This window comes from Argentina silus, assembly GCF_951799395.1.
Source record: "Argentina silus genome assembly, chromosome: 14".
NCBI lineage: Eukaryota > Metazoa > Chordata > Actinopteri > Argentiniformes > Argentinidae > Argentina > Argentina silus.
Genome location: NC_139668.1, coordinates 7,958,191 through 8,030,279, shown reverse-complemented (window position 1 = coordinate 8,030,279; position 72,089 = coordinate 7,958,191). Strand labels below are relative to the sequence as shown.

The 72,089-nt window shown below is 42.1% G+C and overlaps 1 protein-coding gene across 2 annotated transcripts; it reads right to left on the bottom strand.

The window, feature by feature from the left end:
• Positions 1-44,166: 44,166 nt before the first annotated feature.
• On the bottom strand, positions 44,167-68,016 carry nxph1 (neurexophilin 1; the record flags this gene model as incomplete). Of its 2 annotated transcripts, none has more annotated exons than XM_083684816.1 (2): positions 44,167-44,922; positions 67,933-68,016. In XM_083684816.1, 2 exons carry the CDS (start codon positions 67,984-67,986, stop codon positions 44,167-44,169), a joined length of 810 nt encoding a protein of 269 aa, XP_083540942.1. The 2 variants fall into 2 exon arrangements, with proteins under 2 accessions (XP_083540942.1, XP_083540941.1); XM_083684815.1 differs by having other exon boundaries at positions 67,924-67,986.
• Between the last annotated feature and the right edge of the window lie 4,073 nt (positions 68,017-72,089).

Below are 72,089 nucleotides of genomic sequence, written 5' to 3'. Positions count from 1 at the left end.
GGATTTGCAGAACACCATTGCTGCATCTCAGGTAACTGTGCATGCTTCAACAATAAGAAGAACACTGAATCGAAACAGCATTCATGGGCGGGTTGCTAGGAAGAAGCCTCTGCTGTCAAAAAAGAACCAAACTGCCTGTCTTAACTTTGCCAGAGACCACCTGGACAAGCCTAAAGGTTTCTGGAAGTCTGTTCTCTGGACAGATGAGTCCAAAATTTACTTTTTTGGTCACAATCAAAACTACTATGTTTGGCGAAAACCCAACACTGCCTACCATCAAAAGAACCTTATGCCAACAGTCAAGCATGGTGGTGGGAATGTCAATATCTGGGGCTACTTTTACTCCTCTGGACATGGACGACTCCACATCATTAAGGGAACTATATATTCTGAGGTATACCAGGAGATTCTTGAACAGAACGTCAAGCCATCAGTCAAGGAGCTAAAGCTGGGCTGAAAATGAGTCTTCCAACAAGACAACGACCCAAAGCATTCAAGGAAATCTCTCTGGCTCAGGAGAAAGAATATTTGTGTTTTGGATTAGCCAAGTCAAAGTTCTGACCTAAATCCAATTGAGATGCTGTGGCAGGACCTGAAGTGGGCAGTTCATGCCAGACACCCCTCAAACCTCACTCAATTGGCTGAGTTCTGTAAGGATGAGTGGGCAAAAATCCCTTAAAACAGATGTCAGAGACTGATTAGTGGCTATATGAGATGTTTACTCCAAGTTATCGCTGCTAATGGAGGTGCCACAAGCTATTGACTGAAGAGGTTCACATATTTTTGCACGCCTGAAATCTGAGTTTTTGTTAAATAAACCACTTTTGTTACATAAACAATGAAAATATATCATATTTTTTTGTTTGTGTCCTTTATTTGGAATGTCTTCATTACAATTGGTTAATTTATACTTTACTTATATTTATATTTTAAGTTACAAGTTAATTGTAACATTTTATACAAAAATAATGACCATCCTTGTAGGGTTTACAAACTTTCAAGCAGCACTATATAAACAAAGGTCTAGCAGTTCATTTTTCTCATTTGTTTGGGAGCATCGCTCTGTAGATATAATCTTGAATTGGATTTGTGTGTTTTAATAAGCAGCGAGCGAGAGAGAGAGAGAGAGAAACAGACAGACAGACAGATAGACAGGACAGAGTGAGAGAGACACACAGAGACAGAGGGAGAGAGAGAGAGAGAGAGAGAGAGAGAGAGAGAAAGAGAGAAAGGCATAGAGATATCAGTACATTGGGTATTGTCAAAGCAAGCTGCAGCAAGGTGCAGGGAGAGATCAGAGGCGAGGATCGGGGAGAAGGTAGATATGAGTGAAGACAAAGTGGTTTAATCACTTCCCCTCAGGCTGCCGACGGTGTTTATCGTCGGAAAGCATCTGAAATATATGTACGCTTGCTTCTGCACCGTCCGATTTATCACCCCTGGAGAGAGATCTATGTCCCTTTTTTGAACGTCTCCTCTGACCTTGAGGCTCTTTGCGGATACATGGGGAACTTTAACGACTGACGGGGGATATCGCTGATATCTGTCATTTTTTACACCCAACCTCCCCCTCAGCGGTATGGATAGATGGATGGGCTGTCTGGGGAGGAACGGACAATGAGGTCCCATTTCTGGCGTCATGTTTGAAACCAAGAAAATCATGTCAAACGTTAATAAAAATGAAAAGAGTGTCGTGACATATCAGGCTCAACCTTTGTTCAAGGCGTAAAAAGAAGACAATGATTCCATCAGTTCTTAAAACAAAAAAACAATTACATGGTTATTGCATTGTCTACTTTTAGAGACAACTGATTGAACATTTGAAAGTTTGCCACATACTGTAGCCTTATACAGCAATGTCTGTCTCCAAGCAACCATCACACAGTAAGTAGCCATTGTCTGGTTCAGCAGTAGACAGCTACTTGAATATGGCTAGTGGAGAGGAACAATGCTGATGGAGCTAAGAGAGAACATTAGCAAGCAGGGGTATTCTTAACTGTCCGTAAACCAAGGTGCTTCCATTTGAATAGCACCCGGGGTAATTATGGGAGGCAGCTCATCCAGTGTCGGCTTTGTGGCCGATTCTGTCTCCCCCTTTCAATTTCCTGCCTCGTTGAAGATGCTGGGAAGATACAACACAGGGGTAGGGCCCGGCAGACCTAAGCAGCACAGAACCTCCTCATAATCAAAAGTGATCGGACGGTCTGGAGTTGAGTTGAAGCCATGATGACCTTACCTTATAAGTGTGAGATTTAGAAAAGGGAGAGAATGAGAGTGGGGGGAGGAAGAGTGGGGGGTGGAGGGTTGGGGGGGGTATTGGGCTATTATTCAAGCCAATATGATGAATCTATCCATTCTTATTTGTATAGTTTTTGTTTTTTTTAATGTCATTACTCACAGAATGCGTATTAAAGATAATTTGAAATAAAGAGGGGAACTGGTTATGAAACACTAGTTATGCACATAATTCTAAAGTTATCCAGACAAATTAATTTAGTTTAGTATATGAACCAATGTGCCAGCGGCTTGGCAGTGGCAGAAATGGACATTTAAAGGAATTATCTCTGAACTTTAATTAAAGTACTAATAGCCCACAGCTTAAAGAAAGCCAAATAGGCAATTGGTTAATCTGTTTTAATTACTTAACTCACAGATTAATTATTAATTGAATGTTACACTATGCATTTGGCCTTCGAATTTGGAACTAGAAATAAGGAATCAAAGGCTGATTTAGGTGGAGGGAACCAGGAAGCAGAAACATCACAAAAGCCCACTTCCTGTTAAAACCACCAAAAATAAAGTAGATCCAACATAAAATACTGACTCTGGAACTGATACAATAAAGTTGTTTTCACACTAAAAGCTAAGTATATCATACATACAACTCAGACTTGTTGGTAACACTTAAAAAACTGATTTCTTTTAAAAGTAGAGCAAGCACAATATTTTTTTTACAGTTCACGTCCTGTTAAAACCACATTACTGTTGACTTTTGAGTTACAAACTATTCATTTGTACAGTGTCACATATCTTGAGATTTTTTAGCATATTCAATCTGCAATGCATCTTTATTTAAAATACATTACTGTTCACGTCTGAATGGTTCGATCTATTGGGCATTGATTCAGTGATTGATTTTACTGTGTGGAGGGAGTGGGATGTAGAGTGGGGGGAGGAACATGTGTTCCAGTTCACAGACTCACAGCCCTAGTGTCTGCTAATTCGTTTTTGATTGGGGCGCGGGTGTAAGACAGGCCCTTGTAGATGGCATTTGGCTAACTGAATCACATGACTGATCTCAACTCAGGAGCGTTGCACTCGCTCTCTTGCCATTGTTCCGCATTTCGAGTTTCCACGTACAAGTCCCGGAACGCAGCACGTGTCATGCACCCAAACAGCCTCTGTCTATGGTGCCTGCTGGAAATCAGATACATCACTTTCAGATCATGACAAAAACATATTGCAATTGCATTATGGAGACTCAACGGATTACTCACATGATCGTTTTTCAATGCTAAAGGCGAACATTTTCCAGAGTCAAGAATAACAAAACAAGAAAAAAAACGACAATCTGTGTGTATGATTTTCAGTTTTCACTCCGAGTCAGTGTTTATGACTATGTGTGATTGTTCTGTAAGAGCAGCATACTAATACTAATCAAGTCACAACATTCACATTAATGTTTTGCTATGGGCATGTAAACATTCACTCTTTGCTGCATATACTGATAAAAACATAACACATTTCAAGATAAAATGGGGCAGAATTGTCCCTTGGGGAGTAAAATACTTATGAGCTAATTATAACACATCATTACTATCGCCGTATTATACTCCAGCTTCATATGAATACAATATTGCACAATCTATTCAGTGTAATTTGGCTTATGCAGGTTTGGAGGCATGAATTACAATATTCCGAACACGTATTCTGAATCACTATATTCTGGACCAAGATGTGAAACACATTAACCAGTTTCTTCTTCCTGGTTTCAAAGGAATGTTCTCACCACAGGACATCCTGAAACACTGATATGGGACAATTGTCTAACATGTCCACCAGTCATGTGTAACCCAAGAGTATGTTCTATGCATATTGCAGTAGCCTGGGGGAAATGCTGTATAGTCAGTCTGTAAAGCAGCTTATGTTTACCTTTACCATGGCTCTGTTTAATTAACAATATTACTACAGCTTTTTATTACATAACATATTACAACATGATTCATCATATAACATTCTTCTAGAAACAAAACAATGTGTTTTAGGTACTAGCTAGTTTACTTACATAAGGGTATATGACATTATAACATACAGGATTGTAGGTTCATAAATGATTGTCTGTGTAACCACTTCTGACATTGAACTTGACTTGAGTTAGTCCCTTATCACCTTCTACCCAGGCATACAGCAGCGTCCCCATGCAGCTTCAAGTGCTAGATTACTGGGCCTATCAGTCTGTTATGAACTTGAGTGAAAGAGAAGTTTGCAGTGCACTCTTTTGAAACAAACTCATTAAACTAAACTGAGAGTCCAGGTGTATTATTAAATAACAGTTAGTGTGTTGATTCAGAGAAAAATATTGAGATGTCAAGAGAAATAAGAGAAACATTTCTAAGATTTATGGGGAGCATTGCTAATATTTGTGGTAATTTTTCCTAATGTCATTGTTTAGATTCACGGTGGATTTTGAGATGTGGCATACGCACCAGTGAATGCCTCATTTACTTGATATGAGATACCTTCGGCTAATGCAAGCAAAGGGCAACTTTCACAGCTCTGTGAGATGGAAAAAGTGCCTTTTTTCCATACCCTGCACAGAAAACAAACAATTACATTCTTGACTGCCTTTATTTGCTCCATGAGTGCAGGCAGACAGGACCATGCAGATTAATTAACTAGCGCCTGAAAACCTTTATTCTTAGAACACTGTCATTTTGATGGATGGCTGATTAAAGTCAATGAGATGGCTATCAGTACACAGTGACAAACCATTGGAAAATACGAAACAACAACAACAAAAACAACTTCACAAAATGCACACACAACCTACACATACTGTGCAATACTCTGGCTGAGCAGGCTACAGTATACACTCACCGGCCACTTTATTAGGTACACCTTGCTAGTACTGGGTTGGACCCCCTTTTATAGCCCATCTGTTTCAAGGTTCGATGTGTTGTGCGTTCAGAGATGGTCTTCTGCATACCTTGGTTGTAACGAGTGGTTATTTGAGTTACTGTTGCCTTTCTATCATCTCAAACCAGTCTGGCCATTCTCCTCTGACCTCTGGCATCAACAAGGCATTTTCGCCCAGAGAACTGCCGCTCACTGGATATTTTCTCTTTTTCTGACCATTCTCTGTAAACCCTAGAGATGGTCGTGCGTGAAAATCCCAGTAGATCAGCAGTTTCTGAAATACTCAGACCAGCCCGTCTGGCACTAACAACCATGCCACGTTCAAAGTCACTTAAATTACCTTTCTTCCCCATTCTGATGCTCGGTTTGAACTTCAGCAGGTCGTCTTGACCATGTCTACATGCCTAAATGCATTGAGTTGCTGCCATGTGATTGGCTGATTAGATATTTGCCGAGCAGTTGAACAGGTGTACCCAATAAAGTGGCCGGTGAGTGTATAAGAGTGCTTTGAGGTTGGGGACACACTGAGCATGTGCAGTGATGATGAAGAAGAAGACTTAATTGGGGGTGGAGGAGGGGATAGAGAGAGAGAGAGAGAGAGAGAGAGAGAGAGAACAGCCTATCATGCCAGCCGCTGCTCAAATTGCCTTGCTTCAGCGTCTTTTGATGAGATTTCTCATTAGGGGTCTATACAACCTAGACTTTGGAAATATCACAGAATTAATTAAAATGATAGGAATGGAGAGAGTGAGCTGCCAGTGGAGGAACAGAAGAGGGCCTGCATAATCATTGTTCTGATCAGAACACCATTGTCTGCTTGTGAATACGCATGTTGACGGCAGCTAGTGGCTGCAGTATGTTTATCTACAATCCTGGGCCAGTTGCTTGTTTTCAGGAAGCAGCCGTTGATGGAGCATTCAGCCTGGTTTGCGGTGGATTGGTTCAAAGGCTTAATTTGCGTGCCAGAGCTTTGAACGCTCACCAGGTTGCGTTTTTCAGCCATTTTAACAGCCATTTCTCAGATTTAGATTGGGAGATTTCTATCTGTGTTTTTCCCCCCTCATGCAGAGCAAGACATGGAATCCCCAGTCCATGTCTTATTCTACAGTGACAACCATTATCCATTTCCGAAAATTGCTTTTGAGGTTATTCTACTAGTATAGCACAATATAAATGACTTAATCAAAGAATATCTCACGTAGTAAGTGAACTGTGAATGTGGTTATTGTATTATTGTTGTTGGACTGTACAGCATGTGTGTACGTGCTATAGCCAGACACGCCTTGGATATAGTCCCACAAGGCTATGCTTCAACAAGAGTGAAATTCAAAAATACCGTATATTAAACTGCAATTGAATTTGTGAGGACAGAAGAGCAGCCCAACAGCTGCATTAGGAGAACCAGGTGAGTTTTGTACACAGCTGTGTCAGAGCCAGGTGAGTATTGTACACAGCTGTGATAGTAGTACCAGGTTAGTGTTGTACACAGCTGCATTAGGAGTACCAGGTGTGTCTTGTACACAGCTGTGTTAGCAGTACCAGGTGAATGTTTTTACACAGCTGTGTTAGGAAAACCAGGCGAGTCTTGTTACTGAAATGCCCACAGAAGATTCATTTTTCTCCTTTAAACCAGCCATAGAGTCATAAGTGGAAAAACACTAGGTTAAAATCCATTCAACCCTATAGTTAAGTGTGCCCTTGGCTCTTTTCAACTAAAGAGCTCTAGGTTAAAGGAGTCTTGCCCTGAGAGGTGTCGTATGATCTCTCCAGATACTGCCACGCTCTTCCTCTGTGGTTCCTTGTTGGTGCTTTACGTAAATATCTTGAGCTCTGGCTTGGGGGAATTTGTGGCTTATTTGAGGCGCACAGTAAAGACCTCATTCCATCTGTTTAATTACAGGGGAGATTAGCAGATTATTTTTGCATTACTAGCGCCTGTCGCTCCCTGACACATAGGCGAACCCTGGGGACGGCTGCTCAGCGATGGCACTGAATCACAAACCCATGTCAGGGTTGTATTTTTCTCAACCAGTAAGGCAGCAAAGTAAGGCAACTAAGATAAACATTCTAAAACATTAATATGGGTTAGGTTTGTATGTATATAATGTAATAAGGTTTATAACCATAAATATTGATACAGGGAAGAATATGGGTTATTTAGAATGTTCAATTGGACAATGGCCGTTCTAAGTGTATCTTTCTTTGTTTACATAGCATTCACCATGGTTGAAATTAACTTTAATTAAAAATTGTTTTTCCTACCACTTAACCACAATAGCACATCATCAATACAGTACACTCACACGCCTTGTAAGCAAAGATGAAACTGAAAAATGTTTAATTATTTAGTAGTTAGTGAGAGCGTCTCCCTCAGGTGTCAGAGCTGTGTGTGTGTGTGTGTGTGTGTGTGCATGTGTGTGTGTGTGTGACTCAACACTTCATTCCCCAAGTCCACAGGAATCCCAATTCAGCGAACAGACTGGAGCTCATTCAAATCTCTTTGTCCCCCTGGGAGAGAGAGAGAGACAGAGAGAGAGAGAGAGAGAGAGAGAGAGAGAGAGAGAGAGGACGGTCTGAAAACTCTCCCAATACAGCTCCTGGAGAAATCTCAACTCTGAAAGATACTGGTTTATATAGAGTAACATTTGTCTGATCAGATTGTATATGTTTATATAAAATACACAAGGAATTTGTCAGCTCAACAACTGTTGTTCCTGAGGCATCCACTGCAAAGTAAGTCTCATTCACAACTGATGGTGCTATCACTGTCTCGTTACTGGAGAGATACTATACATGATCAGAATATGAAAGTTCAAATCATTCCACAATACGTTTAATCTTTCTTCACATCAAGTTGTAGGACACAAAAACAATGATTGAAATAATTACAAAATGGCGCGTGATAAATAGAGACATTTAATACACTGTGAGATTGTGTGTGTGCGTGCGTGTGTGCGTGTGTCTGTGCGTCCGTCCGTGCGTGAGTCTTGGCGTCTGCTCCTGAAGTGGAATTGCTCACTGTGGGACAGATAGGGAGCAGCTGTGAGTAATTGTTTCGCTCAGTTGCCGAGCCTCATCCTGGTCCTTTAGAGATAAGCTGGAGTAAATCTCCCTTGATGTCCTAGGAGAGGAGGGGAGAAGATGGAGACGGAGGAGAGCAAACACCAGGCCATGGCCGGCCACTGTTTGAACTGCCTCTTCAAGACCCACGACTTCAAATGACTTTTTCTGTGGTCTGAAGGGAAAGGGGGGGGAACCATTATTCTGGTGGTGGTTGTTGCAGTGGCCTCTAATGCTGAGGGGCCGGGTGTCACATATTCATAAGTGCTCAAGGGAGACAGAAAGGGGGAGAAGGGTCAAAAGGCAAGATGTATTGTCAGAACACTTGATACACAAGTGCCGCACTGTAGACTGCCTTGTGCTGGTGTATTCAACCACTGGTCTAACATTAGCTGTGTGCTGGTTTTTGGACCACTCTTGATGTGGATATGTGAAAAGCAGTTGGAGGCTGGGGTGGTGGGAGAAAACTCCAGTATTAGATTGAATAGTGGTTAACTGCCAAACCTGAATCTATTTTTGCTTCGACTTGAATTGTTCCCTATCCTGAACTACCTTCAATCAGCTTTAGCTTCACAAGTATATCTTCTGATGTTGGCCTTAGTCCAGAGCAAATGCTTATCAGAAATCACTAGCTGTTCGTTAATGGTTGGCATGAATCAAAGTCTCATTATTGAACAAGCTAAAAACCATATAGGTCAATGTGCCTCCAGAGTGTAATATTGCATGTAATAGTAGCAATGCCATTCTGGAGAGAGCCTATTGTGTGGAACACATCATTCAGTGATGTGTTTATCAAGCAGCGGCAATAATAACCCCACTAACACAGATAACATCCCAAGTAATATTACCAGCTTCCGCCTTGCTTAATGACGGGCCAGGAAGAGAGAAAGAGAGTGGATAGGGAGGGGGGAGAGGGGGAAGGGGGGTGGAGGGTCTCTTGATGAATCATTTCATTTCAGCTGGGCATGAAGGCAAGCGGAACCCTCCCGTTATCAGGCTATCCCCACCTGTTAACGGTGGAATAAAGATGTGCAGTAACAGCCATAGAGCTGAGAGGCCATCATATCTGTGGAATCGCTGTGTTAGATTCAGTTTAATCACAGTCAGTTATACCAGCAGTATCACTAATAGTAGAGAAGCTGCTCCCCCACCCACTCCCAGCCACAGTCCCAGACATACTGTTGTAATACCAGGCTGTAGACTTTTGGATCCAACCACAAAAATGTCATAAACCAACATATACAAGCTCCCCCATCATATGAATTTGTGATTTTATATATAATTTGAGCAACAACTGACTCCATTGTTTAAGTACCATACACTTCTCCCCAGTATACTCTGGTAAAAACCATCAAGGGGGAGAGTGGAGCATCAGTCAGTGTGTCCCTGGGCTTGTCAGGTGCTTGCTAGTGTCGCATCTGTAGATAGCAGCAGCCATAAACAGACTAGGCAGGGCCAGAGAGGGGCCAGGGCCGAGGAGAGAGCTGGCCAGACCATAAACCCCAAAGGCTGGAATGGTTTATCACCTCACCAGGGAACTGCAACCACAGAGATATGAGCTTGCATTCTCACTCTGGAATAAGAGTAGTCTACTGTAAATATGGGAACTGTACCTATCCATGGAGTGTCCAGTGTAGTTGCAGTAGATGTCCACCAATAGGATAGAGCATAGAGCAGCATGGAGGTTAAAGCTACAGAGTATAGACCAAGAGGTTATGCCAAGTAAAAACAACAATTCCAACCGATGAAAGGATCTCATACTGCAAGACAAATTCATGTCCAGGTCGCTCTGTCTTGATGTGATGTACACTGCAGGATCAGATCCGATGGTAGCTCTCACACTGGGCTACGCGAACAGGCCCCCTCTCAACCTCCCCTATAATGTTTGTTCTTTGCCAGGAGAACGGCAGAAATGGAGCTGGCTGTTGAACAGAAAGACGAAAAGGAAAGACATTTCAGCTGTAGTCACATCTTCTCATCTTCTCCTGCGCCTAAAAAAGCCTAAACACATAAAGAGAATGTGGACACGATATCCAGGCGCAGACAGCAACGATCATGATCATTTTCGCGATATTTAAAAAGGCAGCTTTTGTTCTGCCGGAGCTCCACAAGTTTTATTTTTTATTTATCATAGCTATGATTTGTAAGTATTGTAAGCATGGTCTCCAAATGCAACTTGTGCATTGCCATTGTCAAAGCATCCTGGGTTCCCATTGGTTGACTTTTGCCCCATTGCCCTACCTTACACCACACGAGTAGAAAGGAGCGTGATCACGTCTTGGTCGTCAGCCAACTCACACTGTGTGCGTCAAGGCGTCCAGTTCACAACAGATGACCTGCGTTTACAGCGGATATGTAAATGTGGTCATGAAAATGTGGCTCGCGGCACATTTGTGGCTGAAATCGTGGTGTTCTGCCCGGCTTTGGTGTACCTTTGCAGAGGCAAAAGGCTAATGTCAGAGATGAATGTGTCTTTTTTTTCTGCAGCAGTGGGTGTACTGGAGTGGCCAAGCATGTTAATCCAAGATCATTATTTTTAATTGGCCGCGTCATAAAGCGAACATTACATTTCATGTCATATTGTCTTCCGTGGATGGCACTCTGTGACTGCTAATGAAGGCTCAATCAAGTCAAGACCTTACCCAGAACAAACACAGAGTACAACACTATCTCGTGGGCTCCATCTTGCCGTCACCGTCGTTGAAGCTCACTGAGATCATATAAATAGACTAAGATCCCATCAAGTACTGTACTTGTCTAAGTCCAATGAATCCAGGAAGTGGTGTCAGTTTATATGTTTCAGCCCTCATTAAAATGCAAGACGTTGCACAAGATGGAAACAGCCAAGGTAAATCTAGTCGAGAAACACAAAGAAACCATCCTCCGAGACGGAGAATCACGAAAGCGCTTCCCAGTGTTCAGAAGCGTCGCTTTCATCCTCAATATGAAAACCTAATCAGTCAGCCTGATTGCAGTGAGTGGCCTTTTGTAATGTCTTTAATGCAGTGAGTGTTTTAAGAAGTGCATAATTGAAATTCTGTCCAGGAAGGCTGCAATTTCCAGCTGCAGGATAATGAGTGATCATCTGGTCTCTGTTGGGGGAGCGGGCGACTGTCTTTAATGTGCCATGTGATGAACCTTTGATTGGTACGCCAAAGACTGCGCTATTTTGACAATACGTGAAGAGAAAGATGTGGTCCCCTCTTTATTTAGCCCTCACCCTCATCTTCTCTGGCCCTAATTAAACAATCAGCCCAATTGAGTGTCCATTAATGATGTCATTGTCATGCTAATTAGTTGCTCTGTGCTTCACCGCACATTCCGTACCTTGTGAAGTATGTGCTCTAATTTTCAATGGTTATAACAGGAAGTACTTTAGGCGTTTGTTTGGCTGTGATTTGTTTGACACTACTGAGGAGATGAAATTCTAATCTGGTCCAAAAAAAATCCATCTAAAATATATATATATAGTGTTGCCAGAGTGAATGCAATATGCCTATGTATGTTTGATTACAATAGAGCAAAGTATATGGGTATCGAGTTATTGATCAAAAAGTTAACTATAATCAAAGCAAAATATATGTTGACACAGTAGTAGGATAAAGAAGGTACATAAGTTAATATAAAATTATTGAACAAACCTCATAATCTTTACACCTAAACTCAGTATGACCACTATCAGATTGTCTTAATTTGTCAGTTAATTAAATGAAACTGTTGATAACATTTATAGATAGATTCATTTCTGATCATAGTCATCTAATCTACTGCAAATGTCCATGAAATTCCATCATGGTCATTATCGACGTCTTACTGATATGTTTTTGCCATGTTCCAGACTCTTTGTTAAAGTCGAGGCACATGAGGCAAGATGAAATAAAGTCAAAACCTCTCTCTCACTTTGAAAAGTTTAAAAGAGGCCGGCTATTCTGTGAAATCGCTCGTGGTAGCAGGAAAGAGAGCTAGAGGTGTTAATTTCATGGGTTAGGTCTTAAATTGAGCTCCACAATTTTCTCCCTGAGTAGATTAGAGGAAGGTCTCACTGTCCTCAGGTGAGACGACCCGCTCTTTCCTCTGTGACTCATCAAATCCCTCTCTCCCCAACCACTTCTTGACCTCCCACCCCCCCCCTCACATCCTGAAGAATGGTCTCAACCAGCTGCAGGGAAGCTTCACGTGCCAGGCTTCTAGGCTCTCCTCTAAGTGTTGCAACACATCGCTACAGTAGTAAATGGGACTAGCCTCAAGATGATATCAATCCCATTGGCCCTTTGCTGTGACCAAACGGGTTTGGTCCCTGGGTTTGGGTCTGTTGACATGAGGACATGCTGGATAGGCATGATCTTCAGTATGTCCTGAGGCTAAGTCGCATTTTGGTACTATTTTTTTTTTTCTCCACATCTGAGAGGGAATCTGTGTTTCTGACAGGGATATCATAAAATGGGAGAAATGTCTGACTACACGGTACTAGTGTTGCCTAGAGCCTCAAGATAGATGGGTTTATCATGCGTTTCAGTCAGTACTTAAATTAGGCCAATCGAAACCCTTCATTTTGGAGAACTAAGAGATTCCATAGAGGTCATGAACAAAACACACTTTTACATGCTTTACACATTCATTGAACGGTATTTCAGAAGTTGAATCCTTGTAATTAGACTTACAATGGAGGGGACATGACATTCAAAACAGCCATTTGAGATTACAGCCAATGAAAACACTCGTATTTAAAATGTTCTCATTAAAAAACATAAACACGGTGAAAAGTTACCACCCAAAAATGTTTTCTTTTAGTTTGTTGCATGTGCCTCTCTGGGTTATAATTTGTAATTACATTTTCTCATCTAAACCTCATTTCAAAAGGTAGAGATGTGTTCCCTGCATTGTAATTGAGTCCGAAATTGCCAACAAGATAGTTAGGCAGCCTGCCTCTAAAGAATAATGGTGTCGTTTGTTTTGTGTCCATTAGCAAGAATGTGTTTTTTATTAATTCCTCAAGTTGGTTTCCTGCATCCTCCTAATTAATTTGATTTTGTTTTTCCCGCTACGGAAGCTTCTGCAAATTAATGATGTGGAACCAAAATGTTGTTGAGATGCTGATGTGCCTTATCTACATGGGGTGAGAATTTCTATCATTAGAGAAAAACGCCTGATGACTTGAAAGTTTGTGGCTGCCAGTGTCGGGGTCCTTCGCCCGGGGGCTGTGTTCTGTCTGCATAATTGATTAGACCACCAGAGAACTGGCATGATAGTCATGGTGGAAATAATAAACTGTTATTTGCATTTCTATACAGATGCATTATGTATTTTGGAGGGCATGTGGTGGTGTTCTTTTAACAGTCCCTACCAAGGGAGGCTGGTGGAGGTAGAAATCCGAGGTCTGGCTTATTGTAGTGCATGGAATGGAATGAGGAATGGTATCAAACACGCATTCCATCCATTAAAATTAGCCCGTCCTCTGATTTCTATCTCTACCAGCCTCCCCTGGTCCCTACAGTACACATGCAGAAGAGCATCGATTGATGTTTGTTGTGAATGTCTTGAATTATGGCCATCAGACATCAAATATTACTTTCTACATAAATATTCCCTTTTACATGCAAATATACTGTATGTTTGTTTTTAATAGTGAACTGTTCACAACACACCTACACACAATACAGCATAAGCAGTAGGTCCTTGGGTTTTTGTGACATATTTGCACTTGAAGTGACTCCAATTTGAGGCCAGACTGAAACATGTCCAGCTTAATAATGGGCAACAGAGTCTCTTCACATTTGCAGACCCTGTCTTTTCTTCCACACACAAGAGCCAACGGGATGTAGTGATATTTCCTCACCTCATAACTCGCTTGGCTTGTTTTATTTGATGTAACATCCGCTCGTATCCTCCGCGTCGCGATTCACTTCCCTCCCTTCATCTCAGCAGCAGAGACGCATTTCCTACTCCTTGGGTTGTAAAATACCTCCCTGCTTAATCACTGTTGAGATTTAACTGTTTCCTTTGTTAAGTTGAATTCACTTTTACAGTATGTCTATTTGCTTGTCAGAACATGCTTTAGATAACGCCCCTCTTCACATAGTAGTATTGCTATAACATACTGTTGTCCATCTGGACCTGTTTGATTGAATGTTCAGTACAGGGTCAAACTGTATGACCACATGAACCAAGCGCATGAGAAACTAAGCCTGCCATGCATGAACAATTCTGTTTTAAGTATATACCACTGCACATCTGAGGAAACAGTTAATGATCAAACAGTGACAAATTACCAGTGTGAACTGCAAGATTCAACTGAATTTACAGTAAGATATGATCTTAATTACAGCCCCACTGGCATTTTCACATTTCCCTTTGTGACAGAGGAAAACAAATGTCCCCCAACAATTACTAATAGCAATCATCAATAACTGCCTCTAAATTAAAGGGAACGACTGCAGAAAGTTACGATGGAATGTAAGCACAGTTCCTTGTGATCTATCATTGGCACACCTCAGAAAGTAAAAATAAAAAAGTTGAAATCCTAGTTCAGGAGTTTACTCAGTCTAGAAGAAGAGCAATGTCTTCCCTGCTCTCTCGCTCACATCTAGTGAGTCTCTCCATGTATCATTGTCCTGCCTTTGACAGCAAGGCAGGTTATTAGATGTGTAGATATTGAATTAACCACTACAGTAGGCACACACACGCACGCACACACGCACGCACGCACACGCACGCACGCACACACTCTCTCTCTCTCTCTCTCTCTCACACACACACACACACACCTATGCACACACACACACACACACACACACACACACTCTCTCTCTCTCTCTCTCACACACACACACACACCTATGCACACACACACACACACACACACTCTCTCTCTCTCTCACACACACACACACACAGACACACAGACACACACACACACATACACACACACTCTGGGGGGGAAGTGGGCCACGTGGGTGACGGTCCCCAGCCTGCTCTGATAGCCAGCGATGACTGATGGCCATCATTTAACAGGATGTATCAGCAGGCAGCCCCCGTCTCACAGCTGTCACCCCACTAAACGAATTAGAGGGGGGTAATTAATCTGGGCCGGAGCGCACTGCCGCAGTCGGGCACAGGGGGGGTCAATGCCTGCATGGGGATGGCCGTAGAGACTGGCAGTGCGGGCCCCCCCCTGCGAGGCTCCAGTACACATTAAACCGCATATGAACTCATCCACAACTGGGCCCAGTCTGATGGGGTGCGACAGAGAGGTGGCCTGAGAGGGTGAGAGGGAGAAAAGGAAAACATATATATCAGGAAAAAGGTGGAGGGATTGATATTCTGTATATCATGTAGTTGATATGTATTGGTGAGGAGGGGTGGGGGAAAGTGGCAGAACTAAGTCAAAGCACAATAGCACAATGCTGAAAGAACGGAATGAAAGAAAGAGATAACTACTAACTAGTACTATTTTGAAATTGTACAGTAGGCTACTACACACCGTGTGTAATAGTGTAATTGAACCCAGATGCTACAGCAGCCACACGTGTGATGTGTCCTGGAGGACTAGCTGTTCTCCAGGGAAGCTCGGCTACACTTCACTGCACAGACAGGTGTTTTACTCTCCCAGTGAAGCACAGCGAGACCTGTAATACTAACCAGCCAGACGAGGGCACACACACACACACACACACGGGTCACACTTTGTTGTGATGTCACGTTCAACACACACTTTCACCGAAATGATTTTGAAGTGTCTTTCATGTTTTCTGTGAAAGAAGGAATCGTGTGAAATATCGTTAGTATTTGATTGAAGAGAAAAACAAACTCTCTGTACTGTAAAGTCACTGTTGGACTATGGTGACATGATGCTTTTTTTCTTCTCTGGTTGGTTATTTATCACTTCCACTGGTCTGCAGGAGACTGGGTCAGGTGTTGGACACGGACCATTATGTTTGGCTCAAATCTGGACACGGTGGACAAGCTGCTTGTTTCATTCCTGTCAAACCACACCTTCTCTCTGTCAAAGTTGTTGTTATTGTTGTTGTCAATGAACAGTACGTCCATCGTTTTACCTCATCTTTAAGCTGAAAACAGTACAGGACTGTAGGTTCTCCTCTTCCAGACGGAGGAAACATAGAAAGAGAGAGAGCGAAAGTGGCAGAAAAAAAGAGAAAAGTTATCCTCAGAGGACTTTTATGTTGCTAACTATGCTGTGCAGGGGAGCATGAAAAGGCCCCGGCGTCGAGAGCCAGGGCATCAATGGCAATTAATGCAAGTGGTGTCTCAGACAAGGAGGCTAATGAGTTTTAATATACATGCAGGTGAGGGAGAGCCGAGGCGCTGAAGCCCTTAATGAACCCATGACAGCCTAATTAGCCACAATTTACAATTCCGGGATTCTAATCAGAGGCGCTGAAACGCTGCCACAAATCTTTGTATGAATGAGTCTTTTTAAACGCTCCAATCTGTTGCCTTGATTGATAATTGCCAGTTTTTCTCCCTCTCTCTCTCTCACTCTCTTTCGGCATTGTGAGGGAGAAGTGCCCAACTCAGCCCACGATAGGGTGGTAGATATGTTTTGGTATTTATAAATCAAATCTTAACTGCATATTTGTTGCCTATTAGAGCTATATTACATCTAAATACTTTTAAGTGTGAATACATACACAGATTTAATATCGACAACTTATAATTTACATTAGAAATTGGGCTTAATAAAATACTTGTTTCATTACAGCACTTGATGACTCAAGCCATCTCATGATATGATAGATTTACTTATGTTTTTATTGTTTATTTGAATTGGGACAGATGCAATAACATTGACATATTGGATTTAATACAAGTCAGATGCATTGCACCACAACACGTTAGCTTGCGCTAATTTACAATGGCTGTCCCTTGATGGAAGTAGACGGATGGAAGTTAGCTGTATACACCAGCACACCATCAAACAATCAGTAGTAGTATATGAATAAAAAAAACATCAAACGTAATTTTATATTTCAGTTTGAGACCTTTATACAAATGTACAGTGCAGGTGGATAATACTTAAATAGTTCCTCATGCCTGTGAGTACAGTACATAGAATGATAACGATTACTGGAACGTCAGTGAGGTCTGACCAGCTTGGAAGGTACAGACCAGCGGTGTGTCACCACCATCGTAGGGTGGTTGGCTTGGAACATGCGGACAAGGCTCAGACAAAAGTGTGGGGGGATTACCCTTCCAGAACAGTGTACAGCAGTGGTTATCAAGAACAGAAATCAAGAAATAACTTAACAGGATTTTAAGAAGATTTTTCCGAGCATAGATTCATTTATCTTACGATTCACTTAGATGATTCACTTAGTCAAATGTATTTGTTGTAAGTCACTTTGGATAAAGGTGTCTGTTAAATGCCATAAATGTAAATGTCAAGATCTTAAACAATAAACAAAAATAAACAATCAATCTACATACAGTACAGTAATAATAATAGTGTTGGTCGTGTTCCCCTGAGTCTTGCATGATGTTGCTTAGATGTAGAAACCATTATGTCATTAATCAGGATCAGGTGATTCAGTGTTGGAGGACATACCTCTGCTGCTCCTTCCCCAACACATCTACCCAGTCTCCCCGAGCGTGAAATTGCTGCTAATCATGCACCGTAATTTCCCTACCATGTGCGTTGTCCAGCTAAGCAGATTTCTATCGCAGCCTTAGTTACAGAGGTAAACGTCTAGTAATCTCTAGATGCCTGTGCTATCACGGATCATTGATTTCAGATGCATTGAGAATGCAAACAAAGGTGAGCCATGTAGACAGATCGTGGGGTTTAGCGGTAACTCCATGATGTGTTTATACATCCAATTACAGTCGCTACACACATTCATTAAATTACCAGGGCTTACCTACAGTAGGCTACACCTCTACTGCTTCTGAATCAGTGTCAAATTCAATGTCAAATTGGCCATAGGCCATTGTTAGTGGGATCTGGCCATAAGGTCCAGCTTGATGAAAAGCTGGTTGGAGACGCTAACAAGAGATGATCAAAGCCGGGTGAAGTCCGGCTGATGAAAGCCGCTCTCCTCCCATCATTTCTGCTTGCATTAAACGGCACTCTGAGTCAGGTTCATGGTGCATTCAGTTCATTACAGAAATAAACTGTAAATTGTTTATGTAATGATGTGCCAGTATAGCAAACACAAGTAGGAAGTGATATGAAAGTTGTAGAATTGGGTCAGTAAAAGTTAGGGTTAGCTGTTTTTTTTTTCAAACTAACAGATCCCTCTGCTGGTTTTTGCTGCACTGGATTGTGATCCAGTTTTTGTCCATGGTTGTGTCAGTGGTGTGTGTGTGTGCGTGCGTACGTGCATGTGTGTGCGCACGTATGTGTGTGTGTGTGTGCATACATGTGTGCGTGTGTGTGTGTGCATACATGTGTGTGTGTGTGTGTGTGTGTGTGTGTGTGTGTGTTTACACAATGAAAAGTGAATACAAACCAGCGGGCACATGTGTTCATTGCAGAATTTTTCAACTGCAATGTTCCACGTCCAACTGACATCTTGGCACCGTCACCTAAGCCTGAGCAGAATTTTAACAGCATTGTTGTGCAATCTGTCCAAACAATGAGTAAGCCGATTTGGATACAAAAGAATGGAATGTAATTCCAAATGGGAATTTGGACTATTCATCTCTCCCTTCACAGTCAACGACAGGTAATTCTCTTGGATTCAAATCATTCTGAATAACATAATCATATTTTCATAGTTTTTCATCAGTGACCTGCGCCGCTTGAAATTAAACCACATCAGGAGGATTAAAGACAGCTATTAAAATAAAATCCACTCATATTTGCTTGAGGATGATGTCAAACTTCAATTGAAGTCTGGGGGTTTAGCAGTTTCATTTGGATCTCGATGGGATTCCTGATCCTCCAATAAAGCCATGAAAAGAGGCCTCCACCTGGTTTGAAGAGACCAAAATTAATATGACTGTTTTTCATCAAGATTTGGAGGTCAATCATTCCTGACTGTACAGTACAGAAGGTATGAATAGCAAAGGTGAGGAATTATGTTTGATACAGTCAGAGGATTGTATGTACACACAAAGAACTGATGTCGGAAGCGACCTCACTGGCATAATAAGAATTGTGAGGTGTAGTATAGGACCCAGGAGCAGAGAGGAGACCCAATGAGGGAATGATGGTGAAAGCCAAAATAGGCCACTTTACTTGTGAACCATCCACAGGATGGTACAGTACAGAGGAGCAGTTTAGATGATAATAAAGTCTATGACTAGCACAGGAACACTTGAAACAGAAATCAAAGATAGAATCGCTAGGGAGACTAGATCGCATTGGCAAATTCCAAGCTACTGCAAAGGACAACAGAAAACACACCACTCTTTAAGGAGAGTGTAGCTTAATCCTTTGGGGGGGGTCTCTGCCGCCTTCCGATGAACAGATGGAACCGTGACAGTACCCCCTCGCGTAGGAGCGGCTCCAGTCGGGAAGCCAGGATGACCACCAGGGTACATCCCGGGCAGGCACCCAAGAACGCTCCTCGGGGCTGTAACCCTCCCAGTCCACCAGGTACTGAAGGCGGAGGAAGACGCATGGGTGAAGTTTCTTGTCCAACTCATTCCACTGGGAAAGGAACGCCCCCCCGCTCCCACATCAAAGGCATGTGCCGGGTTAGGGCCGTGAGAGGCGCTGCCACTGAGTTGCGTATGAACGCCTGTAGAACTTGGGGTGGGGCCAGTCAGAGACCACCTTGACTTTGACAGGGTCCATTTGGATGCCTGCGGTAGAGATAATGTGGCCCAGAAAGGAGACTTGGGACACGTGGAACTCATATTTCTCCAACTTAAAGACTTGGCGGACATGCAGGATGTGTTCCAGGATGGAACTCTCTTTCGGCATTGTGAAAGTGATTTAGTCCTTTGGGGCGGCCACTGCCACTCTTCGGTGAACAGATGGACCCATGACAAGAATAAGATTATGGATAATAACATAATTATTATTAAAAAAATAACTATTTTTATTTAAAGGTACCATACCTACCAAGAGGTTTCAGGATTGCGACCTTTTTTCACTGCAATGGGAATTGCAATGACAATTCAGAATAATGTCTTCTTCTCTCTCCCGTCAATGCAAACTACTTCTAACTGAAACAATGAATCTGTCAATCATTTTAAAAAATGTATCCAGCGGATGTCTTAGTTACATGACCTTGAAACCAGCAAAAGACCTGTGTTTGAAATGTTGGAAATATTTGCGGAACTAATGAGCGGAGACACTCACATTCCACATGAAACAAGTGCTTTACCAGCAGCTGTGCATTCATACCATGACTGAAAATCCTGTCATGGATACCCTACACTACATCATTCCCAAGCCCCATTATATCCCTAAACTACCCACCAGCTTCTGTGAAGCTGTGTCTGTCACCGAGAATGTGCACATTAGGTTGCCTGACTGGCTATACACAGTATAGCACTCCCGCTAAACCTGAAGTTACAAACAAATCTCCTCATTCCCCAAACAAAACTCTGACAAGGCTATAAATGTCAGAATACATATTAGAAACCTTTTTGCACAGGTTTGCTTCCAGCACTGACAAATGCTTGGTTGCAGCTCAGGCAGTAGGTAGCCAATGAGCAAGTTGCAGGTTAGGCAAGGGGTAGGCACCCAGAAACATCCCGAACATTTTGGAAAAGCAAATTCAGGCACAAGGACAGGGTCTTGGCAGGTGCACACACTGTCACAGACTGCCAATGCATCATTAGTAAGGATTCAGCATGGTTATTTAGTTACATTTTCAAGGGGAAAAAGCTACATATTGCACATGTAACCGTTATTTATACAGGGAAAACACACTGAGACCAAGGTCTCTTTTGCAGGAGTGCCCTGTCCACAATATTACTACAATTACAAAACAAAACATGAAGTACAGAAAAACAAAAAATACAAAACACATTTACATTTACACTTACATTTATGGCATTTAGCAGACGCCTTTATCCAAAGCGACTTACAACAAATACATTTGTTTAAGTAAGTAAAACATCTATCCATCAGTCATCTTAAGATAAAGTAATCAATGCTCAGACCACACACTCATTAATAAAAAAAAAAGAGCATGCCTCTGTGAGCCGGTCCCTAACCAAGGACTTAAAACAACTGTGTGGAACCAAGTGCTCCAACCTCAGTCTACCCTGCAAATAGTTCCAAGTCTGAGGAGCACAGTAGCTAAAAGCAGTTTTCCTAATTCTGTGGACACCTGTGGGACATTAAAAAGCAACAAGCTCAGAGAGCGTGTCTGATCACCACTAGGTTGCCATGAAAGCATTTTGTACTGCATTAGGGCATTGGCACTGAAGATAATGAGGTGCCTCTGAGTTTTGTGTTTGCTAAATTAATTTGGGTGAATTGCAACACAGTATTGTAACCTTTTCAATACTGTTTCTCTTGAGTCTATCCTATCTTGTAGAAGGTGAAATGGTGATTCACTGGTGATTGGTGATACTATTTCTCAGTGGTTTTCAACATATTTTAGGGATTCTTACTTGATCATGTTCTCATTTAGGGATGGTTATGCTTGCCTTACCAATGCAGGAGAATATCAGATTGTGGTGGCAGATAGGGGTGGATTTATAATCCATTCATGTACACATCAATGCCAAGCGAATCCCAACTAAATTACCAGATGCTTATCATTACTCTGCATTATCATTATACACAAACCACAAATCAGATATGGTTGTGGACCAGTCTGAAGCCAATGGTAATTTCAAACTGTGTGGACAATGGCGTTGCCATGGCAACGATAACTATACAGTGGAGAGCCATATCAGCAGGGTGCCAAAAGATTGTTCTGAAGCAAGATTTTTACATCACAAGTGTTGAATTCCTATCATGGTGGGATTTATTAATTACTGAGAATGGACTACTTAGTGTCAGGCTGCATGTGGAATTATCAAAAACCAACAAAGCAATACTGAAGCACACCACACAAACTGTCACAACCAAACTGTTAACATTTCCCACTCAGACAAATGTTAATGCCAGTACCTTGTACCGTGCTACAGGAAATGGACCAAGTGTGCATTTTGAATAGCGTGTGGGCATTGTGCTGTGAACTAACGGTATGTCTGTGGTCAGTCTCTCTCTGGGTTTAATGTGAAGTGGTTTATTACGGCTTGACTGAAAGACCGCTACAACGGTCTTAAGGTGTAATCTCCACGGTCTGGGCCGCATTGACCTAATAGAAATCTTTATGGGGCATATGTCGCAGGCATCTGGATTAACAAGATGACAATCTCCAGCCTATAAAAATCTCTCCCTCCAAGTACTGGCTCGCTGGCCCGGTGATTTATATCAGCCGGTCCTTCAAGCACAGAGATATGATGGGCTGACACAGTGTCCTTCAGGAGCTACGCAAGAATCTACTCCTTCTATTCATGTTGTCTCCTCTACGCCATGCTAGCTAGCTAGGTATAGCTAATAAATAACAGTAGGCCATACAGTGTGAGTATTTACAAGGTTGGTAGAGCCTAAATTCCAAACGTGACATTCTACATATTCTAGTTCCATTGCAGTTCAGAAGCAGGTATAAGCATACAGTAGATCATGCAAATGGCTATGATGCAGATAACTATAGTGATTTATCCTGATTTTGTTGAATGAGTCTAAGTACCCTGGTGTCAACGCTGCCAGAAAGTGATTAAAGAAATTAACACAAAATTGCCTTTGAACCGGAGCCACTTTCCACCAGTATTCCATGAAGGGCACGGTAGGCACGCAATGTAACACACCACGATGATGTCAGACTTGTAATGTAATTACAAGCCCATCTGTCTCTCATCGTATGACAAGCACAAAATGTCCAATTATGGTTTCATTTAAATTCTAATTAGTTCGGCCCAATTTCCCAGGCTCCAGTGTGCTAGCTGTAGCTAATGGTGGAGAGAAGAACCTCCGAGAGTTCTACTCAGATGCAGATTGCCATTTCAAACTTATTGGTTTGAGGTGATTAACGTAAAAACAAGTAAGGTTGGTTAGGAATAGACATTATTCAATCAATCATTGAAGACATCTCCCCCCAGGGGCACTGATTTGGTTACAGTAGGTTTGGTGGGCAGGCTGGAGTGGGTGCAGGGCTCTGGTGGACTTGACAACACAGTCTTTGCTGTGGAACTGAATATCATGTAGGGATGACGCTGTTGCTTAGTGGTTCAACACCATTATATACTCACAGCAGCTGAATTTGCTGAATCGGTGCTCGCTCATCTTCAGCTGTTGGTTTCAAACACTTGATGCTGCACCAACATTCGAGGGATTACATGTACTCTTTGTTCTTCTTTGAATGATCCTCATCTGTTTCAGGGCCTGATTATAGACAGGAGCCAGTCATGCTTGTCTTTGTTTTACTCTGTTTGTGTGTTTACTTTCTTGCGTATGTATTTGGATGCAAATTAGAACCCATACAGCATAAATATTGTCACCCATTGAACACCGGGGAAGCTCCTTAATAGATAATAGATGTTGATTTCATTCTCTCTCTCTCTGTTCCACAGATTGCTGATCACGTGTCGCAGAAGCAGAGCCAGAACTCAGGCAAGCCACGCTGGTAAATTTATTCCAGGAGATGGTGGGCTTCGCTCTCTGTGTGGGCCATGATTAGCCCGTAATCAGCAAAGAACAAACTGATTATTAGCTCTGCGCTACTCGACAATCTTCAGGGAATCTGCTTCCTCTCTCTCTCTCTCTCTCTGTATCCCTTTCTCCTGGACCCCCCTCACTCTCCTCTTCCATCTCTTCTCTCCCTTGATTAGACTAGGTTGATGCTCCTTACATTTCCATATGTCAGTGGTGCCTCCGTTTGAATGCTCCTAGCCCCAGCTCTCATTCTCTCACCTCTCCTTAATGGTTGGTGTAACATCTCACCTGATTACACCCCAAAGCCTGATTGCCGCCTGACAGCTGGCCTGACTTACAAATGTCACAAGTGACCAGGCCATTTCTCAGGCTCAAGCTTCCTCCCAGGCAGCTATCTGGTCCTGGCAAGAGTGTTTCATCTCTGTCCATGACACAGAATCATAGAGACATGACCTACAGAAGGCATCCATGTTTGGTACATTACCTGGGTGTTGGTTTTAATCAAAATGGCCACCAAGTGTGTTTATCATCATGTCCACCAAACTATGACCTTGCTTAAAATACTTGTTTTAGTCACACTTTACGTTAAGCTGCCCCTATACCTGTGTAGTAACTCCATAACTACACTTATTACAACATTGTGTACATTTGTAATTTATTTGCAATTGCATAGTAATGGAGTTAAGCAGTTTATGTTATTATATATAATTGGAATAAGGACTGTTCCTTATTCTGTTCCTTATTAAACCACTCTGCTTCATATGCTATTTAATTACCTAATAACTATGTAACAACATGTTAATATTGTTACTACAGTAATTACAATGTTACTACACAGATATAGAGGCATCTTAAAGGGACAGTTCAGGCTTTTGGATGTCAGACCTCATTTTCCACTGTTGTAGACCATGTTGTAGGCTCATTCAGACACTTTTCGTCATATCTGCATTCTTTGCTGGGCTCAGGGAACTTTAACCATGCTGGTAGAAGTGGTAAGGGACAGCAACTGTCAGTACTACCTATGACAAGAAGAGACCTCTATCATATATATCATCAAGACAGTCGCAACACTGGGCACAGACACATGATTGCTGCGGCAAGACTACGGCTCTTTGAACATCTGTCCTGCACCGTGCACAGCTTGCAACGGTCTGTGACTGTGTCCCTGCGAGACAACCTCTGCTTTCGAGGGTCCCTTTGAACACGCAGAATCACTGATCTACAAATCACCTGCTGCAAGAAATAACCACTAAAACAAAATCCAAACTGGGGAAAATGTGTTAACGTCGTTAAAAATATAATGGGCATGATGGAAATAGTTTTAGCCCTTGTTACGTAAGGCAGTGGGCAGATGCAGCAGTGAAGTGGAAATATTCAAATAATTCCTTGTAATAGTGGTAATTACAAAGTGTTTTCATATCGATGTGTGTACAGCCCTCAAAGACATGAGAAAGCTGAAGAATTTCTTGTAGAGATATTTTTAAGTCGTCATACTTAGAGCAGTGGTTGCTGTCCCTTACCACTTCCACTAGCATGACTAAATGCTAGCCCTGAGCCCAGAAAAGAATGCTCAAGAATGCAAATACGATAAAAAAAAGTGTCTGTATGAGCCACTCCAAGTGGAAAATGAGGTCTAACACCCCTTTAATGTCAAGGGTTACCTTCTTCTAAAGGGGCAACAGTTCTGGACCTCACAAGTGCACAATGATTGTACAAAGTCACCCCCTATTTCCGGAGAGGGTGCCATTTGGAAAACAATATAATATTACTTCAACTCTTAGGTTTCCAAGAGGCCAAGTCAAAAGCCTCATTGATCCCCCCTCCCTCCTAATTCCAGTGGTTGTACTGCTCAAAATCCTTTGGCGCAGTATGTGCCTCGAACTGTGGGTGATTTATCAAGTCTGCACAGCCCCACTCCTTGGTACCAGGCCAGAGGAACACAGTTACAGAGTGATTCATTAGGTTCTTGAATGGCAACGCCGGGTGTAACCATGAACATGACACGACAGGAGGGGTCAATATACACAGGTTAGAATGGAAGAAAGGAGTGGTACCGTACTGAATATAGGCAGAGGGACTATGAGGTAATCAAAGAGGACTGTGTTGTGTTGCTTTGGATGGTTACTTGATTTGGTTAATTGGTCTATATTAAAGGCCAGTAGAGAGGCTATGAAACCTACATGGTGAATTCTATCTACCTGTTAAGAGACGATTGTTTATCTCACTATCTCACATATTACTTCAACAGCCTCCACATCTAAAATAGCATAAATATATAAAACGTAAATATACATAACAGAATAAGCGGAAAACATGCCATAATGCATACGTGTCTATCCGATTCAGAGATGTACCTCGAGAACAGTCCTCTACCGTCCCCCAAGAAGAACACCATGCCATTTTCTTTTTTAAACTTCTAATTAGAGCCCAGGATCAAGTAAATGAAGTCTGGTGTGGCGTAAAGGTTAAATTTGATTCCCTGTTCTACGGTGAGATGAGAGAACTCATTGGGGTCCCATGGTACTCTTTAATTACTGAGCAGATTGATCAACAGATGAGTGGAGTCACTGCGTTGAATCTGAATCACTTTTTTCCTAAGCTCATATTCTCACAGCGAGAATTCATTAATACTTCAATTTCCATCTAATACGAGCACCAAAAATAACAGCTTCATTTGGATAGTGCAACATCTCACTTCCCTATTTATTTTGCTCTATACTGTAGTATTTAATTCATATTGACTCATAAACTTCATAAACCTGTAGTACTCTCTCTTTACACATCGCCACACCAAACAATCACTTCAACTATTTCACACAAAAATTCACTTCACACCATTAAACCTCAATACATTTCTGAGTTTACAAATGGTTTCTAAATTCTCCCATAATTGTAGGGTCTGAAAATATAATATGGATGATTATGGGCATATTTCCTTTAATAGTCTTAAGGCAGTGGAATGTAATTATGTTCTATTTACACAATGAGAGTGTTATTTGCTTTGTTCTTAGGCATCTTATTACAGTGTGGACTTTTCAATATGTGTTAATTATGCAGAGAAATTGAGTAAGAGCTGCCTGCAGCCAGAAAATCAATGACTACTTAAAAGGCTAATACATTTTAATCTCCTCCGCGTCTTAAATGAATTCATATTCAGTTGGCTGACTTGCTGCAGCCCTTAGGTTTACTGTAAACCTGCTCTGGGCTTTCTCTCTATTCAAAACACACAAACAAGCTACTTCCTGTGCCTCATTTCCTCCTGGCGCCAGTTACTGCTTTGTGTAAATACAATTAATCAGGAGCAGGATATATTTCATTTCCTGTGGCATGATTAGGCCAAAGTAAATGTATCTCCATTAAACAAGGAGAGAAATTATGCAATGGCTCCAGTTCATGGTCATGAATACAAGAGGCATTATGTAAACAAACATGACACACCCACACCATTAGACTGACATTCTCAAATTCACAATAGAAATATCAAGATGAAAATATTCCATATTGAAATAACTGTCTGTGTGTTCAACACATCCCTTCAGTTCAAACCTGTAATTGGACATATACAGACCCAGACACTGAAATCCCAAAGCTCACAACTCATCTAGAACTCAGACTAAACATGAACACACACAGAGGCAAAACACAGTGTGCAGCCTTTTATTTTCTGGAAATGCAGGTTTCAGGAAATAATAAGTAGCAGCGTCTGTTGATAATCACATTATCTCGCTGAAACCTGCACAGTAGTTCCTCTGCGTGATGCTCCCTCTTCCCAGACTCCTCATTCCTCTCAGCACACCCAGCCTTCAGATCCCTGTTTAATACGTTCCAGTGAGGAGCTGTCAGGAACAGCAGCCTGAATCAAGGGATTGCTCAAAATGCTCAAACGCCACCCAACAGCCAGAGAATTACACACAGGCCCACAGACCAGCAGCCATGTGGGAGAGAGCCACGCCAGCTCGTAAAATGCTAAGACTGACATTTGGCAAGATTAAACGTTCCTCTGAGGGTTTTTTTTTTTTCTTCTGAAGCCTCAACCTCCGCTCCTTTTCTCTTCCTGCTGCAACGGGCCCTCTAATCGTCCCTTGTACATCCTCCCAATCTGGAGACCCTCAGTCAGAAGACTTTTAATTCTCAGTCCTCCAAAGATGTGCAACAGCCCCCTTTCAGCCTGGACACTCATAACTGGTGCCATGGAACCACTTGGACTGCCAGAATAGGCAATGTTCTACAACTGGTTTGGGTGGGAACAATTTGTGACAATTTAAAACAAATCCTGTCTATAGTCAACATTCTTGAGTGCAGCAGAATTATTTGATAATTGAGTCTGCACGCTAATAGCTAGCGACTGCGGTGGCCCTGGGTTTTGGAGTGGCTGCCTGCTGTTCCTTGCGTCTCCTCTCTCACCACATGCGGCCTCCCCTCTGAGCCTCTCTATCCGGCAGCTAGAGCGTTTGTTCCTAAAAAGGAGATGTATAACACGATAAACCACTCTAATCAAGGGCAGCAATGATGTAATGTATTAACTTTTGAGGAAATCCCATATTAGCCCCACATTTCTCATTATCTGTGCGCGTTATTAACACACACACACACACACACACACTCACTCACGCCCACTCTCACCAAAGAGATAAGCGCTGCCCAATTGTGCTTTAAAGATTCATTAATATCAGATAGAAAAATCAATATGTTAATTTTGCCATTGCTGTGACTCTGCCAGCTGAAAGATTTCGAGTTGAGATTTCTGTAATCTATTATTTTCAATTAAAATGTGAGCTAGTCCTTTCAAGAAATTCTTCACAGAACATTAGATGAAAGCAGACTGTTTGGTAAGAAGGCTACTGGTACATGTCAAATGCAGTTGGTATCTAGTGATCCACAACAATATAATACTAGAATAATGATATAATATGATATAACAAATAATATTGATTGATTGATTGATAGATAATGAACCAGGGAGGGGGGGGGGGTATATCATATATATATATATATATATATGTATATGTATATACATATATATCTCACTCCTAACAATGGAATACACTCCTGACAATGGAATACACTCCTAACAATGGAATACACTCCTAACAATGGAATACACTCCTGACAATGGAATACACTCCTGACAATGGAATACACTCCTAACAATGGAATACACTCCTGACAATGGAATACACTCCTAACAATGGAATACACTCCTAACAATGGAATACACTCCTGACAATGGAATACACTCCTGACAATGGAATACACTCCTAACAATGGAATACACTCCTGACAATGGAATACACTCCTAACAATGGAATACACACCAATCAATCACGGCAATGAGAGGTTCTTTATTTTGATATAATTCCAAGTCCTGTAGGAATAGCAAGTTGGGGAACTGTTACATATTTATTAAATGATCAACAATGGACACCATGCTCTTGTACAGGAATAGCTGGTAGAAACAGAGTTTATCATATATGCACATATGATATTCAAACGGTAAATGGGATTCACAGCATGTCTATGAGGAGAAAGCTTCACACAATAATTAAGGTTAAGGCACACAGACATGCAAGGTGTCTTTAAATCAAGGGAAACCTCTTAATTAATTCCAACAGCACATTCCAATTATAGTTATTTTCCAACTAGCCCAGTGGGTAGTCTAGAGAAATGTCTCACACAAGTATGCAAATAGAATACAAAGATTTATTACCAAGAGCGGCTGGACAACTGTGCAAAGTTTGTATACTATGTGAAAAAGTGCAATGTGCAAAGGGCTCAGGTCGCTCGTAGTTTATTTAATATTCCCGTTCCCACACCAAACACAAAGATAGCCCAGCGTCACTCATCAATTCAGAGGGCAGTGACGCATAGTGTACCCTTGACCGCACCTATTTACACCACTGTGTTCACCACGGTGCAGGACCCAGATTGTACTGTATCTGTGTTCACAGCAGGTCAGGACCTGGAATGGAAGAGACCAGCAATTCAGAGGGCAGAGACTCAGTGCAATGTGTTCCCTTGATGTAGTCATTCTCAACAGCTTCAGAACACACCACCACTGGGAAGGCCCCGGAAGGCAGGGGGGGTCCTTTTCTATGCTTATTACCCCCCGCCTATATGAGAGCCAGAAAGGGTTGGGGAAACGATTGATAATTGTGATTGACACCTACTCATTCGTCCCAGGTGCGAACATGAAACAATGCAGCTATGGACATTATAAATACATGCTTTTACAGGTCTAAAGCTTCTCTTCATGTCCCCAGTCCAGTACAAACTGTGAGCCAGCACTGCCTAAGGGCATTACTAAAGTGCTTATTTCAAACAGACTGAGCAACTTACCATTCTTATGGAGTGATCCCTTGGTGCTTTAGTATTGCTTTATTATTGTCACATAAAGATATATCAATATCAGCATAACCCGCTTGGTCGGGATGGCTCTTGTTCGAACCACATTGGTTTCCTGCCAATAACATTAATTTCCTGAATATGTAAATTTCCTTAATGCAAAACCCCCTATAACTGGTAAAACTGTAGCGAGTTAATGAACCTTTTGTAATTACAAAATTGCTATAGCAACAGCAGTACCTAATCCGGCTGATATTACACACAGTCTCCTTTTCCATTGAGCAGTTACAGAAAAACCAAAGCAGATTAAACGGTTTCATTATGCAGAAGCATCTCCTTTGAGCACAAATAGGTAGGAACACAATGCATCGTTAGCCTCTGAAAAATGAAGTACTAATGCTATTAGGCCCAGAGAATGCAGCAACATTTTAATAGACTAATGTTCTCACTTTTGCTTCTCATTGGATTTTAATGTCCACAACCAGCTGCCCTAATGCAATCAGCCTGAGAAGTCAAATCAAAGCATGTGCATTTTGTCCCTACTAATGCAAGAATTTCATAACACTCATCACCAGTGTAAGTGTGAAACTTAGATAAGTGTGAAACTGTTAATTATCAGCATATATGTCATTTTTATTTATTTTACTGAACCTTTATTTAGGCAGGAGAGTCACATTCAGTAATTGAAAAAGTAACAGATTTTGTGGTTGATGATTTTTATACGAGGCAAAACAATGTCGGCTATCTTTATTAACATCTTTGCAAAAGTGAAAAACCTTTGTGTGAAGTGTGTGAATGTACGTGAGTAGGTAGGGCCCTCACTTTGATGAGATGATATCAGGATATCATGGTGTTAACGTGACTTGCATGAACCCATCTGGTAAATCTTTTTCAGAACCGTTATAATTTGATTTTGTCATCTTGGTAATTATACCAGATCCATCTCTGTCACAATCACAATGAATGATCTGATTTGAAAGGGTTGCTATGACAGTGAGATGAGTGGATATATTACTCTATTTTACTCCACTGCCAAATCTGTGAAATTCATGTCAAATCTAATTTTAAACAACAAGCTGCATGACAAATGTTAAGGTGCATCAATAAAACAACAATGCCTAAAGCAGAGAAAAACAAGGCAAATACATAATGTTTCTTAGACAACAAACGTGATGAAACTAGCCCTGTTAACCCTGCAGGCAAATGCCTCAGTGAAATACAACTTCTCTACATTCTCATCGGCAACCCAACATCTATAGCATCATACAGTATAAAGGACTTGTCAGGGGGAATGTCAAAGGCAGAATAATGTATATATGGAGAATGACTTCAAAACCCAAACAAAGCAAGATTTAATTACTAAGGAAAACAGGAGTGCTTCCTCACACTCAGACAACCTGCTCACCCCGAGAAACGGACGCATGTTCCGATTGTTCATGCCACAGAAAACATGTGTTTTGTTTACGTATGCCTCCATCGGCCTTGAGGGGAACTGCCGACGCATGACACAGAGGGGAGGAAGTGCATCAGGTATGCTGCATAAGGACGTGGGTGCTAATTCTTGCTAATTCTTGTTGCTTATGCTAATATTTGCTAATGCCTAAAACTGCCTAACCGCCATGCAAGTCATAATTTACTAATGTAATCAAGCATATATAAACATATGTCGTATTCTGAGGCATGAACAATTGGAACATTCTTACATATGGACATGAGATCAGGTTGCCTCAGAATAGGCTAAAAGGTAACATTAGGGAAAAGTGTTCTTAACTCACTATGATAAACTCTGCCTACCGTAACTGGCTGCACACCGCATAATAACGCAGTATGCCAGCTTCCCATGACCAAGATGAAAAAGTCAGACAAATTACTAGCCTGCCATATCAAGAAATGAACCTCAGAGCAATTATTGCAATTAAAACTTTCAATGCAGAAATGTCTGTAGACCCCTGTGGAAATAAGTCCTACCATAGCATCCCATTATAACTGCCCTTATCAATCGATTCCCTGCAGAGATAAATTCATCAGACCATTACTCTAGATGGAATTAATATTCCTTATAGCTCAGAAGAAATTAAAAGTATACCTGCATGGACAATTATTTAGAGTTTAAGGAGCTACAGACCTATATCACTTTTGAACCCTGTCACCAAGACAATTCCGATGGTCAAAAGCTTTATTAAGACATTGTAGCGCCCCTTTGCTGTTCTGGGCAATTAATAGGGGTGGCTAACCTGAATTCTTTAACTAAAATGTTATCTCTAACTATTATTGTATGCTTACTTTGTCTGTTCACTACAGGTATCAGTAATAACTATGTTGCAATACTTTTATAACGTACAGTCCATAAGTCATCTAACCATATGGATTCCCACTTAATGTACAGTATATCTTATCATGCAATTAAATGTTTCCCCTCTATGTAGAAGCTATAGGTATGTGTTCAAGCTTAAATGCAAATAATCATTCACAGGCCATTAAATGATTTAAAAGTAAATCGAACATTTACTTATTATTAATATTTACACATTCACATTAACACAGTCCCACCAATTCCATGTCTTTTGCTATTTTATTCAAATCAGTCTTCTTTCACTGATCTTCAATCCCCAAAATACCTTGCATGAAATGAAAATACAATACCACTTAAAGTGCACATTCAAATATCCAAATTCAAATGGTAAACACTGTAAACCTCAATGAAATTAAATAAAAAACCTATTCTAAAGCCGGCAATGATAACTATGATAACGATACCAACATCCAGTGCGTTGCAGGCCTGGCGCGTTGTAGCTCACCTAAAATGGCGGCTCCTTCACTCTCCCGAGCTAGACGACAAAAACGAGACTCCCAGTTCCTTGATCAGGCAGCCGCACGAAGCTCCTCTCTCGGCGATCGGTGCAGTTTTCTCGAACGGCAGGAATCTTGTGTGCTACTGTCTCTCCCGGTGGCTATAGACGTCTTGAGCTCCCGTGTTGGTCGATCACACAGTCCATAAGCACTCCGAAGACAGCTAGCTATCTCACTGTTGAGCTAGGCTAGGCTAAGCCAGGTGGCTGACCGTTTGAACGGTTACTCCTCTGCAGAGAAATTGTTCCAAAACAGTTCATCCGCCGAACGTAATAACTTGTAGAGTTCACGGGTTGTGCACTCGCGTTATTACCTTGTTATAAACACCGAAATAAGTGGGCTACGTATTTCCACACTATTAACCTTCACTCGACAGCACAGCAGCACATTCCATGCGTTCTCCTCGTTCGCCCTCCGCCATCTTACTTCTCATCCACCTGACCCCTGACCTTCCACTCCCATTTTCATTGGCTCATGAAAATAAACAAAATGCACAAACTTTACATTTGAATCTTTTCTCACAGAAATCAAAAGTAAATTCCTTTACAATATTGCCAGCATTGTGAACATAGTATTTAAGAAAACAAAATACATTTGACATCATGTAAATAATTCAATACATGAACTTAACCCATGAAACTCTATTCATTTTGCACAATATTCAATATCAAACATAGTAATAGTTTTACCCTTTTAAGTCCTATGTATTCTATTAATGAACTTATTCTGTTTATACTATTTATTAATTCCTATTTATTAATCAATGAACTTTTAATAGTTAGGCCTAATTTTCCATAGGGCTACAACATTATTAGGAATTTACTTAGTATTTAAATACATTTTGGAGGAAGACATATCATGGGGAGGACCAGGGGCCAAATATGATGAAAAGCTCCACTACAAACAATTTACATTCTGCTCTCCAACACATATTTACAGTATATAAAGACCTGACCTATCATCTATTGCTCTTTAAGACCACAGTGATGAATACATTTAGTTTTTTTTTTCTAATCGTACAAGAAACTAAACCCAGAAATACAGTAAACCTGTGTTACTTACAAATACAATGACTTGGCATTATTCCTGATCCCTTTTGTTCTCTATATGCATCAGTGGAGGCTGGTGGACGTAGAAATCGGAAGACGGGCTCATTGTAATGCATGGAACAGAATGAGGAATGGTATCAATGAGCCCCTCCTCCGATTACTCCCTCCACCAGCCTCCGCTGCTTTATATGCATCATCATCATCGAGCATACCAGCCAAATTACATTTTTTTTAAGCCCTCGTTGCTCAACAGAAAACATCTCATCTCTCCTCAGTATGGACTTCCCTCTCTGAACAACAGAGGGAGGCACAGTGAGAGAGACAGAGAAAGCAGAGTGGCTGACATGCTGTCATAGAACTCAGTGTCGGCCAGGCTGCGGCTTCCCATTGACACTAATTACAGGTGACAGGGCTAAGTACAAGGCTTTGCACATGACAATGATGACTCGGGAGGAAGTTCTTCACGGTCCCCCCTTCATTTACGGTGACAGGAGTGATTATGCAGACTAGGAGTTTGTCAGGACCACGTTAACGGAGAGGGCCACACAGACAGAGGAATCTCGACAAAGCCAATATGTGGGGCAGCAGTAGTGGCAGACATATAAAATCACTGACTTTTAGTGAGGAAAGAGCTTCTGGGGGATTTCAAATCACTGACATACTCTGTAAAAACATGGTATTAGGGTGTGTCTTAGAACATGATTCTTATGAAAGGGGCTGACTGACATGTTGGTCATAAACATGTCCTGTTTAGGGTGTGAAATACAGCATGCCCATCTAAAACTGCTGTGCTGTGCACCTCATCCCCGCCCCCCCCCCACCACCAACCCCCAACCCCACTCCCTCCCGGAGTGCACTGTCAGGGGTATCTCTGCTCCCCTGCTCCTTGTCTAAGCACCTAAAGGAATGATCTGTGGAAGAGTAATGACCGTTTTAATGGTCCTGAGAATGGGTCGTTCAATAGAAGAGCCTGTTTAATCATGTAAGGAATTCCCCTTAGAGAAACCATTTAACATATTTGTGGCGTTCTCATAATGCTGTAAATAATGCCCTACTAGGCTTGAACCTTTCATAGCGCTAACAGAGAGATGAGTGTGATTTGTTGTTATTGTGTGTGTGTGTGAGTGTGTGAGAGTGTGTGAGAGTGTGTGTCTGTGTGTGTGTGTGTGTGTGTGTGTGTGTGTGGGTGTGTGTGTGTGTGTGTGTGTGTGTGTGTGTGTGTGTGTGTGTGTGTGTGTGTGTGTGAGAGAGAATGTGTGTGTGTGTGTGTGTGTGTGTGAGAGAGAATGTGTGTGTGTGTGTGTGTGGTAGAGGTACTGTATGTATGTGTTACATCTCTTGAACCTCACAGTATTCAGTTAATGAATGGATGTTGTGGTGTATCTCGCTCTTGACACAAACATATGATGTAGAGATGTGGAGCCTGTCATGGAGGTGGAGAGCAGAGTGGATATTAATTTAGCTTTTGATAAATATCTGCCCGCATGCTCATGCGGTGTCGTGGCTAGCCTTGGCTCACGGAAGCGTCTCATCTGATTGATGAAGATCTTATTTAAGATTGTCTCCCATGCTTAGCTTGATACCACCCTCGCTTCCTCTCCTTGGCTGTGTGGAGGAGCTTGTCCCCTTCTCTGTTTTTCTTGTCTTCCCCTCTCTTCATGTTCTTCTGTCTCCTCTCATTCTCTTGCCTGCCGTCTTTCTTTTCATCACTGAAAAGGGTGAGGGTTATATATAAATAGACCACTCCCAACCCTTTGGAGTTTACAGATTTCTAACAGGCTAACAACAACGCCATTAGTCAAGACGGTGAAATGTCATGAAAATGAATATGCTTGTACTGTAAGACTGGTATGTCTATGCTTTCACCAAGGGTAAAGGCCTCCCAGGATTATATCAAATGCTTTTATCAAATTATTGCATAAAAAAAAGTGTCTGCTTATGATTTTGTTCATATGTAGTACCCTTTAAAATGATGAATATCTATGAAAATAGTTTGAAGCACAAAACAAACAATACACAACCCACTCAAAACACGACCCAAAAGGTGAGTTCCTCAAACGGAAATCCATTACAGAGAACAAATACTTCACAGTCAATGGAACATTGAGTTCCTGCAGTGTATCCATTACGGGGTGACGACCATGTCAATGATAATATTATCGTTCGTAGTATTATATTAGCGACGACGATCATATCCAGTCATTATTTTTAGTCGTGGAGATAAAAAAAAACAACAACGAAACAACAAAACAACAACCTTGCAGCATCCATACTTTCATAACCGCCCTCTACACTACCAGTTAACAAAAAGAAAGTCTAAAACATTTGCATTTATAGGGTTTGCTCCACACCTGGATCTAATAAGCCACTTATGCAGTCCCATTCTTTTGTTTTTATTTGCGTATGATGGGGAAATTAGTTCCTGTCCATCAAAACCAATGGAGCTGTCACAACCAATGAAGTAGTCCATTTGTTTGTAGACATTCTCTCGCAATGCGTTTTACACCAATACTAGAACAGAGGCCAAGGTAGCCCACAAATCAATATACATTGGACACAGTCCAGTTCCTGCCTCAACCCTCTCTCTAGTTAGGAAGGTTGTTTGTGAGATTTTACCCAGGATTCAAGACAAAAAACTATAAACAAGAAAGTAGTTTCGTCCCCTGAGTTCAGCACCCAAAATAACCCCCATGTCATAATTCCACCATGATATTGTATGAAATCCATTTATAGTGTATGGAAAGGTTGCTAATGTTTTGATAGTACAGAAATACAGCAAAAATCAATAAAGTGCTACTAAGATACACTTTACAACAACGTGCCAGAAACAGTTCACTTTTATTTGATATGACTGAAGCTGTAAAAATATCCTTCTCTGTGTCTCTGTCTTGGTCTCTTGACCTTGTAAAGTGCTTTATACTGCCTTCGAACATAACAAACGACTCTGCGAGGTTGAGGCGGAGGAGACCTATACTATGCAGTCTGAAACCTCTGTCTTTGCCCTGGTGAGGACAGTTACTCTGAGGTGAGGCAGAGGATGGATTGTCTTGGTTATTCTAATCACATTCTCAGGGACCTCTACCTCTGGGTCACGCACAGGACTGGGGTGGGGGGACTGAGGGAAGGGACCAGCCTTCACACCTCAGCTCAACACTCAGAAAACTGAGAGCAGTTTCTAACCCCCAGTCAGAAGACATCTAATTACTAATCTATAATCCTTTTAATATGCTCTTGCCATTTTTCGATTGATCCTTTGCCAGCCGGAACAGCACCACCAGGGGCTACATTAATCCTATTATTGGTGGGTTGGAGTGAGACTCTAAGAATCCAAATAGCTCTTTTACCCTTGTCTCCTCACCTCCTGCATCCACTATTATTGTTGCTTATAATTGATAACCTCGTCAAACAGAGACAAAAGGAAAATAAATCAGACACGATTTTTCCTTTGTCTACCGTCAGCATAAAGTAAAAATGTTTGCCTTGACATGTAACCTACCATGTGTACCAATAAGATATCAATATTGTACCAATCGTTTTCTTCACGCCACTGTGCACCTTTTAAAAGGAGCCAATCTAAAGGGGTCAGGTCACTCTCAAGGTTGTGCTGGCCAGATGGCAACTCCATTCAATTACTTTTCCAATACATTAAATGTCACATCGGATTGGATTTTAGGAAATGAGAACAAGATTATAAGATTGAATCCTTCCGATGAATTGCTATATTACCAAGTGAACCACAGTATCACATACTTCATTTTCTGTTTCACTATTATAATGTAAGTAGTGAAACTTTGGTGTTGACCCAGATACCATTGACGCATTCATAAATTGTGTTCGTTATTGTCTATTACTTATAGGTAATGATAACCTGTAATGTATATCTTACTGATAATTGATGATGTGTATATCCGCATAGCTCTAGCTTCAGGCTCATCGCCACATTCTGGATTTTATTATGATATACTGTAGTTTAAGGGTCTTAGATATGTCTATATTTGGGCTTACCAATTAGAGAGAAGAGAATATAGAATATGGTATAAACTTTTTACAATTTCACTTAACTTCACTTTTTGTGAACACAGAGCCTACACTGTATAGTGTCTGCCTGCATTAACATTTCTCTATAAATACCATGGCCATTTTATGAAACATCGAAGCTTGACTCCTCGGGTCACATTGATGTCCCACGCAAAGTGGCTCTCCTCTGCAGCTCTTCTCCATTAACCCAGGTCAATAGGATTCAATGCTGGAAAGGCTACCAAGACGGAGTGGCAAAGAGACAAGTACCACGTTTCAATCTGCATCCCGGATCCAATATCGGAGAATAATAACCTAAGCTTAACTCGTTCAATCAAATATCCTGATTTAGTCCAATCCTATAAAAGATGTCCCATGCCCTGGAAAATGTAAATTTTGTCCTCTCCCTAGAAGTAAAATGTGGATCAGGGGGCCATCTTTGTTTGAAGCAATGGAGGCTAATATTGAGAAGATAGACTTATTTTTGGACTGTTTGAAACGGCAAGTTTTGTGTAAAGTTTGGAGGAAAGGTCAAAGAGGATGAGGGTCTGTGGGGAATGAGGTGAAAGGGGGTGTGTACTTAAGCAGGTAATTAATTCTACTAAACAAGATTAAAAGGCTATACATTTCATCAGACATTTCTCCAAAGCCCCTAAGGCAGTGCTCTTTCAGACACAATCAGTATTAATTAAAATGTTTTCATGGCGTTATTGAAGTTTTAATAAGGATAACAAACACCCGTTGAGAAAGCCATACACCTCCCAAGGCAGGCTTTTTGGCTTCCTCCTGGGAAATTGATATTATTAAATGTGAGGGTAACCTTTGTCATTTTAGAGTTTAGTTATTTAGTTTTAATGGCTTTTGGGGAGAAACGGGGGGGGGGGGGGTCAGGTGGTAGCAAAAGTTAGATGTTCACGATAAAACGATTGCCTCAAGTCAGAATAAATGTACAAAATGCACAAGACATTATTAAAATATCTACATGTTTTAATCTAACCTAAGCAAACAGATGTCTGAATTAAATTGAAACTACTTACAGTACTATAGAAGAACACTTGACATACTGACATTATGTAAACCATCAACTAGTATGCTTTATTTTCTCAGAACTGTAACTAAAACGTTTAAAGCTAATTTAAATCTCCACATAAAAATGTCATGTACGTATATTGCGTTCTACTTTGTTCTAATGTTCTTACACTCCTCAACAGAGTGACTAATGCATCCAGCCATGCACAGTACAGTACTACCTGTACAAAGGAAACATAGAAGTCATGGAAATGGCAGTGCTGCAGCTTTGATAAAGGTTAGTTTCTCTCTCTGCAGACAGGGGTCGAGGATTTCTCTCTCAGCTCTCGGTGTTCAAACCAATGGAAATGTTACATTTCAATAGCGAGTATGGGAGAACCATAGTGATCACAGTGAGGACAACTTAGGGCACGGTCGTCAGAGGAAACACCTCCGCTGGACAAGCACTAAGTGATTCGAAAGGTCAAGGGTGGGCGATGAGTCGCTGTCAACTAATAGGAAGAGAGATGCAAACTATAGCGATACATTTTGTTAAACATAATATGCGAGTTTTGGCTTTACTCAATAATTGTTATTTTGGCTGGAAGGGGCCATTGGACCTGAAACGATTCGCATGACAAACGAACAGACTTACTTCATTGTTAAGAGTGAACTTTCTTTTTGTCTGCTCTTGAGAAATACCTTGAGGATGTTTCCCAGAACAAAAACAATGTCCTGAGAGTGAACGCTGTGAGAGAGAAGATACTCTCTGTCCTGAGATGCACCTATCTTGCCATTTAGAATTCCATGTGGCAACTTAGCCACCATCGTCCAAATACTTGCAGGAAATGATGAGCAACAATTTGGAGGGGAGCCTGAATGGCAAGCCCGCAGTTGTGAAGATGCAGGAGTGATTAATGAAAACTAATTTTTTTATGGCAATTAAAATGATTACAGCCAGAAGGCCTTTTGCTGTTACTCTGAATTGCTCCAGGAACAAGGCGGCAACAAAGCTGAAAACCAAAATTGCATTAGTAGTCGAGGAGAACTGTATTAAAATGCAAATGTACAGCTGTTAATAGTTCTTCAAAAACCAATAATCCCCCACAGTCAGTCATGTGTCAAAATGGTTAATGGAAAAATATCCCAGAGGCACGCAGGGTCCTTTTTCCATTCGGCTTTTGATTAAAGCAGAAAACTCTGTTGAGGGAAAACGGTTGGGTTAGGATGGGATGGGATTGGCAAGGATGGTTTAATGTGGGCAGGATCCCATATTCATTGTTCAAATGTCCTGATAGATATGCCATCTCGTGGGAAGAACCTGCCTTCCTAACAAGGGGAAGCCGAGCTCTAAATCTGATCTGCAGGTATTAAAGGCATTCATCAAAGGGTTGTTTAGCACGTAACCTGTGTTGAGTAACGCTGAAATGCAATGTTTCTGAAATGAAATGCTGTCTGTGAATGAAGAAGGAGCTGCCTTGGCTGCAGGAGTGTCAAGCAAGAGCATAATTGGATGAATAGTCTACTTGCTTATTCTGTCACTTAATTATGATTGTGCTTGGGGTTATATTCAAAAGATCGACGCGTTCTAACCCACCAGAGGGAGAAATGCAGTTTTCATATGAGCTGGCATGGGGGGGGGGAGGATTTTCCACAAGGCAAATTGATTAAGGGTATAATGGTTTATTATGAAACCCTACACAGCAGATAGACAAACTCAAGACCAGTTTTGGTCAGTGGATTGCATTGCATGATTCAGGAGGACTTCAGACCAGTCTTATATGATGTACCTCAACTCCAAGTTCTAAGTATTGGTACATTCTTAATCTGGATAGTATATAAAATCATCCTTAATATGATTAGCTTTTACTGCTCACCCAAGCCTCTCAAGACTTTCAAACTATCACATACACAAAAACATGTTTTGGTAAAATGTGTTGTTACACTGTATATACGAAATATGAAACAACATTGTATTCATATGTGGCTTCATAAATGTTTCATTGCTTATAGTCCATTTTCCATTTGAAGAACAAAAACGACTTCTTCTTTTTTTGCATCTAAAATGTAAGATGTAAAAGATTCATGAAATCTAACCCATATCTCAATCGACTGTACAGTGTATGATGTGACTGATGAAGGCTTCTTCTGTGGTCGGTACATAGACTTGTGGAACTTTTATCTTCTCCCAGAGCTGTTTGTGTTATGTACTGTATGTGTGTACATTCAAGACATCCCCCTATATCACGCTTTAGTCTAATCCCTCCAGACTTGTTAAAAGTGAGCATTCAGGGCAAACTTTCCAAACAGCTCCTTAATGAGGACGGCTGTAAAAGCACCCCGTGGACCGCCGATGAACACACAAACCTGGCATCCACTTTAATTACTGATAAGTTGTGAGCCAGCTAAACGCAGCGGATTTCTCCCCCCGGAGGCTCTAATCGCTTTAAAGCCACTGCTGATCCTAACTGCCGAGTCGGAGGATTCCATGGCAGGTGCCGCTGTGGAGTCCCAGAACAGACGCTATCGGCCCCGGCACTCTCAATCTCCACATCTCCCAGGGACAGGAACACAACTTCCACTGCACATGTCCAACTTCTCTACAACGTAGTAGATTAGGAAGGAAAACCTTCTCTAGCACATATGGTATGAGAGCAGAGAGCAGAGAGCAGTGGAACTCGAGGCACTCAGATATATATAATATAACTTAGGCATGAGTATGTACTGTACTGTGTGTGTAGCAGAGGTGGATTGGAATCACACTCTCATTATGAGGTACTGTAGCCCTTGCTGAGACATGTAAACTAAAGTGTCGCCCTCAGACCTTGAGGATGTCCCATTGGCTTATTGGTAGACGCTTGTGTCTTCCATGTGGGAGACCCTAGTTAAAATCCGGTCTGTCACATATGTATTGTATATGCAAGTTTGGTTTGTCATGGAAGAAGGTTTGAACACTCCTCTTTCACTGTCAGTGGCTGGCTATTCACTCAGATTCCATATGCTCCAATCACCCATGTCTGCATTGATTCTACCTGTTGTAAAATAACCAACAAAACATGGTTGAAATTGTGAGTGTACTGAAACATTGTTTACCTGTTAACACAGCAGTAGAATCTTGCTAGTTCAGGCTCTTTAAAATGTCAATATTTTGTGAGGACTCTTTTGAGAGACAATTTTAATAATTATGTGTAACAAAGAAAAGATTCCTGTTTAATTGTTTTTGTGTCTTTGGGTGTCGTGAAAAGCGCTTATTCATTTTTTATTCAATAATAGGTCAACTTGGTCTCTTCAACTGCACTCAAATCACATTTATCTAATTGTACCATAACTGTTTAAAGGCTGAACGAAACTTGGCCAGCTCTCCCTTAGAGAGAATATATTATTATTGGCATCTCTCCAGTCTTTGGTGACCCTGGGAGAGATTGAACACAGCTCAGTTTTCTCTCTACTGTCTCTCTTGGCTTAGAGATGTGTTGATTCTGATGTACACTATGGCTATGCTCACCATCTCTTCTATAATATGTATAGAATAGTACTATGGGCTGGAAAGTCATGAAACAAATGTATTGGGAACAAGTTACTTACAGTAGGCCTATACCTGGCAATTAATTTACTGCAATATAGTATAGTGATCCTATACTATATAATATGAAATATAGTGATCCTCAAACCCATTCATCATTAAGTAATATTGTACATAGTGTTAAATAACTCACACACAAGAACATTCAACTGATAAAACTTACAGTATTTTTTAATTCATATTTACATCTCCACCCCCACCTTCCCCAGAAATAAAATGTAGTCATACAGTTGATGAGTACTTATAATATACGTATTTAGACAGTTTTACAGCCTCTGTACAAGATTGCTGTTTTCATGGAATTCACATCTACATCAGCAACATCATTTTCTTTGTTCGAGGAACCAAGAACGAGCATAAATGGAATAAGAGAGAGAGAGAGAGAGAGAGAGAGAGAGAGAGAGAGAGAGAGAGAGAGAGAGAGGAGGTGGGTGGGAGAGAGAGAGATAGAGAGAGAGAGGAGTTTGTGGGAAGGGGGGTACCACACAGCTTATGGGGGCATATACAGAAGCAGCTCAATTGGGATAAACTATGTACAATACAAACCATTCATACAAATTAGGCTCTAAGATATAGAATTCATTACATTACATTTTATATTTAGTGACAATGAGCAAGCCCCCCCCCACCCCCCCCACCCCACCCCAATCCTTCACAACCAAATATTAAAACTAAGGCTGTGATCTTCTAATAATCTGAGCCAGGATTTACAGTGACACTCCAAAAAAAAGCTGAAGATTGACAGCACCGTTCCTGAACATGTAAAATGTGTTGTTTTGTTTTGTTTTATAAAACATGCCGGCGGGTGAAGCCTGCTCAATGCCAGGTTGTCCTCAGGTAGGTAGGGACAGGACAGGACACTTGTCACCAAGCCTCTGAATGCACCACCACCTGGTGTTTGGATCGTACTGGACACTCCCTCTTCAGCTCTCTTGCCTGTGGGGTTGGATGGTTTTCATGAGTGGGGATCTTGAAGACCTTCAGGAGTAGAAGGATGAAGGTGTCTGGAGGAAGCAGATTTGAACTGCTGTGGGTGGAGAGTATTGCAGGGGCAAACATAACGTAGCATCCCATACTTTCTTGGTTATTTCGTGGCTCACAGAACTTAATGTACATAAGCGATACTAATAAGGAATGTGAAAAGTATATTCATAAGATAAAAAGCTTTTACACAAACAAATAAGGGCAACATGACATTCTGAGTCACTTCTAAGTGGACCTGCTATGTACACATGGTGCATCAATTAAATCATTAAGAAAAAAACACAAAGAATGGATACATCATTATTATCTTTACTATTATTGTCATAGTAGTCATATCTGTGTAATAATACTAATAATCATACTAATAATACTATTAACAATAATAACAACAATAATAATAATAATAATAACAATAATAATAACAACAACAATAATAATAATAATAATAATAATAACTCCATTCTGTGCCTCTTATGTCCTTCACATTGGGATGTTGGGGGAAGGGGGTTGTGTCAGCCGGAGGGGAAGTAGGGAGTGTCACTGTGGTAGTTGTAATCCGGGCACACTTTCTGCACCAGCTTGTAGTCGGTGCTGTAGAAGGAGATGTAGATGCAGATGACTTTGAATGGCTTGGAGCAGAGCCAGGAGACGTGGCTCTGGGTCTGCTCCTGGTAACAGGTCTTGGACGGGTCGAAGTTGCAGAGCGTGTTCCTGGAACCCTTCTCCACCTTCTCGTACTCGATACGGCAGTTGAAGGACTTGGAGTCCTTGGCGTCGATGACCGACTGCTGCGCCGCCACGTCAAACTCCACGATCTTGGTGGGCGGGACCAGGCTGACGGACACGTTGCCCTGGCCTGTGGAGTTGTGGCGGAAGTAGACACTGAAGGTGCCGTTACCGTGGTCCACGATCTTACCGGTGATCAGCAAGTTGAGTTTCACCGTCTTGATGTTGGAGTGGAAGTCCCCCCAGCCGAACATCTTCTTGAACTTCCCCGTCTTGACCATGGGCCGCCGCTTGGCCCGGGGCCGGGAGTCCTGCAGGTCAGTGGTGTTCCGGAGCCAGTCCCACAGGTCCTGCTCAGAGTAGGGCTCCGGGGTGTCGTAGCGCAGGTCCAAGGCAGTGGTGTTCTCCTTGCCGTGGAGAGTCTGTGAGAGCAGCCGACTGATGGACAAGTCCTTACTGCCTTCTGTCCATATGTGTTTTAACGTAGACTTGGGACTTCCTGACTTGAGGAGGTCTGACTTGGAGGCATGGGCACTTGTAACCTGCAACGAGATAGAGAAGAGATACATTTCATTAGCCAATGTGACACATATTCAAACCCAGTTACTTCAGGCATAATAGGAGGAAAATCAAATAAATGTCTCTCTCAGGCGAAGAGATGCTTCAGCAGATATTAATATCAGATTCAGGAAATATTGACTTCACATTCAGGCATGCCGCTTTCCTCAAAACAGACCGATCAAATTGATTCCAACGGATGGGAGAGATAATCAATTTTTTCTGCAAGCTTCAATTTCAGAACGTGTTAGCAGACAGCTCCCGTCGGGGGAATTATAATGAAGCATGCGGAGTGAGAACAAGACCACAGCGAACAAAAAGTCTAAGACATTGTTCCCATCTCCTCCGAGCTACCTCTCCTCCTCCGTCAGATAGAGGGGGGTTCCACTGGCACACACAGATAAGCACAGTGGCTATTCAGTGAGTAAAGACCAGACTATTACCTAAAGAGTGCTCCTTGAATTGATGATTGATGAACCCCCACGTTTTCACCATTTAGCGCAGATGAGTGGAATTAGGTTCATACAGACCCCGGCAGAGAGGTGTGACATTGATTGCCTGATTTCTACTGTAAAACGCGACAGCAGATTTGTCTTGCCCAGGTTTTTGCATTTTGTGCGTTGCCCCTAGGATCGATACTTAGAAAATAAGATTTCACTACCAATCAGCTGGCCCTTCGGAAATGAATTGCCTCACAGTGCGTGTCAGCACAAGAGTAATCCAGCCGGGTTTAAACATATCATTGTGGGAAGAATATGTCTATACGGCTCACATAGGGTGGGAGAAACAAAGAAAGGAAAAAGATCAATACGTGACCTTGAATGTGTTTTGAATTGCAGATTAAAAGGCATTTCACTTAACTTGTATTATATGTTGTGCTGTACATAAATAATTCATAATGGATGTTTTTTTTTTTCTGAACATATCATTCAGATATTAGACTATGTACTGCAGGTAGTTATAGATGACTTTACAATCTCACACTGGGCCTGTCTGTTTGGTCCTGTCCAATGAATTCAAATCACAGCAAATACGGATACTCAACATGAATAAATAGAATAGAAATAGTATAAATAGAAAAAGGTTGTATTGATTGAATATGCAGACGATGCTGTAAAGGTATTGATTTGAACCCTCCCATCTGATTCCATCTGGAATTAGTGAGGGGAAGCGTTTAGAGATTAACATTGAGCTGAAAAATTAATTAAGATTAGACTACTCAGAAGGGCTGAAGGGGGCCACTGAGGGACTGCCTTATGCCTGAGAGACACAATGATTTTTCATTTTATGGAATGTGAGCATATACTCGGTGAGCATGATTTAAGACATACTGTACATAGTTATTATCAATGACTTAAAACTGGGAAGAAAACACATGGTTGAGGTTGAGGATTCACACGTATATCACATGGATAACTGGTGATAATAGCTTCAATCAACACGGGAGGATGTGAATCCTCCTGTATCGCACCATCTGATGACATCAAAGCTGTGGAGGCTAGTGGAGGTAGAAAGCGGAGGACAGTCCCACAGGTTCTCATTGTAATGCATTGTAATGCAAGGAATGGAATGCATGGAATGGAATTAGGAATGGTATCAAACACATGTTTGATACCATTCCTATGCCATTCCTCATTCCATCCTACGCATTACATTGAGCCCGTTCTCCGAGTTCTGCCTCCACCAGCCTCAACCCTGCATCACAGGGTTAGGAGGATCACGATGTACTGTAGAGAACCAATCGGGGGAGAGAGTGACCACCACTGACCACATCTGAAGCTCAGCCATCTTTCTATAAACGTAGCGCTACAGCGACGTTAAAGGAACAACGTCCCACCGCAGCACATGTACGGTATGAACAGATATCGAAGAGCTTGAGTATCATATGTAGAGGGAATGCTTCCTCTTTCTGCCTATCCTAGTCCATTGCAGAATGTATTTGTGCAGTGAATATTCATCCATATTGGATATGTTTGTCTATTGTCCTGTCGGTGGGCACTGTGCAATGTATACAGACATGTTTATCTATTCGGCTTGAGGTCTTCTTGGTCCAGCATGCGTTGGGCTGTGTGCCAGTGTGTTTGCTGGAGCTGAGCACTGCCAGATGCAGCGTCCACCTGAGGGGACGGTACATCTGGTAAACATGGACAGCTCTAAGGCCAGCAGAGCTCCCTCTCAACTGACTACAGGCCAGGCTCAGACAGCTGGGCTCCTCCAGGCTAGAGAGAGGGAGGCGGCTGGGGCACGAAGACCAGCGTGGTGTCTGTGTCTGTGTGTGTGTGTGTGTGTGTGTGTACCATGTAAGTCAGAACACACCATAATACAGTACAACACCACGTACTGTATGATCACTTAGAGTGGCATTTCTCTCCATGAATCTCTTTCTTGCTCTTTCTCTCTCTCTCTCTCTTTCTCACTTGCTTTGTCTCTCTTTCCTCTGTGTTGCTGTCTGTTCTATCTTTCTCCTCCGTGAAGACATCATGTACTGTGGCCTTTCTGAGTATGTAAAAAGTTTTTTTTTTTTACTGTTGTTCTCAATAGCGGGAGGTCACTTGACACAGGCAGTCTGACAACACTTTTCTGATCTCCATTTGAGTTCACAAAACCATCTCTCTCTGTAGAACCAAGCTCTCTGATAGCCATCAATACCCAGCTTCGAGTGGCCAGCTGTCACTTATGACATACCCCTCTCAAACACCCTCCAGGAGATAGATATTGTGATGGACACATTGTGTTTCAGAATTCAGTTAAGTTCTTGCAAACACCACCCTTTAACTGGTATCCCAGTCTCTAGAATTCATGTTCTAATTAAAGCAAACTAACAAAATTGAATAATTAATAGGATAGGGAAATTTAGAAAATGCAATTATAATATTTGCCACACATCTGAATGCTAATTGGAGGTAATCAAGGTTTTACTACGCATCGTTAAGTCAATTAGCAGAGCCTTTGCCATGGTTTGAGGTTTGGCACTCATTTAAAATATTGACACACCGTACAATGTTCTTTATCAATGTATATTTCTATGTCCATTGCTTCATGTCGTTAGCTGTTATGATTGATTTTTGTTATAACTTGGTGCTCACAATGTTTTGTTTTTCTAAACAACTAAGTAAAACATACAACTAAAAATTATGTCACACTTATGCAAATTATGTCACACTTCTTAGCATTTTCAGCATGAAAGCATTTGCACATAAAAGTGTAGTGCTGCGTTTCTAAAGGTAAGCCTGAAATATAACGCAATGCTTTCCAAATAACCTTCTGGTGTACTTTGCTTGACTGATGCCTGACTTCATGTTGAAAATAGCAGAACGAGCAGGCCCAATCTCATTTAGTTTACTGCAGTAAAAGACAGTAGACAAAAGATTTGAGATGAGATGAGCTTCCAACTGTCTCGTTCCTTTTAAACCTTCCAATCATATCCATGGTAAAAGAATGGCAAAGCATTTGCTGGAGTCTTATTCTGGGAGAAGAATGGGGGCCTGTGCATAATGGGTTGTATGAAAGGAGGCCTTATGAAAGCTCTGTAGAAAAGGAACACAGAGAGAGAGAGAGAGAGAGAGAGAGAGAGAGAGAGAGAGAGAGAGAGAGAGATAGACAGCTCTATAAGAGGAGGAAGAACTAAGGAGGGGTGACCCTGAGCATAAAGACAGTTAACCTCCAATTGAGAAAAGTAATCTCCAAAAGAGTCCTCCAACAAAATAATAGGTTGACCAGCCAAGCTAGTGTGTACAGTGCAGAAATAGCCTCTTCACAAGACAAAACTTGGCCACATCCTGACAGGTGTAGGTATGTACCCGTACAATGCAACATACTATTTCTGTGCTGAGCTCCTTTCATACAATGTGAGACAGCAACTTGATGATTAAAACGCTTCCTTATTGTTAAAACCAAGGCTTTTTGACCTGTTAGCCTTCATCCGGGTTTTACAGATAGAGAAATTGGTGCCATTGTCACCAAGTACTCCATTCCAGTCCCAGCCAAGGCCTAGTCTTTTCAAAACCAGTCTTTCTGCTATTTAGACATAAAAGCATTTCAAAGGGTCATGTTCAGATCCTTCATACACTGTATCCCACTTGTAAAAGGACTGGCTATGAAAATAACCATTATAAACATGACTAAGCCTATGCTGTGTTCTTGGGTTAAACCAGTGATGCTTGAATGCAAGCCGACCCAGCAGAGAGCTAGACAGCTGTTAAGTGGCACTGGAATATCACATTGTGTCCATGCACTAGAACTGCCTAATGGCCTTGTAAGAAGGCTGTTAGACGCATCATTAAAGCAGACTTTCCAATCTCTCTCTCTCTCTCCGTCTCTCTTTCTGTGCATGTGTGTGTGTGTGTGTGTGGGTGTGCGTGTGTGTGTGTGTGTGTGCGTGAACGTGTGTGTGTAAAATTACTATGGGCTCCCTGACGCATCGGTAAGTGGGTAATGTAACAGAAAAGCACAGTAGCCTTCAGCGTTATACAGACTTGACACTGACCCCGAGTTCACCCCATACCATAGACACCCAGAGAGGCCTTAAGCTCTAACCAACCCATCTCCAAAAAAGGGTATTTGTTGTGGTTTCAGAATATAAGCAGAAAATGTTTAGGAGCACTCCTGCAGGAGTCAAAGGTGACTCTCACAGTACCAGCAGGGGTTGCTAAAGAGAGTGAGGGTAAATACATTGGCTCCAACTGAGCTTTTTCCAAAATATGGCTTTGAAAATTATTTTAGATATTAAAAGACATCTGACTTATTTCAGTTTTTTAGCTGCACTTCAACGTTAACTGTTCTTGCTGCGCCTTACTGAGGAGCGCCCTCTGTTGCCACTACCATAGGAACTTTTACTGTCTTGAATGGGAAAGATCGGTAGCGGAACGGCTGGCCTTGGTTTAATCAACTGGTTTAATCAACCTAATATTTTGCCACCTCTTGGTCTCATGGTCATATGAAGTACTATAAAGCATAACTGGCGTTAAGTGGTACTGTACACTTCTCTCACGTCTCTACTAACAGCTGATGTGTGGTGAGCTTTCTGGTGCGTAATGGCTGCTGTGGCATCACCCAGGTGGGCGCTACACATTGGTAGTGAGGAGGTGAGTTCTCCCTTTTACAATGTCAGTGCTTTTGGTGTCTAGAAAGACGCTATATTAACACAATTATCTCTTACTTTGTACTGAATCTCTGTTTGAAATTGTGAAATGTGTTTGCCACTCATGATACAGTACTGGAAATGAGCCCAGCTGCAAATAATCTAAATATTTGCATTTCTGATGGAGAATTATTTCACAGCACGAAGCATTGTATGACAAGTGAACATACTGTATTTATCTGTATGCAAGATTCTCATGTTCTTTCATTTAATGCCAAATGGAGCAAGAACTAAAAATTACAAAAATGACATACTGATTACTACAGTATATGAAACCTGACCTTGATCTTACCATCTAACAACAAACTCCATTGTTATCTAACTTTATCTCACACTCTTTTCCTAAGACTCCGTGCTCTTCAGTTCAACTCAGTTACCAAGTCTCACCTCTTATTGGCTTAGTTTGCATTGCTTGTTGATTATGTTGAGGAAAATACTAATATATCTACAGTACTAATAGGTAGTAAACTTATCAAGTAGACCAGACCAGACTTGCCTTCACAAGCCTTCAGTTAGATGTTATAAGTTCAATGAAATGACAGTCTCTCTCTGCCTTCGTGGCCAGGTAAGTACAGTAGTACACTAATCATCATCACTGACTTGCAGATTTCTACAGTATGAGCTTACCCAGACACACACACACACACACACACACACACACACACAGACACACACACACACACACACACACACACACACACACACACTGCTGAAGTTTGTTTGTTGAAAACTTGAGGCTAATATGTCCTGAGGCTCCATAAATCAAAGCAGGCTTTATTTTGTCAGCACGCAGATGGCCCGAATACACAACTCACCCAATTAAGACCTGGGGGGGGGGAGTAAAAGGGAGAAAAGCGTTAGGAGGGAAAAAGGGCACCTGTTCGCCTGTCATATCTGCGGCTCTTCTGATCAGCGACTCCGAGGCTTCCTCCAAGCCGTTTCAATGCAGAATTAATGATGGCAAACAAAGCCAAAGTCTCCTCATAGCCCTTTGTGAGTTCATTCTCCCTCCACTTTGGTCCCTCTCAACTAATCTTCAGTGTCACACTTAATGAGATTTTCAGTTTGTGAAGTAAGTAGAGCAATGCCTACCCCCGTCCCCCTTCCGTCCCCCCCCGTCCCCCCTCCGTCCCCCCTTCCACCACCACCACCACCATCAGCTCCCATAATGCTTCTTAAAGTACCCACTTCTGCACCTTACCACTAGTCTTCTTACACTTAATAAACAAATGCATTAATTCCTAATCATATTACATAATTGACTGTACAAATATGTATAGCTATCTGGTATATAATGCATTACGTGCTATGGTTTTAGCCTCATAATTCATAATGATCTGCTTAAAGAGAGGCGTCATCGGCGAGAAAAACAAGCAATGAGTCATTTAATCATGCATCAACACAATTATGCAAACACAGGTATCGAAATTAATTTAATTAAGTAAATGTAAATTAACAATTGATTCTGTCGCACGGCCCTGTGTAGAGAGCAATATTTAATGCAATTAGTTCCACGATTAGCATAACGGTTAAACAGTGGCTAGTGATCTCATAGCGGGTAATGCGAGAATCTACAGCAGCGGCATATTTGAACATTCAGAGGGGTTAAGAGGGATTAAATTGACAGTAGTTCAGTTTATGTCTTGCTATTTATGACTGTCTCATTTTAAATCCATGAGAAGTCCAGTATGCCCACGAAAGAACACAAAATATGCCCTCGACCAAAGGCTTAAGCTATCTGGCAAAGGGTCTTTCCCTTCCAACCCCATCTCTCAAACCATCTTTCAAAAGATTTCTGATGGAAGAGCTCTAATCAAATTCACGGAAATGTCACACGTTGATTACCATTCATACTGCCATACAAGAGCACTAAACAGTCCACCATTCTATATAAATCATCATAACGACACATAGAAATGTAGCTTCCATTGAAATTACAGCCTATTCATACACAAACTCTGGTTGCCACCAATACACACATAAACACAGATATGTGCATGCTTGCACATACTGTACATCAATGACAGTATAATTCATAGTCAATGCAGTATGCTAGGCCCAAGAGAGGACACAGGGTGGACCCAATGTGCCTTCTATAACAATGACTAATCCAGCTGACCTTTTAAAAAAGAGCCATTGCAAAATAGCTTGGAATTATTTGTATAGTAACCACAGTGAAAGTCAAAGACAGCAAGAGAAATAATTTGTTCCTGAAATTAAATTAAATGTACCTCCCTGGAGGCAGAAAGAGGGAGAAAAAATGTTCCACTGGTCAACACATTTAAATAAAACACACCTGTACCGTGGCAGTAAGAAAAGTTATTGGTTAGTGGGCTGAAATGACTGTACTTTATACCACCTCAAAGCCAGAGACAGACATGTAAAGGTATGTAAATATGCTGCAATGTGATGCCCTGGAGAGCAGCGCATCCCTTTATTTGAGTTTTGGAGGGATCAGAATGAAGATTTCTCCTCTGAAGCAGAAAGAGAGAGAAAGAGAAAGAGAGTTCAGGAGTCAGGTAAAGAGAGAGAGAGTTCAGGAGTCAGGTAAAGAGAGAGAGAGTCACTACGGAGGCTGGCATTACTATGCACGGTCGTTGTTCAAAATCAAATTAAACCCATAATCCAATAAACTGCCATTTCTGCTTTCAATGACCCCTCAGGACCTCATTTTAAATCCATGACAAGTTTTAATCAATATGATTTAGTGGTTGAGGACACAAATAACTCACAGGAAGATGTAGTCGCAGGATCCCTTTAATTCTCTCTATTGAGCATTTGTAATTGCATTTCATATTTTTTTTTTTTTAGTTTGTTACTGTCCTCCATTTTGTTTGGCCATCAGGTCACCCCAGACCAGAGAGAGAGAGGGGCAAGGGGGCTAGAGAAAGCAGACAAAGGAGGATGTGCCAATAGCAGTATCTTTAAGGTGCAATGTGTAAAATGTTGTTGTCGCTAATAAACACAGAATTTATAGCTTAAAAATATGTATGGATACATACATAAATGGCTGATCTCATGGAAGGTCATCTGTTGCATCCATAAATGTGTCGATGGTTTGGGGGCAGTTATATTGCTCCAGCCCTAATCTCGGATCCCAAAAGAGATTCTGGGGGCCCAGGATATAAAAAGTGTGGTCGGAAGTTGTAAGCAAGTCCACACAATCCTCGAAACTTTTCAGAGTCAGGCTCCACGTGATGATCCTCCTCCTCCGCCCATTACAAACCGATGTGCACGCATTGCATGAAATGAAAACTTGGAGTTAGCTGAATACGTTTTCAATGCCATCATTGCGCAGGTGAGCAGTGTGCATTCAATTCTCTATTTCTTGTAAAAAAAAACTTGCCTCCATTTGAAACACTCGTTTTGATTCCTCAATAGAATCTGTGTGCCGCTGGTGAAATTCACTGGATGCACCGCCTCCTGTCAGCACTTTTCCATGGGTGCACCGTCAGATATTTAAAAGGAGAGTTTGACTTAGTGAGACTACTCCAGCCACAACCCTGAGTTTACCAAACAATGTGTCAGGATCAAGCTATTTACCAGAAAAATAAATTACAGATTGGGGCTTTAAGGCACATTCACTGTATAAGAAAACAACTATCTATATATCCAATGCCTAAGAGGTTGATGGACAAGACCAGACAGTTGATGACTCTAAGATGGATGACCAACTTGGATAAGAGTGTGTCCATGTGTACAACATCCGCATCTTCATCCTTTCGGGATGATAAACAAGGACACAGCTCCCGGTTGGTAACAGAGAGACAGCAATGTGAATCCCTGTTGATTCTAATACATTTGAGATAAATGAGATCATTACACTTTGAGTACGTCTTTCTTACAGCTGTTTGATTCGCCATAAACATTTCCTGATTGAAAGGAAATAGAGATATATAAATATTAGCATGCTCTAAATGAAGGCCTGACTGATATAGTGCTTGTTTAGCTTACAGTTTTCTGCTATTCTTCGGAGCAAAATAAAAAATTATTTGACTAAAAACATAAGTAAATCACGGAAATGTATTCAATAATCACCACAAAGCGAGAGAGAAACAGTTTTTCTCAGAACTCACGCAAAATATGGATTCCTAAAAAACCTAATGGAATTCAAGCAACTGAACTTGAAACATCCCACCTTATCACACTATTCCAATTAAATTCAGGCCAATTGCCTTCTATTCAAGGCATGTATTCCCGGCTGCGCTGCTTAAACATACCACGGAATGAAGTTCATTTTCATTTCAATGAAGTAGACCGACGAGTACCAGGCTACATCTTAGTGCTGCCACTGGAACGGACTTGAAGAGATTTGAGGGCCTGGCCTGCAACTTTAGTGTGGGATCTAGGTAAGCTCAGCTGTAAATGAACAGCAGCTAGCTTGAGATTAGCTCTTATCAGACCGCATAAAGCCCAAGTGAAGCCTGTGTGTGTGTGTGTGTGTGTGTGTGTGTGTGCGTGTGTGTGTGTGTGTGTGTGTGTGTGAGTGCGTGCGTGTGTGAGTGCGTGTGTGTGTGTGTATATTTCTGCATGTGTGTGTGTGTGTCTTATCAGACCGCATAAAGCCCATGTGAAGCCTGTGTGTGTGTGTGTGTGTGTGTGTGTGTGTGTGTGTGTGTGAGTGCGTGCGTGTGTGAGTGCGTGTGTGTGTGTGTATTTCTGCATGTGTGTGTGTGTGTGTGTGTGTGTCTTATCAGACCACATAAAGCCCATGTGAAGCCTGTGTGTGTGTGTGTGTGTGTGTGTGTGTGTGTGTGTGTGTGTGTGTGTGTGTGTGTGTGTGTGTGCGTGCGTGCATGTGTGTGTGTGTCGAGGGTGTGTGGGAGGCAAGGTTAGGCATGCCTGACCGAGTGTGACACTAACTCCAGGCTTCATTGTAACATCATAAGCCAGGTAGGCCGTGGTTCCTCCACTCTAAGAGCTAATAGGAAAATCAAAGGCCTGTGTCATGTCTGAACCCACAGACTGGAGGGTGAAAGCGTTTTGCATTTCATGCCATCTTGTTAAAGAGAGAGGAAAGTATGCTCCTTTATCTGTACCAAAAGTCTATTTCTCTTCTTCTCACTCAGATTTCTACCTACAATAATGCTTCTGAGCTGAATTAGTGGCTGACGAATATCACTACGGCATATAGTGTCAAAGCTCTATGGTTATCTGCTCAGAGACTATTAAACCTGCCGGTGACTGCCTAGGCTGAAAATTAAATCAACTAACCCTCAGCATGGGCTATACTAGACACACCAACCCCCCCCCCCCTCCCTCCCTCCCCCTCCACCCTCCCCCACCAACCCTAACTGCTCTCCTCCTCCTTGGGGAACTACCATGTAACGAACCACTGCGTGCCAACAGCAGTCTGTCTGACCAAGCAGGAAGAGGCCACCGTCACTCAGGAGTGCTGTCACCGTGACAACATGCACCACAGACACCCTGGCGATGTGGGAGACCCCAGGGGGAGGCCTGTAAGAAACACAGTTGTAGACAACTGTCATTTCATCACATGGGAGTATAGTAAGGGAGGCTGGTGGATTTCTACCTCCACCAGACTCCACTGCTGTACTCCAATGGAATGGAATGAGGAATGGAATCAAACACACACCAGCATCCCCTTATGGGGGGGGCACACCTCAACCTTGTCCGTCGCAGAATTACAGAATAAAAACTCATTTGTAACACTGTAGATGGTCCTGATTTAGCAATTTCCACACAGCCCTCACTACAAAGCAGCCACTGAAATTTGAACAAAAGGGGTTCAGGTCGGCTTTGTCTAAGTCAAGACCTCCCCTATTGTCCAGTGCCACAGTGGCGCTTTTGTAGAAGTCACGTCCATTTAAAATCCTCATTGTCCTCACAGTTTGCCTTTCAGCCTGACTCTCTGCACCATTAATCACGAAAGACAGGGCTAGGGACATCCTCAGACTGATGGGGAGTGAGCATGGAGCTAATCTCACGTTCCAGCTAGGAAACCATGTCTCTGCATCGTGTTGGGCATTAGTCATGTTGCATTAGGCAACATTCATGTAGAGAACATGTTCATGTAGAGAACAGATTTAAATTTGAGGCCACTTTTATGTCGTATACATACACAATAGATTTTACCTTTTTTCTCTCTCAGAAAAACACAATTTAACTGTGAAGCAGACTTAGGGAATCCTGTGCACGTTTCAGCCACCAATGTTATTACAGGACATGCTTTAGGTGTAAATAGAGGATTTCCATAACGCACCACGACAGTGGATCGCCACTGATACCCCGCACTGCTGACTGGCTGAGATATTCAGAGCAGCTTACGCTGGTGTGTCTGATACACAGCGAGAGGAGAGGGAAAAAAAAGATTAATTCAGAATGACTTACACTTATGGCCATGCGGGAGAAGCAGTGGCATTACAAATGAAAGTGGATTTTAAATGCTAGATTTAACCTTAAATGGTTTTGCTATGTGCTGTTATTATCCCTTACAATGAAGCTGGGAGGGTCAACTCAGCCTCTTTTTCGGAGAGGGAATACGATTTTCCGTGCAGAATTCTACCTGAATGAACCTATAGTACTGAACAGTATTGAGCATGTGGGCCCTATTTTTCATCATGTACAGTAACTGGTAAATACTGGTAAATACACAAACATCCCCGATAACTCACAGATTCAGCTGTAGAGTTCTTTGCTAATTTGCAATTACAGTACATTCGGCACTGGTGCTCCAGTATTGAACATTGACACTTTCAGAGGATCTTAAAGGGATGCTCCACTCTAATCACATCGTATAGTTGACTAGCACTAATATTCGAAGTAGTACACTACCCCACAGTTTTTACGTGCATTGATCGTAGGCTATATAAGATTATCTCAATTTCTGTCGGAATCGCCATATTTCAAAGTACATAACAAGACTCAAACTCAACTCTGAAATACTTTGTGTCCGTTTTCAAATAAAATGTTGTGCTCTGTTTTAAACGTAGTCAGTAGTCTACATCAGACTTATTTCCTGACAAATACGCTTAGATCTATTGCACTGGCGACACTAATCGGTCCATTGGGTGGGGTTGCCGCAGGCGCGCAACGCTGTCAACGAGAAACCGAAACGTCACTTTTGGATTAGAGCTTGGATTAGAATTTGCAATGAAATGTAGCTTCAAAAGTGGGTTTATCAATCATTTATCAAAAAAGTAAAACGGACAAATTACTCAGAAGCAGCGTTTGCGTAACATACCCTTGATTCGAGTGTTTGGAATGTGTTTAAGATATCTTATTGAAAGAAGCGAGATACGCACATAAAACCGATTTGACATAGGTGACGATATCAAATCCAAGTGCAAAACAACTACACGATGTAAATGGAATGGAACATCGCTTTAAGTTAAAAGGAGCACCAAACAATATAATGTAGCGTGTAATCTAAATAAGGGTTTGGCGACTGTTAGAGGATAAACTGCCAAGAGGCTAAAACAGAAGCTACAACTATTACAAAGCTACAAATTCCTCTTTGCTCCTTAACGACTTGCTGATATCAATGTATAAAGCACTGAGGGGGTGGTTGTGTATTACTAAGCCATATGAAATAAGCCCATTGGTCATTGTAGTTGTATTTGGCTGCAACTGCAGCTTGCTGGGGTTAAATTGAGCCTCTTCATCCCTCTTCTGATTATGCTGCTATTCTCATAGACATGCACTAATACTTAACTCTACCCATACTTCTGAGTCTTGTGCATAATATGTCTATGGGTGTGCCATGTTGGACAGCTAAATCTTAGTTATGCTTGTGTCACATTTCCTACAGGACTGTAACTTCACTGTGGGAACTTCACTCTCCCCCGTGACTGAAAGCTGCCTATTTCAGTACATCCATTGAGGAGGGCTGAGAAGAAGGAGCTATTTAAAAGGGGGATTATAGAACCAATTTCACTCCTCCCTTCCCCCACTGTACCCATCCATCGCTCATGTATTACTACACTACGAGAGACTTGATCTCCCATTGCTCTAATGAATCTCTTCACAGTCTAAAAATACTGTGCAAGGAGGAATTGGGAGTTGTCGAAGCAGAGAGGCGGACTTCATTTCTGACCAGTAGGACACCAGCAGAATCAGGTTTTTGATGAGTAGTCCTAAGGCTAATGATGACCAACACTTTATGAGTATATATCACATTCAGTACTCTATGATCTAGGCAGGTGTTTGAGCTAAGAGTAGTCTGAGCACTGGGGGAACAGGTGAAGTGGGATGACAGGCCAACGCCATGTTGAGTGCTACAGGAGCCTTTCAAAAGCTGGCAGTTAATTTGCTGCTACATTTCTGCCCTGTCACTCATCACACAATGAAAAAGAGAGCTCTGTATCAGCCCCATTCACCTCTGAACAGGAAGCTTGACCTGCTTGCAGAGACAGTGAAACACTGCCAGCAATCCAGCCAGACATTTCTCTTCCATTTCCCCCTTCTGTTTGATCTTCAAAAAAGATTAATAGATGCATTTATGCTGACTAATAAAAAAAATCTGCAGCAGAAAACACATTCAATTAACTTTGGAGCAGTTTTGGAATAGCTTTATTGCTCGAGCCATTAACTTGAGACATTGAGCCAAATAGTTCTGAGATTTTAGCTGAGTCCCTAATATATGGAGAGAGGAAGACATAGAGAGTGGTTTTTATGGGCAGAAAGTGGTGCAAATACACATTTTCCTATAACAGCATCGCACATACCTTTTGAAGCACAATTCTTGAAATACACTCAGGATGACACACTCAGAAATGGATTTCATATGGCATGGCTGGTGTGCATGGCTGTCCATCAAATCTTATAACACTCAAATCCCTACAATACAATATATCCCTTATCCTCATTCCACAGAGCTCACAGCCTTCTTCCTTCCGGGGGATGGTAAACTTAAGAAGATTGGGGCAGAATTGAAATTCTGCCAATACACTCACACGCACACGCACACGCACACGCACACGCACACACCCCACACACACACACACACACACACACACACACACCCCACACACACACACACGCACACACACACACACACACACACACACACACACACACACACACACACACACACACACACACACACACATACCCACACACACCTTCCCAACTCCAGGAAACAATCTGAGAGGGATCATGGGCACCTGTCTGTGGCCCCATGAAACAGTAGCTGTTAGGGAGGCTAATGTTTTAAGTAATGGCCTGTGAGGCCTGACAGATCGTCTGTGCTCTCTCCGAGCTGTGGGCCCAGCACTCAGAGAACAGAGCCCATCCATCAAAGGGACAGGATGAATCAGTGCCGAGACACCTCACTACCTGTTAGAGGAACTCCCATCAGCAGTAATTGATTTGATAAATGCTCCAGCATATACAGAGAGAGAGAGAGAGAGAGAGAGAGAGAGAGAGAGAGAGAGAGAGAGAGAAAGAGAGAGACGCAACCCCTTAAACTTCTGAAGTTTAAAATGTCTTCTGATCTCAGAGAGATAAAGGGAGAACTGATACCCTGTATGTATTGAAATGGGCACTGGGAGGTTTGTATCGCAGTAAGAAGAGATGCCGTATGTGTGTTAAATAGAGGGGTCAGAAATATCATTATCTACTGTAGTTCATCTGGCATTTAAAAAGAAAAAACAGAACCATTCAGCTGGTGCCACCATGTACTGTTGGCTATACAGCATGGTTTTGTTCATACATGATTTGTGAAGCATCTATGTAGGTCTTACGAAAGTTTATGAAGGTTTAATAAAGGCTTTAAAGTTGTGTTATTTGTTTAAAGTGGAATTGTTTATCCCACAGCCTTAATCTTCAGGTTGCCTGTCAACAGTCTTTGTCCAATTATTTATAAGTTATGGCCATATTTTCCAAGTGCTTTTGAGTTCAAGATTTCAATCAAGAATGCATTCTATGAAATTGAGTTTTTCACTGTAAACAGAGGGGAAAAGATGTATATTTACTCTGCATGTTTGGATAGCACAATGGCACTGAATTTATTTCCACTGCAGAAAGTGAAAACATGGATGGTGTGATGAGCTGAACACACACAGACCAGTGGCAAACAATAACCTGCTCTATATGTGACTCCCAGAGAAAGGCTTCCATTAGAAGTACAGGTTCACTCTGATAACAGGACTTATTCATGTGATTCTGTGTGAGCGTCTCTGTTCAGGGAATGGAGAGACGGAGAGAGAGATAGTGAGACGAGGAGAGAAAGAGAGAGCAAATAAGAAAGAGAGATAAGGACACGAATAGAGGGGGAGGTCTCCTCACCTTCCTCTTCTCTTCCATATCAGAGAGCCGGCGTGATACGCCACACTAAAGGATGAGTTTCATCAAGGTGACACATGATTGACAGCTGTCAGCGACAGCCCTCCACCACAGAAAACCTCAGAGTTATTTCATTTCTTTCGACTTTCCTCGATGGCTGGAAGCCAGTATGGGGCAAAGATATAATTGTACATCTGGAAATCAATAGTGCTGGAATCTCCCAGGCTCCAGTAAGTAATGAGGTGCTGTCATTTGCTGCATAGGGAGTGATAAGCACTCTGATTGGTCTATTCCATTGGACTGGTCCACAGTCATAACTCGTTTTCCTTTTCATGAACTTGGACTGCAAGTTCTCACTCTCTAATTCTGCAATTAGTGTCTATGGTATTACTTATTGATTAGTAAATTCAAGATAAGCAATACAAGTGTGTGCACAGCAAATGTAATTTGATTATCATTAAAAAAAAAAAGAAGCCACACAAAACACCTTTTGTAGCTCAGACTAATCTGCTCAACTCCAACTTGTTGTGCCACCTCTGACCTAAAAGCTTGCTGGGAACAGCTGATAAGTACAGGAACGAGTGAATCAATGGTGACACACACCATTTGAGTTAACCTAAAGGGAGGCAAGATAGGCCTGTATGTTTCAGCAGATACTCCACCAAGACTGGGTAATAAAGCAATAACAGCAGACAGTTTGTTGTGACAGTTTGTTGTAACACTAACATACTTTATTGCTCATCACTGCAGTCTAAAACTATGGAGCTTTACAACTTCCATAATCACATCTGTCTCCAGTCTTCTCCAAAATGTGCCCTTGTTTGCCTGAAGTGACAGCAAAAGCACAAGCAATCCAGAGAGTTGAGAGCAACCGAAAATGACACACAAACTGCACTGTAGGCATGCCAACAACAAACGGGATGTGCTATTACACATACAGCAATAAAAGACAATCAACTCACTTTATCTTCACCCCCATCTCTCTCCAATCCTCAACATCCTTTTCTCCATATTTCATATGTATATCTCCTTTAAAACCTGCAATAACATCGCCAATTCATTTCTGCTTCACCTCTTCAAGGACAAAAGTTGGACAAATCCTCTTTATATTCCCATTTAGCCTGTCAGGTGAAAGTACCTTGCACTAAAAATACATGCAGATCTAACAGCACCTTCATTTCCCGTACGAGAATTATGACACATCTTGACGAGTTAATTTCATGATTACAATCTGATGTGAAAATTGTCCTATAAGATATATTCACTTAAAAAAACCTTATGGAATCCAAAGGCAGGATGCAGTATTCATTTGTAAATGCGAGGTACTGTTCTGTCGACAGCCAGGGTGTTAAGAGTGCTTAGACATGTGTTCATCACTCAGGTTTATTTTTTTATTTTTTTTAAGCCTCACCATACGTGTGCCTGGAGCGGGCCTAAAGCTCCCGCATGGCCAATCATTGTAACCTAACGGGATGGAAAGATCTGGAAGATAACGGACGTCGCTGGTAATTCCCATCAGCGGGTGCCGTGACTCTCGGACTGCGAGGCGGACTCGGCGGCAGCCCCTGATGGCAGATCCATCACCCACGTGTGCGCTGGAGGGAAGAGCGGCACACCAGCACTCCTCCTATCCCTCCTCCTCCTCCTCATCCTCCTCCTCCTCCGCCCGACCCCCCTCCCCGCCTCACAGAGCCAGCCGAGCAGGAGCACAGTGTCTGAGACGGCTTCTGTTTCTGTGGTCAATCAAGCCCATCATCAGACACAGGCAATCCATCACCACCACGGCAGCCAATTCACTAAGGCAGGGACAACATCCAGTCCAGTGCATTTGTATCCAGAAAAGCATATAGCATCTGTACAGCGACAATAACCAAAGAGCTGTTGGTCATAACATGCTTTTATAGGATGGATTTAAACCTAGAAAAAAACCCAGAGGCAAGACCTCAATTATATAAATAATTACATTGGATATTTGCGCCACCTGAAAACTCACTGAAGGTAAATCATCATCGATCATTGTTAATAAGATTTTTGAAAGCCTCTTCAGGTCAATGAAAATGCCACTTTCAGCTTTGGCACGCCTAGTTTTTAAGAGCACTTAAGATACTTCAGAGTCCTCTGGGTATCTGAAGATGTCAAAGCAGGTTGTACAAGGGTTACTTGGTCATTTCCTGCTTTAGAAACCGTTTTCCAAGGACCTTTACAAAGCAACTGCTATCAAGGTGCCACATGCTTCCCTCCCAGAGTGGGATTGCAGAAGCATGGCTATATATGGAGCAGACAGAGAAATGTCCCCCAGAGAGTCAAACCCAGGTCATGCCTTAGTTGGATTTTCCAGAACCGGTGCCCTTCATTGGTCAGCTGAAGCTTTGACCTTTGAACCCTGTATGCGATTGAAAATCTGGAGCAGTGCATGGAGGAGAGAATGGAGGATGTGGTCATTTATCACCCCAAAACACACACACACACACACACACACACACACACACAAGGACACACTGGTGCAAGCATGCACGCACACACACACACACACACACACACACAAACAAACATACACACACACACACACACACACACACACACACACACACACACACACACCGTTGTGTCTGATCCCCTATGCACAGTCAGGGGTGTGGGTTGTCGTGAGATGCGTGCAGGTTGGGGGTCATCAGCAATGAAATATTTTCCAATTAAAATACCATCAAAAGATCTGAATAGTCTTTGCTGTGAATATTTGCCAGTGTTCTAGCTTTTCCCTCCTGGATTTGAGTAAACAACACTGTAATGATCCATGCAGTCAACAATTAAGCTGGGGTGCTAAGGGGTGATTTCAACAACTCTATGCCATCATCATTGACTTTCAGCCCCAAATCAAGGTCAAGCTTTGTTGTCTATGTTGCCAAAGCTCAGAGAGTGTCTGGGAGCATCTCATTGGTCCACAGGGAGACTCGCCTATGATGAAAGAGCACTGCCCCCAGGCCCCTGGTGCCATAAGTGGGGCTCATGACAAGCACAGTTCAATAGCACCACAGGAAGGATCGGGTCACCTTGAAATGTCAAGAGTGTCTATTACCTGGCCATGGGGGGGGGCTTCTGTATTAACACACTGTATCAACTCTCTGATTGAGGGTCAAAGGTCAACAATACCGAAGCACGTCTGGGAGCCTGGCACTATGGAGTGGCGTGGTACAGTAAAGTAGTTGAACCATATTAAACCTATTCAAGTGTTCCAAAGGAAACCTCTTGTAGGCCTTTATGGGGAAGAAAACACAAAAAATGCTGGTCAATTGCTATGAATGATTCACAGAAATCCCTTCCGCCAAATTACAGTCGGTGGTCATCTGCATCCAGGTAGTGGTGTTGTTTAACCAGTTGAGAGGCACCTGAGCCGCTGTGGCAAAGTATATACTTGACTGCTAATTCATATGGAACAGAGCCGCTCCTGGACCATTCTGTCGTGCTGAAGGGGCTGGGGGGGATATGGCAGTGGATTACATAGCTGTGCTCAGAGACTGAACTCTCTGAACTTTTGTGCTCTGATTCTGCTCTCCGCCTGGTCTCAAGTAGTACTGTCTGACGCCCCCATATAATCCCATACACAGTGTCCCTCCACCGAGAACTAAGCACTGCTCACGGTGTGTATGGTTACAAAAATCAATTGGATTGGACAAAATTGCTATTACACACTGATATGTGTGTGTGTGTGTGTGTGTCTGTGTGTCTGTGTGTGTGAGCTTGTGCATACGTGTGTGTACATTTACTGAACAAACTAAATCCAATTGGTCTGATACAACACAGGTTCATTATGGCAGGATGTGATGATGACACATCATCTAATATCTCCTGACAACCATACCATCGACTGTGCCAGACCATCATGCAACAGCAACACATTGCTTCTCTTTCCCCCCCTGTTGAAACTTGATTCGCAGGCTTCCGGTTAACTAAGCTACAGCAACACCGGGTCACAGAATGTACGCTGACAATGTGTGTGTGCCTTAGCCTCACAGGCTGATCTCAATGGGGCATTCTCTCTCCCATTGTACTCTCTCTCCGTCTGCTTGGCAAATCAGGCCCGATTTACAACCTGAGTAATAAAGATGGTTGATCGTAATGGTGATAGGGGCTCTGGTTAAGCAGCTGTCTGTGTCAGTCCCTCAAGTGGAATGCCAGTGCACTGGTGTGACTGGGGGGAGATCTGCTTGCCAGTAACAGCATCATGTTGAAGCCATAGGAGTGAACCTGCCATTCAGGGAACATGTTTTTCACACTGTCTGAGCACTATGTCACTAAGTCACTCATGGGAGCAAAACCTTCAGTGTCACAGGGATGTCAGACACCTTTGACTGTGCCATAGCCAAGCCGTTTGGTCAATGCGGTGTCACACACACATACGCACACGCACACACACACACACACACAGAGACAAGGAAAAAAATTACTCTACCATATGGATTATAATAATGACTGTTTCATTGAATTTTGCACCCATAGGTGGTCAAATTCATTTCTGTATGCCGCCCTTCTGAAGTACGCGGTGTTGTACCACTCATACCTGCATCATTGTACTTCAGAGCGCAGCTATCGAGGTCAAGGCGCGCCGCGCAGACAAGAAGCTAATTAAGCGGAGACAAGAGCCTTTAACGCGAAATAACACCATCAAAGTTCAACTCTAATCCCCCTAGGTATGGACAAAGCCGACAGTTAACAGGCTGGAAAATAATCTAGCTTTAGAGGAGACAGGGCATCGAAGTTATCCAGCTATAGTCTTGAATACGCTAGTTACCCAATTCGTAGAGAGTTCAATAAAACATAAACACAATTCAAAAGATCCATGTCCATGTCTTCTAAATTGTGTGGCAAATGTAGACATTTAAACAGCAAAAGAAAAAAGAAGAAGAAGGGTATTTCAGATAAGGCCCAAAGATCCGAATGGGTTTAATTCAAATATAAATATCCATGATTATTTGGCTACATGATCCGCTGTATTCCCCTCATCACAACATGAAAATGCCAGGTACACAATGCAACATTTACTGTATGTAGTTTAATGAAGTGTGAAATAACTAATTTTGAGGACCTAAAAGCTTGTTTAGGCGTGACAAATGACACTTACAAAATTGTTTTTGTTAAGCGGTTACCATTACTGATTTGAAGCGATGTTTTGATTCGTTTTAAAACATTGTTATTGAACAAACCAAACTTGGAATACCACAATAATTATGTTCATAATGGTAGATTGCCCAGTTTGGCCAACAACAAGCTCTGCTGGGACCCGTTAAAACAAGCTTGCGGTTCAGCACCGTGGACAGTTCCGTGGTGCTGAAATTCAAAATCCACTCAAACTGTCTTCTCTCGTCCAGTTTTTAATTTAGAGGCATAATCCTGAGCAGATAGGAAAGAAAGAGAGGAAATAAGCAGAGAGGAAATAAAAATAGTGGAAGAAATATCATAAGGTGCTTATACATTTATTATGAATAGAACCACTCCAATCAAATATGATCAATTTGGTCAATGTAATTTAACTTTTACAACAATCCTATAATATGGATGCAAATCACACAGATTATCGAGGTATCTGTTGCATCTGTTTGAATGGTGTTTAAGGATATGCGGAGAGATAACCTGTGACAGTAATCACAACCCCAAATTACGCAAAATGAGTGTCAGGTGGCTTCGTAAAATATCTATATTTTTATAATGATCTAAAATATTTGAAAGAAATTATAGAAATGTCGAGACTCGCCAATTGTACAACATTTTCCATTTTGTGTTATATAAACAAATGCGCCATGAAAGTTTCCTTACGGAATTATTTTAGGCCACTGTTTTTCTGAATCTAAATGGAAAAACGTGATGACGTTTGATGATGATCTTATTCCAGATCCTACTTTGATAAAGACTACACAAACAACCAGCATACTGTATGATGAGTTTGATTAACATGTGGACGTTTATTTGTGGGTATAGTCTTTTCGTTGAGTAACTGTTGACCTGTGTGGTGAATTACACAGAATCACATAAATTGTATATTAACGTAATAAAATCTGTATTAACCTAATAAAACGCAGTGTTAGGTACAGGTTTCATGACTTACAAAATGTAAAAGGAAAACGTATTGTTTTGGGGGCGCTTGTGAAACAATAAATGCATTCTCAAGACCTCAAAACACTCGCCGCGTGTGTGTGTGTGTGTGTGTGTGTGTGTGTGTGTGTGTGTGTGTGTGTGTGTGCGTGCACGTGAGTGTGTGTGTGTGTGTGTGTGTGTGTGTGTGTGTGTGTGTGTGTGTGTGTGTGACCTTTCGTGTATTTTAGACAACCTTTTTTCTCCTCGGATGTTTAAGATTAACATTGTGTTCCTGTAAAAAGTAACCGAAAAAACAATACACTTCAGAAGTTAAGAGAGTGGAACACTCTTTTCACTCCTAGTAAGAATTAAAGGAAGATAATTTAGGATGGCATTAACTAGTCGATGGCTAGCGATAGCGAGGTCTGTGGGAAAAAAACGAAGGATAAAGGACCGACTTTAAACGCACTGCACGACAACCACTGTAGGCTAATCAGAAGCGCCGTGAGTAGGCCAAACGTTTTAAAGCCAAGGTAAATAATATAATTGTTCATATGGAAGTTGAATTTATTCAACGAAATATGTATGTGATTGAAAAGAACAAAACACAATATGTGATTGTAAACGTTTCACACATTTTGGTAGTGAAACACCACACTTTATTTTTCAATGATATGCTATTAAATATGCCTTCATGAATGTGAATCGAACATTTTCATATTTCACAAGTTCATGCTGAGTTGTAGCCCACAATACAAACTAACCACATACTTTGTTAGCCTTTACACTGTTTCTATTGTGAGCAATATTATGCTCTGTGTAGGTCCAATATTGTTTGTGGAAATACCACCAAAATAAATAAAAGTGAAATCAAACAAAGATTCAGAAAGGTAGGCAATAGCCAACCAAAGTAGACATACAGTACAGACGCACCTGGATGTGCTCCTTTTGGTTTGTTATGGCGCCCCCACGAGACGTGTTCTTTGAATTGCGCCAACTCACCTTCCGTTTTACGCGCATGGAGAGGGTTGTATTGCATTTTTTAAGGCGTTTCTACTTTCTTTCTTTTATCACAGCACGCCTTAGTGTACAGCATTTCAATCAGATACATATTCAGAACTACTTAGATCTTTCCTTTAGGTGCAACCAGATGTTTACACTTTTTTTCCCACAATTAATTGGACAAGTATGCCTACAATAACGCACAGCGATCGAATGGCAACGCGTAAATTATCGTTGAAAAGCAATGGCACTCATAATATAGAATGGCCAAAGTCCGCTTCTATTCTCACCCCAAGCATAAGTATGTGTTAGCCTATGTGTCGTTTTACCAATACTTAACGACACAGGACTCACTACTAACACGGACATATAGGTGTATGCCCTGCTGTGACAGATGCATATCACAGCCTAAATATTGAAGCGCCTTCGCTTGTGAATGTTTTGAGTTGTAAAAAGACTGTTCAAATTGTCCAGACAGAAAAAGATAGAACAATGAAATGACAAAATATGGACAAACAAACAAACAAATACAACTCACCAGGTAGACTGCTGGCGTCAGGAGTAACACGGCACACCAACACGTCGCCTGCATCCTCCTGGATCTCAAACTTCCACTAATTTCCCTTCGCTGGCTCTTTTGTCTCTGAGGACCATAAATCCACCCGGTATCCGCTTTACAGAACGATCAAGACCCTCACCAGCCTAGGCAAAAATGAAATGATACACCCCATGACCACAGAACAAGCTTACACTTGGAGACAAATATAGGACGGGGGAAAAACAAATAACGATTACATTGGAATTAATCCAGACAAAGGGTGAAGTAATCTCATAGTTCAATGAAAGATGAAAATTCGATTCAAAGCAATCATGAGGGATCAGTCCTGGTTTGATTGTCTTGCTGCCGTGCGAAGCTCGCGGAGCAGTCCTTTCTGAAAAGGGACAGCGGTTTTCAGTAGAGTCGGATAAATAACCGACGTTTTATACCGCGCGCTCTCAAACGCGCGCCTACAACACTTCCGGAGAGAAACTCCGCTCCAGCCACACGGAATATGAGAGGGGGTGGGACGAGAGGAGCGGAGGAAAGATTAAAAAACGGGGAGAGATTGGTCCGACACCTAAGGATCATAGACCGGAGTCTTTAAAGAGGCACTAAAGCCCAATAGGAAAAAGAAAAAGCTTTTCATTTACTGGCGGCACGGTATTGCGGTTGATACAGATAAATGAGCTGACATTCACAACTTAAGTGCGTAGCTATAGCCTGTGACTCGCGGACAAACTCTCACTTCTACCAGCTGCCTCTTCCAGCTCAAGAACACCATAACGTGACTATTAGACGTTGTTTTGTTCTGCACAATATGTTATGCATTTGGAACAATCAAATGGCATGAAGACTACCATACATTCAGAAATATAGGTATTATGATCGACTGAGGTATTGGCCTCTGTTTTGTCTATGCAACATTGCCTAGAAAGTAGTTCTGAATTTACCTTTATGCAAGGGAGTGTGCATGATCCTGGCAGGTAAGAATTTAACAGAAGAGTTTGACACTCAGCTGGTCCAAACCTGGCCCATTCTGATCTTGTGTGTGTGTTTGTGTGTGCATACGTGCATGCGTGTGTGAATGCAAGTGTGTGTGTGGGTGTGTGGGTGTGTGTGTGAGTGTGAGGTTGTGTATGTATGTATGTGTGTGTGTGTGTGTGTGTGTGTGTGTGTGTGTGGGTGTGTGTGTGTGTGTGTGTATGAGTGTATGTGTTATGTGCAACATCAAACGATACATAAACATGCTGTCAGAGCACAAGGTGAAAAGAGCCTCAACACATGCTGAGTATGTGTTTTTCTAGGACCAGGATAGATTGCTCTTTTTCTTTAAAACACTATCCTGAAAAAAAAAAAGAGGCGGGGAGGAGAGGTGAAAAGAAAAAGACCGGGTGGTTCAGGCTTAATAAATCTGAGGCAGTAGTCTCATTGCTACAACATTGCAGCGGTCCGGATGTGTCAACATAACTCAGCCAGTGGGCTGATGGGTTCCTGCTCTGAATGGCTCCGATAGCCTTCACAGACCCAGCATGCCATGCAGCACCAGACCCAGGGGGATAAATCACAGGAGACCTGGCCTGCTACTGTGCCGCTTTGCCACTGTGCTGCTGTGCTGCTGCTCAACCCCAGGCGGAAGGCTGTACCCCCACACATGGAGGCTATACACACACACCCCAGGCTGGAGGAAGCTGTACTCCCACACATGGAGGCTACCCCCCACACACACCCCAGGCTGGAGGAGGCTGTACCCCCCACACACTGGTTAAGTATACTGAAGGTCCAGAGACCACAAATACAGTATACTGTATTTAATTATTACATAATACTGTATCACCGTATATGTACATGTAGTCATTTAGCAGATACTCTTAACCAGAGTGACTTGTACAATACGTACACTCCTCGAAGAAGAAGAGAGAGAAATGGAATAACACCATCATCTATCCTCCCTACTGTCGCTTGGTCCACAGGAAGACTTGGACCTCTCCTGTGACTTGCTGTGTATAGTAAACCCAGTCACCCATTGACGGTACATGGAGAGACCATGAATTAACTGTTTACTAAGGGTTAATAGATAGTAAAGAAACAACTGTCAGTGAATCCTTTTCCTGCACTAAAAAAACCCAGAACTGGTTAAAAGGCTCAACACCATACAACCCGAATGCCACTTCTCCACTCGAAGGCCCCTTTTTGAAAAAGTACCTGAAGGCTGGGTCAAGTTCGAGTGTGTGTCAGAGGATACCTCTCCTGAAGATATAACAAATTGAGGCAAGCATATTATTTATGTCAGTAATGGTCACTCTTCGATGTTTTAGGGCCGTCCAGCCACCTAAGGAGAGTAGAATGATGGGGCTTGGGGAGATCTCAAGGGCGCTATTGCACCATAGAGCATCACTGAAGCACAGAGAGTTACAACTGAGAGACCGAGTGGTAGCGGTGTCAGACAGAGAGGCATTGAAAGGAGCCATGGAACTGTGGTTTTAGCCCAGTAAAGAGTAAAGACAGCCAGAAGTTAGCAGTTTAGACTGCCATTTGCCTTCATTCAGTCCAATAGACTCTTTCAATGATATGGAATAATCAGGAGGTCAAGTGTTGCTAATTCTACCAGGCACACCTTTAGTGCTTATTCACTGGGGAAGCGATAGGCAGGAGATTACAGGGTAGCAGTAGCCACTTCCTAATAGCCCACCCTAGGATTGCAGAGAGAAGGAGAGGCAGATAAAGACACGAGAGAGAGAGGAGAGAGAGAGAGAGGAAGAGAGGAAGAGGCCGATTGCCCAGCTGAATGACGCTGGCAGTATGCACAAGCTGGGTCCGGTGTCATGAATACACTCAGCTGGCATGGCTCCGTGCCCAATTGTGAGGGCAGATGTTGCAGAGAGAAAGAGAGAGAGAGAGAGAGAGAGAGGAAAGAGAGAGAGCAGGCCCTCAGGCGTGCCCGTGACGTGTGGTGATGGCAGGACTCGGTACTGTGGCTGCCACCCAGCCAGCTGCCATCTGAAGTGCCACTCCGCACCCACAGGGAGAGAGAGAGAGAGAGAGAGAGTGTTAAACTGGCCCTGACCAGAAGGGGTGGGTGTACGCCTCTATCACGCCATGTGTGGGTACAAAGCCCGGGCTTCCGCAGATCCACACCCACGGCGAAGGCTGCCAACACCTTTCATCTGGATGTGCTAGCGGGTGGGATAGCGAGCAGGCGGGCAGGCGGGCCGGCGGGCGGGCGGGCGGGCGGGCAGGCGGGCGGGCAGGCATTGAAGGAGTTGACAGAGACAAATGCAGGAGCAGAGAGACAGTCACAGGATGCAGCTGACGAGCATCAAGTACTTCCTCATCACAGTTAGATTGACTGCAGGCCTCAGAGCCAAGAAGAGGAGAGGAAACCCAACTCTCCAACATTTGTCCTTTTCTGTGTATGACACGGCACATCTTCTGAATAAAGGAACACGTGGGACTATGAGGGAAATGTTGTTTTGTTTGAGGTCATGAAGAAGGCTAGGCAGAGAAAGGGTTTGTATCTGCGATAAGATCCTTATCAAAGCCCCAATGAGAGCAAAAGTTCCTCTCTACAAAGTTTGGGAGTCCAGTCCAGGCGACTCTATCTTACAGACATTGGCAACCAGAGCAGTCCTCCTGGCAGTGGCCCTCGTCTCAAAAACCAGGAAGCCAATTCACTTAATAGAGGTAGTACTTAGTTTTATCAGTTGGAGATGATCACTTTAAGGAGACGGTATTTCTCTTCAGGCATGGGGGAACAGATTGAACTTTTTTCATCTATGGAACGGAAAGAGAATTGCATAATGTTCTTTGGTGCTTGACAATATCCTCCCTTAATCAAATTTCCTCGAGATCTTGATAACTCAGAGGTCGAGGCAAAGTCAACTGTTTGAAGTGGATTTCGCAACAGGACTTAATTGATTAGGTCAGCCTGTAGGACTTTCTTGGCAGAGGGAGATTTAATTGAAAAACAGAGACATGATTAGGAGAAGTGCTGATTGAATGATAGGACCAAGGCCATGCCAGACTACTGTCTCTGCTTAGTCCTCAATCCATGATTATAATTATGACAGCATGATGATGTCTGTTGATTAAGGCAAAAACATGACTTGAACAAGCAGAGGACAATCAACTAACTCAGTGGGATGTAATACGGAATG